The sequence below is a fragment of the Oncorhynchus keta genome, chromosome 21 (assembly GCF_023373465.1).
Source record: "Oncorhynchus keta strain PuntledgeMale-10-30-2019 chromosome 21, Oket_V2, whole genome shotgun sequence".
Classification (NCBI taxonomy): domain Eukaryota; kingdom Metazoa; phylum Chordata; class Actinopteri; order Salmoniformes; family Salmonidae; genus Oncorhynchus; species Oncorhynchus keta.
The window spans coordinates 38,571,682-38,641,937 of record NC_068441.1 but is presented as its reverse complement, the minus strand read 5'-3'; the positions used below and the strand labels follow the sequence as shown (position 1 = coordinate 38,641,937).

The 70,256-nt window shown below is 42.3% G+C and overlaps 1 protein-coding gene across 1 annotated transcript; it reads left to right on the top strand.

The window, feature by feature from the left end:
• The first annotated feature begins 9,793 nt into the window (after nucleotides 1-9,793).
• Nucleotides 9,794-37,922, top strand: pcsk1 (proprotein convertase subtilisin/kexin type 1). Its single transcript, XM_035766244.2, has 14 exons — nucleotides 9,794-10,211; nucleotides 11,544-11,648; nucleotides 11,937-12,059; nucleotides 16,031-16,177; nucleotides 17,411-17,487; nucleotides 20,233-20,321; nucleotides 28,644-28,816; nucleotides 29,163-29,375; nucleotides 29,499-29,599; nucleotides 29,703-29,936; nucleotides 31,641-31,798; nucleotides 33,023-33,156; nucleotides 33,355-33,516; nucleotides 33,742-37,922. The coding sequence occupies exons 1-14, from the start codon at nucleotides 10,023-10,025 to the stop codon at nucleotides 34,174-34,176; spliced, it is 2,340 nt and encodes a 779-aa protein (XP_035622137.1). The 5' UTR covers nucleotides 9,794-10,022; the 3' UTR covers nucleotides 34,177-37,922.
• The last annotated feature ends 32,334 nt before the right edge of the window (nucleotides 37,923-70,256 follow it).

The following is a 70,256-nucleotide window of genomic DNA, read 5'->3' as shown; positions in this document are numbered from 1 at the left end:
ACATTAATGCTCAGGGCAGTATACGAAAAATACAGCCAGTGGAAAAAAATTACTTCCACCCCTAAAAAAACTAACATTTGCCCATAAAACGTGCAAATAGTGAGATATTTGGCTGTAACGTTTCAAGCAGGGAGAGAACCTACAGTGGAAAGAAAAGGTATGTGAACCCTTTGAAAATGCCAGGATTATTGGGATGTCTGGTATGAACTGCTCTCTTGAGGTCATGTCACAGCATCTCAATTGGGTTGAGGTCAGGACTCTGACTGGGCCACTCCAGAAGGCGTATTTGTTTCTGTTGAAACCATTTTGTTGTTGATTTTCTTATTTTTTGGGTCATTCTCCTGTTGCATCACCCAACTTCTTTTGAGCTTCAATTGGTGGACAGATAGCCTAACATTCTACTGCAAAATGTCTTGATAAACTTGTGAATTCATTTTTCCGTAGATGATAGCAAGCTGTCCAGGCCCTGAGGCAGCAAAGCAGCCCCAAACCATGATGCTCCCTCCACCATACTTTACAGTTGGGATGAGGTTTTGATGTTGGTGTGCTGTTCCTTATTTTCTCCACACATAGTCTTGTGTGTTCCTTCCAAACAACTCAACTGTAGTTTCATCTGTTCACAGAAAATTTTGCCAGTAGCGCTGATCCAGGTGCACTTTTGCAAACTTCAGACTTGCAGCAATGTTTTTTTTCGACAGAAGTGGCTTCTTCCATGGTGTCCTCCCATGAACACCATTATTTTTTAGTGTTTTACGTACTGTCGTCAACAGAGATGTTAGATTGTTCCAGAGATTTCTGTAAGTCTTTAGCTGACACTCTAATATTCTTCTTAACCTCAATGAGTATTCTGCACTGTGCTCTTGCAGTCATCTTGCAGGACGGCAACTCCTAGGGAGAGTAGCAACTTTCTCCATTTATAGACAATTTGTCTTACTGTGGACTGATGAACATCAAGGCTTTTAGAGGTACTTTTGTAACCCTTTCCAGCTTTATGCAAGTCAATAATTCTTCATCTTAGGTCTTCTGAGATCTCTTTTGTTCGAGGCATGGTTCACATCAGGCAATGCTTCTTGTGAATAGCAAACTCAAACTTTGTGAGTGTTTTTTTATAGGGCAGGGCAGCTCTAACCGACATATCTAATCTCGTCTCATTGATTGGACTCCAGGTTAGCTGACTCCAGGACTACAATTAGCTTTCGGAGAAGTCATTAGCATAGGGTTCACGTACTTCTTCTAACCTACACTGTGAATGTCTAAATGATGTATTCAATATAGACAAGAAAAATACAATAATTTGTGTATTATTAGTTTAAGCATACTATGTGTGTCTATTGTTGTCACTTAGATGAAGGTTAGAAAAAATTTGATTCCCAATTTCTGCAAAAATCCAGGTAATTCCAGTGTTCAGATACTTTTTCTTGCCAATGTATATGTGCATATTTCTTTTTAATTTTTTAAATTTCACCCTTATTTAGTTGAGAACAAGTTCTCATTTACAACTGTGACCTGGCCAAGATAAAGCAAAGCAGTGCGACAAAAACAACAACATAGAGTTACACTTGGGATAAACAAACATACAGTCAATAACACAGTAGAAAATCTGTATACAGTGTGTGCAAATGAAGTAAGGAGGTAAGGAAATAAATAGGCCATAGTGGCGAAGGGATTACAATTTAGCAAGTAAGACTGGAGTGATAGATGAGGATGTACAAGTAGAAATACTGGTGTGCAAAAGAGCAGAAAAAAAATATGAGGATGAGGTAGGAAGTTGGTTGGAAGGGCTATTTACAGATGGGCTGTGTACAGCTGCTGCGATCGGTAAGCTGCACTGACAGACGTGCTTGAAGTTAGTGAGGGAGATATAAGTCTCCAACTTCAGTGATTTTTGCAATTCTTTCCAGTCATTGGCAGCAGGGAACTGTAAGGAAAGGCGGCCAAAGGAGATGTTGGCTTTGGGGATGACCAGTGAAAAATAATACTCTGTGAGTTTCATCACTCAAGCTTGTTTCTGTTTCAAGAAATTCAAGGTGTTACAATTGCCCCCAGTCTCCCCTATATGGTAAGGATTGTAAACAAGACTCCATTGCTCTATCTCTCTGTCAATGCTCATCTGCCTTTCTTCCCACTCTGTCCTCTGTCTCTCATCTCTGTCTCCTTCATCATAAAGGGTGTGGATGAAGTGTGCAGCAGGGTTTTTTGTAGAGCTCAGCCCTATGCCAGGAGGAGCTGCTGGTATAGACCTGAGAGGTGACAATAACACTGTGAACCGTGGCAATGGCTTTCACAGATACAGCTGACCTTCAGGCTGTATCTCCTCCACACTGATAACAGCCTATCGCTACTGCACAACGTTGGGAGTGTTTTCCTCAATGTTTCCAAGGTCTACGAGCCCCATTGTTGTGTTGGAGGTTGGGTGACATTCAGGGTGACATTTTGACAGCGGTAAATTGTGGAGATATTGTCCTGAAAATATATGTTTCAATCCCAATTGTGGTAGATGCAGATATGTATTGTTTGCTGTTGATTACACTTTGAAATGCAATCTGTGGCAATTGAATTCTGGGCTGACATCCAGTTCTTGAGTCTCCTGCGGTCCTCTCCATTCACCTAACCTGAATGGAGAATCAATGGACTCTAAGGCAGACAGATGTGTCAGTAACTGTCTTTCACACACTGATGCTTGATGATGGCCTCCACTCTGTCCTCTCTTCACATTATTTACTCAAGTAGCTGGTGTGTTTACCACACACACATACACACACAAACACACGGCGACAAGCGAGGCTTGGCAAGGACTGAAACTGCCTGGACCTTGGCTCAATCTCAACTGGTCATATCAATACAGTTTCTCACTTGCTCCTCAATCTGGATTTCTCTCAGGTGAATCTATATGGCAGGAGTACAGAGGGAGGGAAAGTGTGCACATAACAGATTGGTATTTTGGTCCCTCTTTTGTCTCCTGGCATATAATTGTTTATGCTTTATCTATCAATTTTTCCAACAATATCATTCATATGCACATATTCTCATGTCCACGCTTCACTTGCTCCAGCCTGGTTGGTTGCAGTTTGTAGAACTGTTCCTGAACAGTTCCTGTATCAGTTGGTATGAAGAAATAGCCCATGGGAGACAGCAAGGCTAAGAAAGAGATAACCTCTAATTATCTCTCTATCAATATCTTACCCTTTTTCCATTTATTTGACTCTCTCGATGCACAACATCACTTCTTCCAGCAGTTAAGGTGGGACTTGACTAATGGCTAAACCCTCTGTATGGAATCAGGGGGTTCCTTCAGACATTGAGAATTCAACAGGAGCCCTTTTGTAACAACCTCCTTATGGCTCCCTATAGTCTGGCTAACACCTAACTCTACAAGTCTGGAATGGCTCTTTGATGTCGTCAGCACAATGTGTTGATAATGAAGGGGGCTGTGCTTTTACTGGTCATCTCTCCTCTGTGTCTTTCTCACTCAAACACCCACACGCACAGCCAAACACCCACACGCACAGCCAAACACAGCCCCCAGCACTGCCCCCTTCCATTACAATGTCTCCCTTTTCAAATCCAAACAACGAGAGGTCTCTAAAGAATTTTGTTGTTGTTGAGAGAACCAATCAACCAATTTCTGAGCGAATATTGCATTAACAAACGGCCTCCTTTCCAGACCAGTGCAGTCACCGCTGTAGACAAGGTTACGACAAAACATGGCTGTATCCAAAGATCGTTCCAAAGCAGGTGGTTCCGCAGGTTTGAGTTGATGGATGTAACACATTGGTGGTGGATGGGGTGAGCTACCTACCCCCATAGGTAGCCATTGGGAGCTTAGTGAAAGGCAAACAACTTAAACCCATTAATTATTATCATAATTATAAATAGAATGCTAAGGACTTGTTTTTTTGTGTATTGTGTATGTCCACTGTCATTGGGGTAGATATATTTCCTCAGTTACATAAGATGGAGGGAGCCCTGAAGATCACCCTCCCTCTCTCTGACTCCTCCCTCCCTCTAACCATCCCTCTTTCCTTTCCTATATCTCCATCCCCCACCCCTTCTTGTCTGAGCAGATTGGTTTCTTCCCTCTCTCTGTCTTCTTTTCTAATCTGGGGGTTTTGTCATAGCTCGTTAGGTGAGATATGGGAAGAATTTAATCTGCTCCTTGTGATGCCGATAAAGCCGAGGAGAGAGAGAGAGAGAGAGAGAGAGAGAGAGAGAGAGAGAGAGAGAGAGAGAGAGAGAGAGAGAGAGAGAGAGAAAGAGAGAGAGAGAGGTGGTTGCCGTGACAACCACACATCCTTGACGAATGGCATGGTTGAACTAGGAGAAGTAGAGACACAGAGGAGAGGGGAAGAAAGAGAGATAGAGAAAATAAGAAGATAGAGTTTTTAATGAATGTCAGAGAAGGGGTATATTGTGATCCTAAATATGTTTTGGTTGATTTTTGGGATAGAGACTTCAAGACCATCTCTGTCATCTGCCTTTATAGATGTTTATCTAAGTCTCTGATTTTAGTAGTCACCACTGTCTTAAATGCGATATTTGTGCTATCAACCATACTCATAAAGATTAGCTGCCCAAAGGGAAAATGTAGTGAGGAGTGGGTGTTCTCTAAGCAGCCTACAGACCATGCTGGGGTCTCCATTAGTCTTGCTGCTCTGTAAGCAATAGAAAGAACACTGAAATGTTAAATGGTGTGTGTGTGTGTGTGTGTGCATGTGGATGAGATACAGTATCTGTGTTGCCTACTGCAGAATACATACAAATCTAGTGCACAGCATCAAAAACAAAGTCTGATTATGTTATTATAGAAAGAGATGCCACTGACGGCTCAGTGGGCTGCTAGCAACACCATGATTGTGGGTTCAAATCCAACACAAGTCACATATGCTGAATCAATGTGATACCTGTAATTTGTTTTGGATAAAAACGTCTGCCACAATGACCATGAACTCTGTTAGCAGTAGCACTCTATTCCACAGAAAACAAGAGAAAACAAGTCATTGCTACACAGACGAACTAGCTGCTGTCCCCCCTGGAGAGTGAGTTTCTAAACCCAGAGGCGCAACATTGTCGAGACTTGCGGGAAAGCTTGCGAAACAGATCAAAACAGACCAGACCAAGGTTTGGGGTTTAAAAAGTAAATTAAATAAGTGAAAAAAGTATTCCTTAGTTTAGAATTTTCTCAAAATATAAAGGCACAACCTAGATTCGAGCCAATGTCTTAAGTAGTTGAACATGTCATTACTCCAACCTCATGAAAGCAGTGGCGGTCAGTGCTGTTTAAGATAAATATTTTTTCATGAGCAAGGCCTTATTTCTATTACAGCATATTGGATGACTGTCATACATATTCCATTCACCCAGTTCAATGTAACATTGATAGGTTTAGGCTACTACATGATACTCAAATTTTCCCTATACCCATCATTAGGTTGCTATAACCTAACCTATGAATGACAGTTTACAACATAGGTGCACACAGGTTGAGAGACACATTACAGACACATGGACAGTGACACATGGACAGACAGTGACATTCAATACCATCTTGCACACTTTTTCCTGCATCTAGCTGATATACGGTGTAATCATTAGCCCAACAGTTGTCAACAAGAGTTTCTATTGGACAAATTCAGGTATGTTTATCCCCGTTTTGTTCCGTTTGCTTCCGTTTAAGAATGTATTTTTCAACAGAATCGGCGGAATGAATACACCCCTAATCACCATAAACACAGTTCACTTTCATAGCAGCCACGTTGTAGTACTTCTCACATCTATGCGCTCTCCTCGGCTCACCTTGTCCCTTCAATCGTGGACTTCAATGCACAACACATCAGCTGTATGCGACCAGGCGGAAAAAACATTTCCAAGCCAAACCACTACACACAGCCTACATTGTTGTCACCAAATTAGCTCAAATAAATTCATAGTCAGCATAGCTAATAGAACTAACACGTTTGTGAACTCGCTACAATCATGCAGTATCGTTACAGTGTACAGTCAGCCAGCAGTTACACCGGTGGGCACGGTGGCAATACATTTGTAAAACCAAAAGCTTACCTTGAATTGGAAGAATTCCAGTGTTATGTTGGAAAGTCATAGCCAGCTAGCTAACATAGCATCCTTCTGTTTGAGAAGGGTGTTTCAGTAGGCTAAACTAGCTAGCTAAGTAAGAGAAACTGAAAGTGAAAAAACTGACAATCTCTCTCTCTATTTCTAGCTTGCTTCTCCTTCATTTTCAAATATATTAACTCATTAAACTGTTCAACTACCGTCTTTCTCTCTCTTTGAGTCAACTACTAACCACATTTTATGCACTGCTGTGCTAGCTAGCTGTTGTAGCTTATCCTTTCAGTACTAGATTAATTGTCTAATCCTTTGATTGGGTGTGAGTTTATGCTGCAAGAGCTCTGACAGGTTGGAGGACGTCCGCCGGAAGTTGTCATAATTAAGTCTATGGAAGGGGTGAGAACCAAGAGCCTCCTAAGTTTTGTATGGAAGTCAATGTACTCAGAGGAGGACGGAAGCTAGCTGTCCTCCGGCTACACCATGGTGCTACCCTACAGAGTGCTGTTGAGGCTACTCTAGACATTTTTTGGAAAATAGTGTTTTAATCGATTATTTGGTGACGTGATTACAGTCACAAATGTTTGTTTTATCTAGAAAAGGATTGCTTTTTAAGTGTTTTTATGAATTTTTATGAAATTCACTGAGGAGGATGGTCCTTCCCTTACTCTTCTGAGGAACCCACTGAGGGAAAGTGACAAACTTTCATTCTCGTTAAAAACAATTTTATGCCGAAGGAGTGCCTTTGATTTGACGGCCTTGCACATGCACAGTTTGGCAGGAGACAGCCGTTAGACCTGATGACAATTTTCTACGCATGAGCTAAGCTAGCCAACATCCCCATGACATCGCCTACAAGTGTGATCGGGGATTTCTATTGGAGAAGCAGTTTTAGCCTATCTTCATACGGTTCTGTCTTTTGTGACACGTTGACACGTCTCCTCGGCTGACAGTCTCCAATGAGAGACTATATACCTGATTCTATATACCTGATTCCAAAGAAGAGCTTGTGGGTGGGATGTGTGTGTGTGTGTGTGTGTGTGTGTGTGTGTGTGTGTGTGTGTGTGTGTGTGTGTGTGTGTGTGTGTGTGTGTGTGTGTGTGTGTGTGTGTGTGTGTGTGTGTGTGTGTGTCCTGCACCCCAACAAGGAACACTGCATGAATGAACACTAATCTCATTGGTGGAACACACATCCTGTGACAGCTGCAGCTCTTTTGTTCTACTAAATCCAAGATTGTCATTTTATTTTATTTTATTATAGCCTACTTTTGACCCTAAGTTATCTTTTGTAACACTTTACATTTAAGTATACAGTACTTTGTCAAGGGTTTAAAGTAGTTCCTCTTCCCTCCCTCAATTTTTCCTCTTCTTCTTCCTCCTCCTCCATTTTACATTGTAGCCAACCCTCTGTCCAAAATGAGAGGGTGGATTGGACACAACAAATTATAAAATCTTCAGAAATATTCCTTTGATGATTTTTTGTGTGTATTTTTTCTTGCTTACATAGCAGTCAAGGGACGAATAGCTTCACACAAAAATATGTTTCAGTTTCTAAAATGTCTGAGTTATAGCATCTCTTCCTCTTCCTCCTCTGCAGCCTGTTTTTCAGACTAAAGTCTATCAGGCCATGTCTGAGTGAGTGTCCTGCTAAAGCAAACAGGTGTTGCTAGGTTGAGGTGGATTACAGATCAGATCTGCTCCTATCCTCTATGCTCACTGCCAGGTGTGAAGATGACAAGAGGTCTCACTGATCCTGAGATGGCAAGTCTCCACATCCTACCTCATCACTCTAGGCTCAATGTGTAGATTTAGTCAAAAGTTTAATGTCCAAATATCTGTAATTTCTTCAATGTTGGGGTTAAAGGTCATATTCACTTCAAATAAATCTGTTTAGTATACTGACTGTCTGTATTGGGCTATCATTTCAATTCCCTCATGAAAGGTCTGAAATGTTGGTTTGTTTATTTATGGTAGAACACGGAGATCAACAAAGTTGAGCAAAGTTGATTTTGTAGCCTACACAATTCCAAGACGTTCATTAGCAGGAGAATAATGATATTGATTGATACTGGCATTTGATATTGATATTTGATGTTTATATTTAATATTTCTGACTTGGTAAAGAAACCAGAAACCCTAACTAGCCATATTATCATGTAAGACCTATGTGTTAGACTTAATTTATAGAGCAGGCGTGCGGCCGGGCGTGAAGGAAGGTTCCCGCCAATGGGCAATTGTTGAGCGCACAACCTGGACTGAGGGCATCACTCCAATCAGCATGAACAATACGAAGAGCAATTGATATTGCCGCTCGAGCTCAAACACAGCACAATAGCTTGCCAAGAAGTGAAACAACATCAAATAGAACGCTTTTTTACAACCAAGTGAGTTTGACGCACGACGCGCTTCTTGCTTTGATGAGATGAGAGAGCATAGAATTAGCATGAATTATGTGTGAGTGCGCGTTTTAAGTGGGCCGGGTTCATTTAACTCCAATGTCTCTTCTTAGAATAGAATACATTATAATGTTTGCTGTAACTACAGTCACAAATGTTCTTATGTAGACGATTGCTTATCATTGAATAAAACGAAGCACAAACGAATTTGTAAGTTGTTAATAGTGGTGGACATTTTAATGAATCCATAACATTATACAATACCATACCCTACTTAGTCTACCAAATACCAATAGCCTAGGTTACTTAGGCTACTTCAGTAGCCTTTTTTATGTAGTTTTTATAAAGAGAAAAGTAGAAGGCCTGATCAAGCAAAATAGACTGTTATTCCTTTCCTTATGCCTAGTATTAGGTTATATGCCCATATTATACAGTCTGTTGTATAAAAGGCTATAATATACAAGCTATATTCAAAGCACACAGCAAATATATAATTCAATCATCCACGTTTTTCCCCGATGGAATCATTTCTCCATATGAAACCACCTGTTTGCTTCAACCTTGTCATAGCCCGTGGAGCTGTCCAATACCGTGGTGCTGAAACCGCGTCTACACTCCAGTGATGTGCTGCACATTGCCGTCACTACAGCCTCCGTCGGAGTGAGCTCTCTTTTGGGGTGCATGTAACAGATACACTTGTTGAAAAATGTCAATCTAAGGTATTGAAATTAAGTCGTGCCATTATTTTACACATATCAAAGACCTATATTGCAATGCTGGCATGATTTGTCACACATAGGCTAATAGTCAATCCCCGTTCAAGTAGTGTGGTCTCTGAAAGCTATAGTGCCTATATTAACCTATTATTGCTCTTGCATTTCCCTTGCACAGCAAAAACAAAAATCATAGAGATAACGCAACAATAAAATAATCATTCAGTTTTGGCGTGCTTCAGATGATAGTCTACTAGGCTGACATAGACTATCCGTTGGTGAGGCGGGGTTACGAGGGTGGTGGTCTCTTCTATTAAAAAACGATATTCTTGAATGGGGGGGAAGTAGACTATCACGTAGGCTAAACATTAGACAAGGATGGTGCTACATTTATTTTCCTCTGCATGTTTGGTGCACATGCATTACTATTACAGTAGTATTCATTGTCACCCCTACTAGCTTGAATGAAAAAATACAGGGATATTTTTAGATATAACTTTCCCCTCCCCTCTGACGCTCCTTCTCTCCTCGTGTCTCTCTCGGGACTCGAACATAGACCCTACCCCGTGGTATGTAGGCTCGTTGACGTCAGAGCCGATTTGTAATTTGACGTGTAAATATTCTCGCCCCCTTCCAAGGTTTACTCTCCGCTTGCTTTCCTAGATGGTTCAATAAGGCAATAACGCCGTGACAGGTCCTCTTTCCCACCCTGCACTTTGAAGGAAAAAATACATGCAAGGGAGCCAATTTATTTAATATTACTTGCATTTTTTATTTTAATTTGTTGTCTTGTATGCCTTTCAAGAGCGTCAATCAAATATTTTTTTAATCTAATCGTATTTTCTCTGAGATGGAAATGAGATGTCGCCCAACAACGGTGATGTGCTGTGCTCTTGCGGTTCTCTGCTCCATCGCTCGTTCCGTAAATGCTTCATTCGGGGACAGACAGTACCTCAACGAATGGGCGGTGGAGATTCCCGGAGGACTGGACGCCGCCAGGTCCATTGCCAAAGAACTGGACTACCGAGTAGTCCGCCAGGTAGGTTAGAGCCACAGCAACGCCCCGGTAACAAGTTCGCTCCCCACAATTGTGGTCTTTGAACCGTGTATCTCTTTACACTATACAATTAATATGCATATTTCTGTGTTCAGTTTGGCTCAGTATCTTGTCTTGGTAACAGTATTCCACTTTTTTATTAGTACTATTCATTTGGTTGTATACATGCTGAAAGCTGAGATGGAGGGTGCCATGGCAGCCTTGTTCCTGATGTTGTAGTCTACACAGAAAGCATCATTACTGAACTTATGCTTTAACAGATATTTAAAAACAGCAACTATTGTGATTGGTGCACTCTGTCAATCATCTTCATAAGTCTGGTCAGAGTGAGAAGGGAAATTCAATAGTGTAACCCAGGGTTTCACAAACTCGGTCCTCGTGTAACCTATTAAATGTCCATTATTGGCTTTTTAGTTGTTTTACAATAAGTGTATTTGTGTATCACTGTTACTTCATAATAAGTACATGTATATCATCAAACAAGTACAAACAATTAGTCTATCAATGTATTTGGGCGAATGATGGGGATCCAATCCATATTTCATGTCATAGACTGTAACAATGACTCATTGTGTGCTGTATACTGATGATAGCCACCTTCTGTAAATATGTCGATCGCCAATGTGGTAATTTACCTTCTACCTTGTCCAAAACAAACACATTAGGCCTATACACCCCCAGGTTATCTCTCTCTAGTCTACTCAGAGGAAACTAGCGCTCTGACTACACAGGTCAATGGTTAACCTGTGTTTCCATTCAGCTAGGGGGGTGGGTATGATGCCATTTCAACTCCATAATAATAATAGGCCTAAACTGTGGCTCAGAGTAACTCGTATCCTAGATTAGTGTTATTTTTCTTTTATGCAGTATCTGTGATTGACTTATTATGTGCACAATGTGCATGCTATTCTGCTAAGCACTTTTAGATCCATTGGGTTTAGCTGTGTTTCTCTTTCCCAGGAAATTGCTAAACAAGGCCGGCTATAAATATAACTAATAAGGAAACTAGCAGGCCTATTGCTGTTGTGGTGGTATTTGCCTTCCTGTCATTATAATATAATAATTTAATATCAACAGCTACCCATGTTTGAGAATGATCGAAGGTACTGATTCAACAAGCTGTTCAAGATATTTAAAGGGAGATGTCCTTCCGGGTGTAATATGATCCAAGGCACTTGATTAATATATAATTAATAATTATTGCATTAATAATTGCAGGCAGTCCTATGTTAAGGGATTGACAGGAAGAGGATAATGGTCTTACATCACCTCTATGAAATATTCAATAACCCACCACTCTCCTCCTGTCTGCAGATTGGGGCGCTAGAAAACCATTACTTGTTCAAACACCAGACTCATCCCAGCAGGACGAAACGAAGTGCCGATCACATCACCAAACGCCTGTCCGAGGATGATCGGGTAAACAGTCCTGCATCTGTAACATTGTCTATGGCCGTGTCTGAAATGGCACCCTATTTCCTTTATAGTGCACTACTTTTGAGAAGGGAAGTACACTAAAGGGAATAGTGTGCCATATTGGACACACTGTGCATCTGTGTCTCTTCTGGTAGACTCCTCTCACGGATAAATACCTCCAGTTTTCAGAATAAAACACATGTGTGTGTGAATTAGCTACGTAAGCGAATATACAGTATAAACCTAAATATGGCAGAATTCTCATATCTCTCTGTCTCTTTGGGCGTCAAGGTATCATGGGCGGAGCAACAATATGAGAAGCGGCGCAGTAAGCGGGCGTCACTGGGGTCATGTCGGGACTGTCCGGTGGACGAGCTGTTCAATGACCCTATGTGGAACCAGCAGTGGTACCTGGTAAGTCCCAAATATCCACATGTTCCCATATGTTTCCTATAAGTCATACCCAGTGTGTAAAATTACACTTTGAATAGTCTAGGTTATTTGGTTGTCTGTGTGGTTATTTGGTTGTCTGTGTGGTTATTTGGTTGTTTGTGTGGTTATTTGGTTGTTTGTCTGTCTGTGTAGTTATTTGGTTATTTCTTGTCATGGTGGCCAATAGCCAGGACCAGAACTGAAAAGCTGAATAAACAGCAGTCTAAAATATGTTTTCTGACCCGACTATCAGTGATGTCAGTTCAGATCCGGCTGGTGTCTGCTACTGCCTTCTGGTTGACCTGATTCACAAACACAATCCTAGCCTGGTCCCAGATCTGCTTGTGCTGTCGTGCCAATTCCTAATGGTCATAATCATTGGGTATTGGAAAGACAGCACAAACAGATCTGGCACCAGGCTAACACAATCCCAGAGCCCCTGAGATTCAGCACTGGCAGGGACGGACAGCTTCCTAATGAGTAGAAGCTTTGCCTTCACAAGCCTTTTAGAGAAGTGTGTATAGCACCAGTTCATTAGAGGTCTTGCGTAAGACTTAGATGTATAAATGTTGTTGCCTATCACAATTAGGATCTGTCCAAATGAAAGGAAAGCCTACATGTGTGAGAAACAGCATGTGTCTATATTGCCATGCACATGTGTGAGGATGAGACAAGTATCTTCAGCGATCACACATGAATATGTATATGCGAGACTTGAGAAATGTGAAAGAAAGGTTTTAACTCTGCGATAGTCAAATGAATTAGTAATCATCCAAAATCCCAGTAAAAAGACCCATGTGTTTAATTGAACATGCTGGCCTGGCAGGAGATTGTAAGGGAACTCTCTCTCCAACCATAACCCAGTGGAACGGAAAAGACTGTCATTAAGACCCAATTTAGCTGTACACAATGGCTATTTCAGCCCACTGAGGCCAAGCCAGTGGAGGACAGTGTCACAGCTATGTATTCCCTACCGGATACATTACAGACACATCCACTTCATCCTGTGTTTAGGATTTGGCTGAACCAACCTATACTCCATTTGAACTATTTTATTCTGTCATTACTTTTACAAGTTGTTTTATAATTGCGTGCCAATACGATTTTTGCTAACATTGATACGCTATTATGGCCCCCTTGCAATTATTGTGAGAGTGGAGAGAACTTTTGTAACGGTATTTGGTCATTTATTAAATGCAGCGAGTCATTATTTCTAATTGAGTTATTTGTTTTCCATGGCAGCAGTGCTGGCTAAGTCAACATCTGTTATCTCATAATGATAGAACATGTGTGTGCACGTGCATGTGTGTTTGAGTATGTTTACATGCGTCAGTGTGTGTGTGTTTTAATATGGTGACGTGCATGTGTGTGTGTTTGAGAATGTTTACGAACGTCAGTGAGTGTGTGTGCACGTGCGTGTGTGTTTGAGTATGTTTACGTGCGTCAGTGTATTTTGTCCGTTCTTTCTATGTTCCCTGAACTTAATGAACTGAGTCACTCACTGTAGGACATAAGAAAATAAATCTGGATGGATCCTTTTTACTCATCTGAGCTGATGACCCTAATTGAATTGGTCATGACGTGCTCGTTTATGTCTGCCATTGAGAGGGCATAGCTGATAAACACCTACACCTGTCCACTCATTTGTTACAGACCTCTGATTGGTCTAGGCCAGCCCTAAGGACTTTCAGTCAGGGATATCAAATATGAAAGAAAGAAAAATAAAGAAATAAAGAATTAAATAGTAGTAATCCCCAAGGGAAAATATAAATAAGGGTGTGTGTGGGAGGACATAAAACGAAGGATAGAGGAAGAGAGATAAAGCTAATGAGAGATATCAGGAATGACATGGAAGTTGAAGGGAAAAAAGTGATAGTGAAAGGAGAGGGAATAAGGAGTGCGTAGAGAAGCAAAAGGGCGGAGGGAGGAATGAAGAACATGACTTGGACAGAGGGATGGAGGTACTGATGGATAGAAGAATTGAAGGGGGGTTGGAGTGAGGGGAAGAAGGCAGTGAGGGAGAAAGACAAAATGGAGAGAGGTAGGGATGGAGAGAAGGATTGGATGGAGAAAGTGATGTTTAGATAGGGAGATGGAGAGAGATAGAGATTGTAGGAGTGGGTGACTGCCTGATAATGCAATCAAAGTAGTGACTCATAATACATTTAGATTACTCCCTCTGTCAAGTGTGTGTGTGTGTGTGTGTGTGTGTGTGTGTGTGTGTGTGTGTGTGTGTGTGTGTGTGTGTGTGTGTGTGTGTGTGTGTGTGTGTGTGTGTGTGTGTGTGTGTGTGTGTGTGTGTGTGTGTGTAGGTTTCAGTTTGTGCACATACTGTAAGAGTGTGTGGATGCCGATGTGTTTGTTTACTGTAAGTGTCCATTCTAAATGTTTGCTTGTGCGTGTGAGCAAGGCTGTTTGGAGCCCACAGCTTACGTGCCAGTCAATAGATGAGTCATCCAATACGATACCAAGACAAAGGAGTTACAGAAGCTGTCAACAGGACCCCACAGCCTGATTTCTTACAGAATATTTGATAGTCTGACACATTTATACGTTTTGGTCATTTGGTAGGATATCTATAGGGGGGAAATGTTGTACATTTGATTGTTTGGTCAACCGTCCCTGTTGTAGAAATTAATGGTGTGGTATTTGTGTTGTAAGGATGAATCTGAGGGTTTTGATGATCATTCAAACGGAGTCCGTCTCCAGTCTCCCACTACCACCCCCCATCTCTTCACTTCCTCTAGTAGTCAGAGAAAAACAGAGGAGAGAGAGAGGGAAGATAAGTGAGACGGCCCAAAAGAGAAGAGAAATGGGAAAGAAAGAGGGATCAAGAGAGAGAAAAAGAGAAAGAAGGGGTGCAAAAGAGATAGGAAGAAGAGAGATAGGAGAAGAGGAGAAATGGGGAAGAAAGACGGATCAAGAGAGGAGAAAGGAGAAAAAAGGAGAGCAAGAGAGAGATAGAGAGATCACAGCGATGACTCATTGCACTGGGTGGCGTTCTGCAGTGTCTGTGCATAATGCGGGAGGGAACACAGCAGCTCCAAGCCTTTCCTAGTCTTTTTTTAGTCCCTTCTCCTGCTCTGAATCATCCCATCTCCCCTCAGGGAGGACCGCTGCACTCTCACTCCCCACTGATTAGCCAATTAACACTAGTTGGGTACCCCAAACAAATACACATATATTTACATGAAATACATTAAAGGTATCACTGATTAGACAGAGGCTTGGTAGAGGTGATAGAGGCTTGGCTTCGGACAATGGCACAATCATGAAGTATTATTGTTTTATTATGCGTCGCAAGATTCTCAACCTTAGTGCGGTCTTCAGTGATCCACTTAGTTGAGTAATTTTGTTGTATTGAAGTATTAACCTGCATGCTCTTTACGCCAAGGGTTTCCTACTGTAAGTGGTCAAGAGAGTGGACTCAGCCAGGACAAAGAAAGCAACAAGCTGATAACGAATTCCTGAAGGTCAACTTTGAACATGACAGCCTCCATTAGCGAAGAGGGAGCTAGCAAAGCGAGGTGGCCATCTTCAGTTGACCTTTCTCCGTTGTTTTGGATACTGGCCTATGATACTTGATATTCACAGATGCAATTTAGTTGGAGTACCTCACTCTTAAGGCACCACAGCTGTACTGTTTTTTTCCCCCATTGTTTGAGTCGTATGGGAGCTAAATCCTATATGTATATCCAGTGCCAACGTCATGAGATCTTGTCTTACAGGGATACTTCAGCATTTTGTCAAACTACACTCAGAGACATAAAATGGTATCCATGAGTTCATCTGACTCTAGGGAAATAGATAAAGGGCCTCGTTGCCAAAATCCTGGAGTATGCCTTTATTGCTTAATGTACTGTGCACATGATTTAACTACAAACAACTTAAACTACTCTCCCTCTCCTTCTCTCTCTCCTTCTCCTCTTCCCCCTCTGTGTCGGCCATTCCAGCAAGACACTCGGACGTCGTCCTCCCTGCCCAAGCTGGACCTCCACGTGATTCCTGTGTGGAAGAAAGGGTTCACAGGAAAAGGAGTGGTCATCACCGTGCTGGACGACGGTCTGGAGTGGAACCACACCGACATCTATCCCAACTATGTAAGACCACGTTTCCACGGCAACAGTAAGGGAGAGCGTTCCCATAGCAATGTCGGTGACACTTACGCAGCCATTCATGAAGCAGTAATAAATTGCTATATGATAGGTGGTGATGACGGCTGTATAGTGTACATTGAGGACAGAACTGGACATCAATAATAGGAGGAGTTATTGTGGTTGTAGATTATTTTGTAGTTGCTGCTTTGACAGATATAATACTTCATTAGTATAACTGCAAAGTTGTCTTTAGCATTTACCAACGTTTTTCCTCAAGTTGGTTAAAGGTTATAGTGAAGAAGTCTTAGCTAGTGACTTTTGGTGTTTGCTCATTTTGAAAAAGTTTCTGTCAAAGTTTCAAATAATCAACATTTAGGCCGCCAAACCCAATTGCAAGGGAGACGATGGCTTTGAACAATATTTTGGGGGGGTCAGGTGTTTTTGTAAAATTAACCAAAGCTCATTAGACAGTCATGTTGGCACATTTCCAAATCTTGAAATGAGAGGAAATCTGTGAATCTTGAGATATCTGCGTTTTGGTGGCAAACAGTCATTTCTCTGTCTGACACCAGGCATTGACAGACTAGCACTAGAATCTCCATATAGAGAGGCAGATTGTGAGAGAAAGAAAGACAGAGAGATAGAGAGAGGGGGAGGGAGAGAAAGTATGACAACAAGGCTGATAGAATAGACTCTGACTATAATTAGTATGGCTGTGATTAATCAATGGACTCAAGTGAGACGCTCATCCATCTTCACTCATCGATGCCCTCTGCTTTCATTAGCATAATTTTCACAGATGAATTCTTGCCTTAATTGACACTAAAAGTCATTTTCTTGAGCTTATTTGTTTTCTTGTACATTAGAGCAGACTGGTTTTAATGATTCTGAATAAAAATAAAAACTTTTGAATTATTAGATGCATTGTCCACACACTCATTTTAACTGCAGATTATATTGTCTTGTTCAGTTACTTCAACCTTTTAGCAATACACCTTTAAGACAAAGACATATTGACAAATGTTATACATTCCCCTCTCTCAAACCGAATGGCTTTGTTTCAGCCCTAAATAATTTCCTCCGTGTTCCTCTTGTCTGGTGTTCAACCATCCATAGATGTTATTTACAGTCCATCTCAGTGACAATAGGTTGGCCCTTGGTCCAGTAACCTGTTAAGTGGGTTGCCAGATTGGGTTCTGAATCCTCTTGTGATTTCCCTGTCTCGTCCTTATCCAGGACACAGCAGCCAGCTACGATTTCAATGACAACGACCCTGACCCCTTCCCCAGGTACGACTCCACCAATGAGAACAAGTAAGTTGGTTATTTATTTCAGGGACAAACCTGCTATCATGGCTTTTTGTGACATATGGGAGTGTATAGGTAGGGCTTTAAGTGTGTAGGTAGGACTTTCGCACACATTCATCTGTTTTCAAACCATAATGTGTATATTCATGATTTACATGCATACTGTATGCCTATATTTATGTGGGCTATCTAGCATAGTATCCCATCAAAATGAGTCATCTCCAGTAGTAATAGAGAATCATGGATCGGGTCCCATGCAGTCTGAAGGCCGCCATAAAACCCATGTAATTCACTTCCTAGTTACAGCATCCTCTCTGTCGATTAAATAACCATATCAGAAGGGGGAAGGCTTACAGTAACACCCTACCTCTGTCATTGCCAACAAAGGGTATATAACAAAGTATTGAGATAAACTTTTGTTATTGACCAAATACTTATTTTCCACCATAATTTGCAAATAAATTCATTAAAAATCCTACAGTGTGATTTTCTGGATTTTTTTCCTCATTTTGTCTGTCATAGTTGAAGTGTACCTATGATGAAAATTACAGGCCTCTTTCATATTTTTAAGTGGGAGAACTTGCACAATTGGTGGCTGACTAAATACTTTTTTGCCCCACTGTATATGGATGAGCGATGGCCGAGCGGCATAGTCAAGGTGCAGTAGATGGTACAAAATATAGTATAAACATGTGATATGAGTAATGTAAGATATGTGGACATTATTAAAGTGACATTATTTAGAGTGGCATTGTTTAAAGTGACTAGTGATCCATTTATTAAAGTGTCCAGTGATTGGGTCTCAATGTGGGCAGCAGCCTCTCTGAGTTAGTGATGGCTGTTTAGCAGTCTGACGGCCTTGAGATAGAAGCTGTTTGTCAGGCTCTCGGTCCCAGCTTTGATGCACCTGTACTGACTTCACCTTCTGGATGATAGCGGTGTGAACAGGCAGTGGCTCGAGTGGTTGTTGTCCTTGATTTTCTTTTTGGCCTTCCTGTGACATCGGGTGCTGAAGGTGTCATGGAGGGCAGGTAGTTTGCCACCGGTGATGCATTATGCAGACCGCACCACCCTGTGGAGAGCTTTATGGTTGAGGGCGGTGCAGTTGCCGTACCAGGCTGTGATACAGGGTTTTGGGTGACAAGCCAAATTTATTCAGCCTCCTGAGGTTGAATAGGTGCTGTTGCGCCTTCTTCACCAAAATGTCTGTGTGGGTGGACCCCCAGGAACTTAAAACTTTCCACCTTCTCCACTTCGATGTGGATAGGGGGGTGCTCCCTCTGCTGTTTCCTGAAGTCCACAATCATCTCCTTTGTGTATCAGACACACACAGATGATCCAACTGGAGCTGTTGATTTAAAATAATGTTATAACAGTCATATTGATAGGGTTCCTCGTTGACTTGCTTTATATATTACGGTAAATGTGAATTTTTTTAAAGGAAATACATTTCCCAGGGAATCTATAGGCTGACCCATTTTCAACATTTACTGGAAAATGCTGTATATTGAATTATTCTACTACATGTCCAAGAGATCTAGCCTGGGAGCCATATACCTCATAACTGAAATGCATTCCAGGTAACTACCTCATGAAGCTGGTTGAGAGAATGCAAAGAGTGTGCAAAGCTGTCATCAAGGCAATGGGTGGCTACTTTGAAGAATCTCAAATATGAAATATATTTCGATTTGTTGAACACTTTTTTGGTTACTACATGATTCCATATGTGTTATTTCATAGTTTTGATAGTTTTTATTCCACGATGTAGAAAATATTAAAAAATAAAGAAAAACCCTTGAATGAGTAGGTGTGTCCAAACTTTTGACTGGTACTCTATATGTTGTACTGTAGTTTACAGGTTAGTGTGTGGGTCAGTAAAAGTAGTTCATAGGAATGAAAGTCAGGCTATCGACTAAACCTTTCCACTATCTGCCATTGTGCCTGGTAGTGTTTGCTTGGGTGGTAGATCCCATAGAGGTAGAATTACAATATTACAGATAGTATAATTATAGTAAATCTATTAATATGGTAGATCCTAACCATAACAACTGAAAAGAGTCAATTTTACCTCTGACAACGCCACATCGTCGGAATTTGATTTGAAGCCGAGGGAGAGAGAGAAAATGGCTTTATCTGTTGGGAAACGTTAAAATCACACAGAAAACCACTTACTAAAACCCTCAATGTTTCAATGCTCTCTCTCTCTCTCCTTTAAATGAGGACTCACTCTATAACAGCTGTGAGGATCACACACAAAAACACACACACTCAACCCACCCCACTACCCACCCACTCTTTTGTTGTCAATCTACTCTGGGAGCTCTCTGTATAATTTAGACTCCAGCAGCAGGCTGTTTATTGTCTCTTATAAGCATGCCAAATGACATGAAACCAAAGGGTCTTTCATTTTCAATTGACACGATTTCCCCTCAGTATCAATATTTTCTATGGCAAGCACATAATGAGATGAAGGATCTTAGGTAACCAAAACCGAAGTGAATCGAGTGACACTGGCACTCTTCCAGAGGTTTTATGGTGGATCGGCAAAGTTTTGATGAGATTTTAAAGCTTACTGTAAGCAATACTGAGATTTACCATAAACCAGTTCACAAAAGTTTGGATCAGACTGGTTTATTCTGAATCCACTGCTACGTGTATATGAAAATATAACTTCATTCCGTTACGGACAGATTGTAAAGAGAAAGTTATGTTTAGTTGTAATTGTGTTTTCTGTTTCTGTATGTACTCAAGGCATGGGACCAGGTGTGCCGGTGAGATCGCCATGCAGGCAGACAACAATAAATGTGGAGTCGGGGTGGCGTACAACTCCAAGGTTGGAGGTAATAGATGTAACGCAAGCACACCTGGTGTGTGTGTGTGTGTGTGTGTGTGTGTGTGTGTGTGTGTGTGTGTGTGTGTGTGTGTGTGTGTGTGTGTGTGTGTGTGTGTGTGTGTGTGTGTGTGTGTGCATCTGGGTGACCCACACAGCAGCTGGAAGGGAAGTTGTCCTGGTGGCAGCCTACTTTTTTGAGTGGATGATTACGCAACACCACTTTACCAAATGACTGAGCAACAATTGGGCACCTGTTCCACAGAGGAGGTAGCTAATATTTAATATTAAAATGAGAAAATCTATCAGATCTTTAAGTAGGCCTACACCAGTTAACCAATTGTGCTATTGTGTGTTTTTCTCACGCGTTATTTGTAGCTTATTTTGTACATAATGTTTTGTACATAATGTTTCTGCCTCCATCTCTAATTCTCGAAAAGAGCTTATATCAGGAATCAAGGTAAGACCAGATGCAGACTGTTGAAGTATGTTTATGTTTATGTTTATTGTAGCAACAGGGGCAGGCAAAGACAGGTCAAGGCAGGCAGGGGTCGAAAATACAGAGTAAGGCAAAGGTACAGGACGGCAGGTGGAGTCAGGGTCAGGCAGAGTTCAGTAATCCAGAGGTGGAGCAAAGATACAGGACGGCAGGCAGGCTCAGGGTCAGGCAGAGAGGTCAGGCGGGCGGGTACAGGGTCAGGACAGGCAAAGGTCAAAAACCAGGAGGACAAGGAAAGAGAGGCTGGGAAACGATAGGAGCTGACAGGAAAAACGCTGGTTAGCTTGAACGAACAAAGCGAACTGGCAACAAACAGACAGAGAACACAGGTATAAATACACAGGGGATAATAGGGAAGATGGGCAACAGCTGGAGGGGGGTGGAGACAAGCACAAGGACAAGTGAAACAGATCAGGGCGTGACAGCTTCTAGATATCAGGACAGCGATTACTCACCTTGTACTGGAATAAGATTTTTTCTTTAACGAGTCCGACACCAAGGATTTACTTCAGTCAAGGTGATTCGCATGAGAAAGAGATGGAGATATTGGGGACGTAGGTGGGGTGCCTTGTTAGGATCCTACGGCAAGTGGGTAATCTGCCTCTACCATCAGTACTACTAGCCTACGTACAATCATTGGATAACAAAATAGATGAACTTCGATCACACATATCCTACCAACGGACATTCAAAACTGTAATATCTTATGTTTCACCAAGTCGTGGTTGAATAACATACAGCTAGAAGGTTATACACTGCCTCGGCAAGATAGAACAGCCGCCTCCAGTTTGACAAGGGACGGCGGTCTGTGTATATTTGTAAACAACAGCTGGTGCACGAAATATAATAGTAAGGAAGTCTCGATGTTTTGCTCACCTGAGGTAGCTGTATATAAGCTGTAGACCACACTATTTACCAAGAGAGTTTTCATCTATATTCTTCATAGCTGTCTATTTTCCACCACAAACCGATGCTAGCACAAAGACCACACTCAATGAGCTGTATACAGCCATAAGCCAACAAGAAAGCGCTTATCCAGAAGCAGAGCTCCTCGTGGCCAGGAACTTTAATGCAGGGAAACTTAAATCAGTTTTACCTCACTTCTATCAGCATGTTAAATGTGCAACCAGAGGGGAAAAAAACTCTAGACCACCTTTACTCAACACACAGAGACACGTACAAAGCTCTCCCTCGCCCTCCATTTGGCAAATCTGACCATAATTATATCCTCCTGATTCCTGCTGACAAGCAAAAACTGGAGCAGGAAGTACCAGTAACTCGATCAATAAAGAAGTGGTCAAATGTCGCAGATGCTAAGCTACAGGACTGTTTTGTTAGCACAGACTGGAATATGTTCCGGGATTCTTCCAATGGCATTGTGGAGTACAACACATTAGTCACTGGCTTCATCAATAAGTGCATTGATGACATCGTCCCCAAAGTGACTGCACGTACACACCCCAACAAAAAGCCATGGACTACATCAGCACTGAACTAAAGGGTACAGCTACCGCTTTCAATGAGCAGGACTCTAAGAAATCCCGCTATGCTTTCCGACGAACCATCAAACAGGCAAAGTGTCAATACAGGACTAAGAATGAATCGTACTACACCGGCTCCGACGCTCGTCAGATGTGGCAGGGCTTGCAAACTATTATAGTCTACAAAGGGAAGCACAGCCGCAAGCTGCACAGTGACAAGAGTTTACAGTGGCTCGCAAAAGTATTCACCCCCCGGCATTTTTCCTATTTTGTTGCCTTACAACCTGGAATTAAAATGATAGCTTGATATGAAGAATATAGATGAAAACTCTCTTGGTAAGCTCCTTTCCTGAGGACGGCTCACCTCTCACAGTTCTGGGCGACTTTAACCTCCCCACGTCTACCTTTGACTCATTCCTCTCTGCCTCCTTCTTTCCACTCCTCTCCTCTTTTGACCTCACCCTCTCACCTTCCCCCTACTCACAAGGCAGGCAATACGCTTGACCTCATCTTTACTAGATGCTGTTCTTCCACTAACCTCATTGCAACTCCCCTCCAAGTCTCCGACCACTACCTTGTATCCTTTTCCCTCTCGCTCTCATCCAACACTTCCCACACTGCCCCTACTCGGATGGTATCGCGCCGTCCCAACCTTCGCTCTCTCTCCCCCGCTACTCTCTCCTCTTCCATCCTATCTTCTCTTCCCTCTGCTCAAACTTTCTCCAACCTATCTCCTGATTCTGCCTCCTCAACCCTCCTCTCCTCCCTTACTGCTTCCTTTGACTCCCTATGTCCCCTATCCTCCAGGCCGGCTCGGTCCTCCCTCCCGCTCCGTGGCTCGACGACTCATTGCGAGCTCACAGAACAGGGCTCCGGGCAGCCGAGCGGAAATGGAGGAAAACTCGCCTCCCTGCGGACCTGGCATCCTTTCACTCCCTCCTCTCTACATTTTCCTCCTCTGTCTCTGCTGCTAAAGCCACTTTCTACCATTCTAAATTCCAAGCATCTGCCTCTAACCCTAGGAAGCTCTTTGCCACCTTCTCCTCCCTCCTGAATCCTCCCCCTCCCTCCTCCCTCTCTGCAGATGACTTCGTCAACCATTTTGAAAAGAAGGTCGATGACATCCGATCCTCGTTTGCTAAGTCAAACGACACTGCTGGTTCTGCCCACACTGCCCTACCCTATGCTCTGACCTCTTTCTCCCCTCTCTCTCCAGATGAAATCTCGCGTCTTGTGACGGCCGGCCGCCCAACAACCTGCCCGCTTGACCCTATCCCCTCCTCTCTTCTCCAGACCATTTCCGGAGACCTTCTCCCTTACCTCACCTCGCTCATCAACTCATCCCTGACCGCTGGCTACGTCCCTCCCGTCTTCAAGAGAGCGAGAGTTGCACCCCTTCTGAAAAAACCTACACTCGATCCCTCCGATGTCAACAACTACAGACCAGTATCCCTTCTCTCTTTTCTCTCCAAAACTCTTGAGCGTGCCGTCCTTGGCCAGCTCTACCGCTATCTCTCTCAGAATGACCTTCTTGATCCAAATCAGTCAGGTTTCAAGTCTAGTCATTCAACTGAGACTGCTCTTCTCTGTATCACGGAGGCGCTCCGCACTGCTAAAGCTAACTCTCTCTCCTCTGCTCTCATCCTTCTAGACCTATCGGCTGCCTTCGATACTGTGAACCATCAGATCCTCCTCTCCACCCTCTCCGAGTTGGGCATCTCCGGCGCGGCCCACGCTTGATTGCGTCCTACCTGACAGGTCGCTCCTACCAGGTGGCGTGGCGAGAATCTGTCTCCTCACCACGCGCTCTCACCACTGGTGTCCCCCAGGGCTCTGTTCTAGGCCCTCTCTTATTCTCGCTATACACCAAGTCACTTGGCTCTGTCATAACCTCACATGGTCTCTCCTATCATTGCTATGCAGACGACACACAATTAATCTTCTCCTTTCCCCTTCTGATGACCAGGTGGCGAATCGCATCTCTGCATGTCTGGCAGACATATCAGTGTGGATGACGGATCACCACCTCAAGCTGAACCTCAGCAAGACGGAGCTCCTCTTCCTCCCGGGAAGGACTGCCCGTTCCATGATCTCGCCATCACGGTTGACAACTCCATTGTGTCCTCCTCCCAGAGCGCTAAGAACCTTGGCGTGATCCTGGACAACACCCTGACGTTCTCAACTAACATCAAGGCGGTGTCCCGTTCCTGTAGGTTCATGCTCTACAACATCCGCAGAGTACGACCCTGCCTCACACAGGAAGCGGCGCAGGTCCTAATCCAGGCACTTGTCATCTCCCGTCTTGATTACTGCAACTCGCTGTTGGCTGGGCTCCCTGCCTGTGCCATTAAACCCTACAACTCATCCAGAACGCCGCAGCCCGTCTGGTGTTCAACCTTCCCAAGTTCTCTCACGTCACCCCGCTCCTCCGCTCTCTCCACTGGCTTCCAGTTGAAGCTCGCATCCGCTACAAGACCATGGTGCTCGCCTACGGAGCTGTGAGGGGAACGGCACCTCAGTACCTCCAGGCTCTGATCAGGCCCTACACCCAAACAAGGGCACTGCGTTCATCCACCTCTGGCCTGCTCGCCTCCCTACCACTGAGGAAGTACAGTTCCCGCTCAGCCCAGTCAAAACTGTTCGCTGCTCTGGCCCCCCAATGGTGGAACAAACTCCCTCACGACGCCAGGACAGCGGAGTCAATCACCACCTTCCGGAGACACCTGAAACCCCACCTCTTCAAGGAATACCTAGGATAGGGTAAGTAAGGGTAAGTAATCCTTCTCACCCTCCCCCCTTCTCACCCCCCCAACAAGATTTAGATGCAAGTGGCTGTTCCACTGGTTGTCATAAGGTGTATGCACCAATTTGTAAGTCGCTCTGGATAAGAGCGTCTGCTAAATGACTTAAATGTAAATGTAAATGTAAAATAGATTTTTGGGGGCTTTGTATCATTTGATTTACACAACATGCCTACCACTTTGAAGATGCAAAATATTTTTTGTGTATGAAACAAACAAGAAATAAGACAAAAAAAATAAACATGAACGTGTATAACTATTCACCCCCCCCCAAAGTCAATACTTTGTAGAGACACCTTTTGCAACTATTACAGCTACAAGTCTCTTTGGGTATGTTCCTATAAGGTTGGCACATCTAGCCACCGGGATATTTGCCCGTTCTTCAAAGCAAAAGTGCTCCAGCTCCTTCAAGTTGGATGGGTTCCGCTGATGTACAGTAATTTTAAGTCATACCACAGATTCTCAATTGGATTGAGGTCTGGGCTTTGACTAGGCCATTCCAAGACATTTAAAAGTTTCCCCTTAAAGCACTCAAGTGTTGCTTTAGCAGTATGCTTAGGGCCATTGCCCTGCTGGAAGGTGAGTTTCAAATCTCTGGAACACTGAAACAGGTTTCCCTCAAGAATTTCCCTGTATTTAGCGCCATCCATCATTCCTTAAATTCTGACCAGTTTCCCAGTCCCTGCCGATGAAAAACATCCCTACAGCATGATACTGCCACCACCATGCTTCGATGGTGTTCTCGGGGTGATGAGAGGTGTTGGATTTGCTCCAGACATAGCGTTTTCCTTGATGGCCAAAAAGCTCAATTTTAGACTCATCTGACTAGAGTACCTTCTTCCATATGTTTGGGGAGTCTCCCACATGCCTTTTGGCGAACACCAAACATGTTTGCTTATTTTTTCTCATTAAGCAATGGCTTTTTTCTGGCCACTCTTCTGTAAAGCTCAGGTCTGTGGAGTGTACGGCTTAAAGTGGTCCTATGGAAAGATACTCCAATCTCCGCTGTGGAGCTTTGCAGCTCCTTCAGGGTAATCTTTGGTCTTTTTGTTGCTTCTTAATGCCCTCCTTGCCTGGTCTGTGAGTTTGGGTAGGCAGCCCTCTCTTCACAGGTTTGTTGTGGTGCCATATTCTTTCATTTTTTTAATAATGGATTTAATGGTGGTTCATGGGATGTTCAAAGTTTTGGATATTTTTTGGAGAGCTCCTTGGTCTTCATGGTGCCACTTGCTTGGTGGTTCCCCTTGCTTAGTGGTGTTGCAGACTCTGGGGCCTTTCAGAACAGGTGTATATCTACTGAGATCATGTGACAGATCATGTGACACTTAGATTGCACACACTGCTGGACTTTATTTAACTAATTATGTGACTTCTGAAGGTAATTGGTTGCACCAGATCTTATTAAGGGGCCTTCATAGCAGAGGGGTTGAATGCATATCCATGCACCACCTTTCACTTTTTAATTTTGTAGAATTTTTCGAAACAAGTGATTTTTTAAAATTTCACTTCACCAATTTGGACTATTGTGTATATGTCCATGACATGAAATCCAAATAAAAATCAACTTAAATTACAGGTTGTAATGCAACAAAATAGGAAACACTCCAAAGGGGATGAATACTTTTGCAAGGCACTGTACCAGATGAGGTAAATTACTTCTATGCTCGCTTTGAGGCAAGCAACACTGAAGCATGCATGAGAGCATCAGCTGTTCTGGATGACTGTGTGATCTCACTCTCCGTATCCGATGTGAGTAAGACTTTTAAACAGGTCAACATTCACAAGGCCGCAGGGCCAGACATATTACCAGGATCTGTACTCCAAGCACTCGCTGAACAACTGGCAAGTGTCTTCATTGACAATTTCAACCTGTCCCTGACTGAGTCTGTAATACCAACATGTTTCAAGCAGACCACCATAGTCCCTGTGCCCAAGAACACTAAGGTAACCTGCCTAAATGACTACCGACCCATAGCTCTCAAGTCTGTAACCATGAAGTGCTTTGAAAGGCTGGTCATGGTTCATATCAACACCACTATCCCAGAAACACTAGACCCACTCCAATTTGCATACCGCCCCAACAGACACACAGATGATGCCATCTCTATTGCACTCCACACTGCCCTTTCCCACCTGGACAAAAGGAATTCCTATGTGAGAATGCTATTCATTGACTACAGCTCAGCGTTAAACACCATCGTGCCCTCAAAGTTCATCACTGAGCTAAGGACCCTGGGACTAAACACCTCCCTCTGCAACTGGATCCTGGACTTCCTGACGGTCCGCCCCTAGGTGGGAAGGGTAGGTAACAACACATCTGCCATACTGATCATCAACACGGGGGCCCCTCAGGGGTTCGTGGTCAGTCCCCTCCTGTACTCCCTGTTCAATCATGACTGCATGGCCAGGCACGACTCCAACACCATCATTAAGTTTGCCGATGACACAACAGTGTTAGGCCTGATTACCGACAACGATGACAAACCTATAGGGAGGAGGTCAAAGACCTGGCTGTGTGGTGCCAGGATAACAAGCTCTCCCTCAACGTGATCAAGACAAAGGAGATTATTGTGGACTACAGGAAAATGAGAACCGAGCACGCCCCCATTCTTATCAATGGGGCTGCAGTGGAGCAGGTTGAGAGCTTCAAGTTTCTTGGTATCCACATCACCAACAAACTATCATGGTCCAAACACACCAGGACAGACAAAGCCTATTCCCCCTCGGGAGACTGAAAATATTTGGCATGGGTCCTCAGATCCTCAAAAGGTTCTACAGCTGCACCATCGAGAGCATCCTGACTGGTTGCATCACTGCCTGGTATGGCAACTGCTCTGCCTCTGACCGCAAGGCACTACAGAGGGTAGTGCTTTCGGTACAGTACAACACTGGGGCCAAGCTTCCTGCCAACCGGGACCTGTATACCAGGCAGTGTCGGAGGAAGGTCCTAAAAATTCGGAGGAAGGTCCTAAAAAGTCTCCAGCCACCCTAGTCATAGACTGTTCTATCTGCTACCACACAGCAAGGCTTCTGAACAGCTTCGACCCCCAAGCCAACAACTTCGACCCTCTGAACATCTTATCAAATGGCTACTCAGACTATTTGCATTGTCCATCTGTCCCCCTCTCTTTTATGCTGCTGCTACTCTCTGTTTATTATCTATGCATACTCCCTTTAACTCTACCTTCATGTACATATTACCTCAATTACCTCGACTAACCTGTGCCCTCGCACATTGACTCTGTACCGGTACCCCCTGTATATTTCCTCGCTATTGTTATTTTACTGCTGCTCTTTAAGTATTTGTTATTTTTTTACTCATCTATTTTGTACTTAATACTTATTTTTCTTAAAACTGCATTGTTGGTTAAGGGCTTGTAAGTAAGCGTTTCACTGTAAGGTCTACACCTGATGTATTCGGCGCATGTCTCAAATCAAATTTGATTTGATACATGTTTTATATATGGGCACAAGACCGCACAATGTGCAAAACACTTCAACTACAGTCAATCAAATATATCCCTGACGTGTTCCATCATGTTGAGTTGCAGGGATCCGCATGTTGGACGGTATCGTGACGGATGTCATCGAGGCCAGTTCTATTGGCTTCAATTCGGACCACGTGGACATCTACAGTGCCAGCTGGGGACCCAACGACGATGGAAAAACGGTCGAGGGTCCCGGTCGCCTTGCGTCAAAAGCCTTTGAGTACGGCATCCGGAAGGTAACACACCAAAGTCCCCTCTTTTTCCCTTTAAAAAATAGCATCCCATGAATCTACATCACGTTATTCTGTTGTATCACCAAGTTCATATTGATTGTAAAATTGACCGTTCAACAGCACTCCACACTTCATAATGACTCATTTATAAATAAGGACCTCATATTATTATTCCAACATAATTATTCCATTTTAACCACATAGAAGTCAAAACAAACTAAAATCCAAACAAATAATCTAAATACATTGAAATGTGATTTTAAAAAAGGGAAGCTAGACAAGGAACCTAAGCAAAAGGCTACTAAAAACAAACTTAACACTAACTCCTCACCCATCTCCTTCCCCTCAGGGCCGGGGAGGGAAGGGTTCTATCTTCGTGTGGGCATCAGGAAACGGGGGCCGCCAGGGAGACAACTGCGACTGCGATGGCTACACAGACAGCATATACACCATCTCCATCAGCAGTGCCTCCCAGCAGGGCCTGTCACCCTGGTACGCTGAGAAGTGCTCCTCCACCCTGGCTACCGCCTACAGCAGCGGAGACTACACCGACCAGAGAATAGTGAGTGACCTTAGCCCCCAGGTCCCCCACACCACTGTATAATTGAGATGAGTGTTTGGTCACATTTTGTTACTTTACGTTGTAATAACTATGATAACTTTGTTTACTTCTGTCTTCCTGCAGACCAGTGCTGATTTGCATAATGAATGCACAGAGACACACACAGGAACCTCCGCCTCCGCGCCACTAGCTGCTGGGATATTTGCCCTCGCACTGGAACAGAAGTAAGGCAACAATCATGACTTAAAGGATTTCCACTAATGAACTAGGTGTTTAGAGACATGTCAGACTTCTTATTTGTCTATCCCCACTAACCCCTCACCCCAGCCCTGAGCTGACGTGGAGGGATGTGCAGCACTTGGTGGTGTGGACGTCTGAGTTCGACCCGCTGGCCAACAACCCCGGCTGGAAGAGGAACGGGGCAGGCCTGATGGTCAACAGTCGTTTTGGCTTCGGCCTGCTCAATGCCAAGGCCCTGGTGGACCTGGCCGACCCGGCCACCTGGAAACACGTCCCTGAGAAGAAACAGTGCATAATCAGGGATGACTCCTTCCAGCCCAGGTACAAAGACACTCTAACATTCTAGTATACCAGAAACATCTAATGCTTCTGACATAACATACTTGCATTTGTCATTAACATTTTAGTCATTTAGCAGACGCTTTTATCCAGAGAAGGAGCAATTAGGGTTAAGTGCCTTACTCAAGTGCACATTGGCAGATTTTTTAACGTAGACGGCTCGGGGATTCGAACCAGTGACCTTTCGGCTACTGACCCAGTGCTGTTAACCTGCACCCATGTATTGTTCAATTCAGACTAATTCCGGTGGACAAGCAAATTTATAGAGTTGCACCAATAATTCCATTAGGGACAGAATCCCGTGTCCTGAGATGTCCTTACATTTTGGCTCTTCTAATGACATCTGTAGTTTGACCTGTTTCTCATATGGAACAATTATAACAGTCAAATGAAAGCCAGAGATGTGTGTTTTTGTGTGTTTATGTTATGTGTACGTGCATAAGCGCACATGTGTGTATGTATGTCCACGGTCTGTATTGATAGGAAAGCTAGGATTCCGACTTAGATTTCTTTAATGGAAGGCTCAAACAATATTTGGAGAAATCTTCTATTTACTAATAACTTTAGGTTTTTAGGCTTTAGGAGTTTAAAGCTAGAGCTAAAGCTAGCTGGCAAATCTTGCAAAGCCAACATTTATTTCCAGATTAAACCTCTGAAGGAAAGATTTTTTTATCTGAGCAGATGTTCTGTTTACCTTCATGTCGGATGAACTGTGTAAGCGCTAGATAGTTTAGTCACCAGCCCTAGGCTACATCCTCCAAATGACCTTCAGTTCAAAGAATAGGTTTGGTATTTTAGAGTTTACAGTTATGGTTCCTTACCCTGACAGTAGTTTACAGGCTATAAGAGTCCACAGTTCGGATTTCTTTTAACAGCCTTACTTGCCTCTGCTAACCAAACATCAATGGAAGAGATTAAGTCATGAAGACAATGTTAGCTATGGATAAAGTTATTTGTGACAACAAACACAAAGGACAAACACAAAACATGTCTGTACAACCCAATTCTTGATCATGTCCCTTTGCCAGGCAGCTGGGATTAAGCGACTCATTGGCATGCCACCCAGTTCCCTTTTTACCTAGGCCAGGGATCATCATTAAGTCTTTTATGTCCAACAATAAATAAAAAAATATATATTTTTAAAAGCATTGTTTTATTTTGCTCAGAAACTTTTGAGGGCCAAATAAAATCCCTTGGGGGGCCAGCAATTAGGTAACTCTGACCTAGGCCATCATGATCACGCCACCTCTGTATAATCCAGAGGATTTAAGCATCCATGTGTGTCATTGCTCCAGCCATTCACATCCTGGGTGAATATACGGATTAACCCTGATTCTGAGCCAACCACTGGCCATCCAAATGTATGTGTTGTCATACCTGGTCAATATAACATGCCATAGTTATGTAATATACTCAGACAGACAACTCTCATTAGAAATATGTCAGAATGTTGACATGTATCCACAAGTAATATGTCACTTGTGGATACATACCAATATAACCAGTAAATAATGGTTAAATGTCACTATTTTAATTTATAATGAGAACATGTTTTGTCTGACTGTATTCGATTGTACAATATATGAATCGTGGCCAGTATACGTTGAACCAATGTCGTTTGGTTTGGTATGTTATGGTGGTAGTACAACCACAGTACTAACTTCCTTTCCTGTGTCTTTTTCCCAGGGCATTGAAAGCAGCAGGAGAGATCACCATTGAGATCCCCACCAAGGCCTGTAATGGCCAGGACAACGCTGTCCTCTCACTGGAGCATGTGCAAGTGGAGGCCAGTATCGAGTACACCAGGAGAGGAGACCTACACATCACACTCACATCCCCATCAGGTTAGACACACACACGTTTGTTTTACTATCCTTGTGGGGATCAAACAATTGATTCCATTTCAAAATCCTATTTTCCCTAACCATAACCCTTAACCTAACTTTATCCCCTAACCCTAACTCCTAAGCCTAATTCTAACCCAACCCGTAATTGTAACCTTAAAGCATGAAGCACACCGAGAATCTCACTACCAATAGACTGCCGATAGGTACTTATCACAGTGGGAGGACGTTACTTCTCTTGCTAGAACAAAAGTGGTACCTGCTGCGTGCTGACCTGGTAGTGACAAACCTACCCTTTGTAGAATAGTGACCAACAACTTGACTTGAGCCAATCAGAGAGCACGAACCCCCACATTGGGGCAGCCAACATTGGTGACAACAAACATTTTTTTTAAGAAGGCATTTTCTCTGTACATCCACAGATGAGCCAGTCACACTTCATATGCAATGTAGGATATGGTATGGTAGCTAGTTATAGTAAGTACACAGATGCAATACACACAACACTAAAAACTTGCTCCAAACTAGCTAACCACTGTAGCAATTATTGACCTTACAATTAAATCACAATGGATTTGCTGGTTTACATGAAACAGCTGCCTGTGTTAGCTGCCGAATTAGAACAGTGTTCTTTAGCAAATATGCTAACGCTAGCTAGCTAACAGTTGGCTATGTGCTGGCACTGGCAGTATAGGATTATGGAGAGTGAATTAAACTATTTCTTCGTCATATTGCTAGGTAGTTATCTAGCTGTGGCCATCTGGCTAGTATCAACAAGGACTTCTACAGAATACCAACATTAGCGCAGCTAGCTAACACTGGAATCTAGAACATAAGCAACAAACGCAGACATGCATTGACAAACAACGCTATTGCCACCTTCTGGTTTGGATGATTTTAATTGAGTAGCTGATGATTTCACAAATGCGATTGACTGCTGACACTGTTCAGAGGTGCAAAGTACAGTCGGCAGGCAAACGTTTGACAATCCGACCGATGTGTCTTAGCTATAACCCTAAACCTAACCCCTAAGCCTAAAATAGCCTTTTTCCTTGTGGGAACCGGCAAAATGTCCCAACTTGTCAGAATTTGCCTTGTTTAACTATCATTGTGAAGACTTCTGGTCCCCGGGATAGTAAAAGCAAAAAACACATACATACAATAGAAAACTGAAAACTGGAGCCAAACAAGGCTATATCAACCATTATTATTTTCTGGTATCAGGCACTAGCACGGTCCTGCTGGCAGAGAGAGAGAGGGACATGTCATCTAACGGCTTCAGGAACTGGGACTTCATGTCTGTTCACACCTGGGGAGAAGACCCCACTGGCACCTGGACCCTCAAGATAACAGACACGGTCAGTCAAGGGATAGTTCCAATCCATTACTTTCCAGTAAAGTTTGTTTAGACGATTTCAAACTTTTTAGAAAATGGAGCTGGCCTTTTACGGTGGTCGAACTGCTCCAAATGCCACATAGCATAGGCATTGTGTTGTATCAACATATTGTCTAAACAGGGTGTTTTTTTACACTATTTTTCTATTTCCCTTTGTCAGTCCGGGCGGATGGAGAACGAAGGCCAGATCCTGACCTGGAAGTTGATTCTCCACGGCACGTCAGAGAAGCCCGAGCACATGAAGAAACCCAGAGTGTATGTCCCTTACAACGCTGTCCAGAATGACCGTAGAGGAGTAGAGCACATGGACGACATGATGGAGGTGAGTGTGATAATTCAAGGGACTTTTCACCTCTTTTTAACTTCATATTTATTATCTCCCGAACCATACTAGTGTACATATGAGATAGTTAAATATACATGTGCAAATACGGTCTGTCGACTGTCGTCAGACCTCAAATACAATTCTGTGTAACTTACTTACCTCATCCACTAAACCATTTCTGTCTGTATGTTTGTTTGTCTTTCTCTCTATCCAACCCTATAGGAACTGTCCACCCAGGCTGAGGCCCACTCACCGCAGAAGACTCAACCCCCTCCTTCTGCCACCCCCAAGATGAAGCAGATGAGGCCCTCCTCCCCACCCCTGTCACCCTCCCTGGCCCTCCTGCGTCTCCTCCAGATGGCCTTCAACCGGCAGACCCCCGCCGCCCTGCCCCAGTCCCCAGAAAAGGCCCCCTCTAGCAGGGGAGAGCAGCACCAGGGCAGGCCATACTCCATTCCAGGGGGAGCAGGCCCTCGCATCGCTCCCCAGAAGCTGTACCAGGCCCTGGACAGGATCAACCAGTACCAGCGGGCCGGGCAGGATGAAAGCCTTTACAGCGACTACAGTGACGGCTTCTACAGAGCCAAGCCCTACAGGCACAGAGATGACCGGCTGCTGCAAGCACTCTTCAACATGCTCTCTAACGACAGGCAGTGAGGGAGGGGGGGCATGGGGTGGAACTCAGTGTGTGCAGGCTTTTGTTCCAGACCCAACATATCCAGCCCTGTAGGATTCAGGGCCGATTGAACTAATCATGGTTTACATTGAAGATTGTGCTTAGTTAACTAACGGTAGTTGAATCAGGTGTGTTAGTGCTGGGCTCAAGCCTACACATCCCTGCGGTTCTCCTTGGTCAAGATTGGCCACCCCGGGGTAAGGTGTGAGAGAGATAGGGTGAGGGGTGGCGGCGGCTGGGCATGGGAGGAGCATGCGAGAGAGCGGGAGAGTGAAAGCCAGAGAGAAACTCTTCCAGCCAAATGTGTTGTTGTTTTTCCAAAACTCTGCTTTTCTTACCTTGCAGCATTCTAGCCTGTCTCTCTGTCTATCTGTCTTTCATTCTGCACAGTTGTAGGTCGGTTGCATCTCAATTCCCGGAAGTAGCTTTCCTTCCTCCTCCCCCTCCTCCTAATGTAGTGAAACCTAGCTAGCCCATAGACTTCCGCCATATTGTTTCAGTCTTCTAAGATCAGTATGCATGAAAGAAAAGAGGCAAGGAAAGGGGGCCCAAATAGAATACTTAGATTCAACTAGGATTCCATTCCACCTGCCTCCTCCAGCCATCTATCCACCTATATCCACCATCATTCCACCCCCTTCCTCCAGCCATCTATCCACCTCTATCCACCATCATTCCACCCCCTTCCTCCAGCCATCTATCCACCACCTCCTCCAACCACCTATCAACCTCTATCCACCATCATTCCACCCCTCCACCAGCTATCTATCCACCATCATTCCACCCCCTTCCTCCAGCCATCTATCCACCACCTCCTCCAACCATCTATCCACCTATATCCACCATCATTCCACCCCCTTCCTCCAGCCATCTATCCACCTCTATCCACCATCATTCCACTCCCTTCCTCCAGCCATCTATCCACCACCTCCTCCAACCACCTATCCACCTCTATCCACCATCATTCCACCCCTCCACCAGCTATCTATCCACCATCATTCCATCCCTTCCTCCAGCCATCTTTCCACCACAGGATGGGTCCCAATAGTCTTAAAGGGACACTTCACTTCAAAACAAAAGTTAGTAAGATGTTTTCAGGCCTCAAAAGTGGTCTGGTGTAGAGATGAGTTCACGTACCAGGACACATGTTTTTTTAGATCCAACTGTATGCCTCAACCCCAAATTAATGAAAAAATATAGGCACTGAATAAGGAAAGGAAAGGGGGCCCAAATAGAATACTTAGATTCAACTAGGATTCCATTCCACCCGCCTCCTCCAGCCATTTATCCACCTCTATCCACCATCATTCCACCCTCTTCCTCCAGCCATCTATCCACCTATATCCACCATCATTCCACCCCCTTCCTCCAGCCATCTATCCACCTCTATCCACCATCATTCCACCCCCTTCCTCCAGCCATCTATCCACCACCTCCTCCAACCACCTATCCACCTCTATCCACCATCATTCCACCCCTCCACCATCTATCTATCCACCATCATTCCATCCCTTCCTCCAGCCATCTTTCCACCTCAGGATGGGTCCCAATAGTCTTCAAGGGACACTTCACTTCAAAACAAAAGTTAGTAAGATGTTTTCAGGCCTCAAAAGTGGTCTGGTGTAGAGATGAGTTCACGTACCAGGACACGTGTTTTTTTAGATCCAACTGTATGCCTCAACCCCAAATTAATGAAAAAATATAGGCACTGAATAAAATTAGGAAATGTATTTCCATTCGTCCAGATTAAGGAAAGGTATTTCCATTCATTCCAGATTTGGCATATATATGTAGCTTGATCTACTCAAGATTTGACACGGGACATAGACTCATCTGTTCATAACTTTTTGGGTATGAATCGTCAGACAAAACAAACTTGATTTTTGAGTCCCAAGAGACAGAGAGAAAAATATTAATAATTGTATATATTTAGTATATCAATTATATTTTGAGGCTCTATTTATCACCTTTACCTATCAGTGGTATTGAATAAATGGAGACAAGAGAAGGAGATAAGGAAATAACATTAAGACTTTTGGGACACAGCTCTATTCTCCCTTCACTCTACCACCTGCTTGAGCATGCTACCTTCAGAATATAAATTTCATAATTGTTTTATGACTGACATGATCAAATATTATACAAAGACAATGATTGTAATGTTGTTTTTAAATATACTTGGCCTCTAAAATATCCACCTCTCTAAACTCTAACTCTGAAATATCGATTTAATATTTATACTTTGACATGTTTATTTTGTCATGTATTTGTTTTCTGTAAGAGTAGAAGTACTCACCTTGCTACTGTATCTTAAACCCAAATCCTAATTTGAAGAATGTGATTTTAAGATATATGCACAATTTCAAGTTAGGTTTACGACTATACTTTAATATGCATAAAAAATGCAGTCCTCGTACTGATTGTTTTTCAAACTGAAAGCTCAAAGATGTTGATATGTGGCATATTCTTCACAGGGTGTCAACAAAGCATTGGAGAGTTTGAGAACAGCAGTCTTTTACCCGGTTCTCTTGAGAAAAAAAAGTTAAGTTCTTGGGGAAATTCTTTAAATATTTTATTTTTTAAACAACAACATACAGTCTAAAACAAAATAAATTGGGAAGATAACTGACCAAGAATCAATTGGTTGTGTCATTTTTATGGATGTTATCCGACCTTATAAGATATAAATACATATGATGAATATGATTGAAGCTTTTGCAAATTGGCAATGTTGAAACCATCTGAATACTTATGTATTTTAACTGCTCATATAAAATAACTATAAAAAACATTTTCTTAAGTATCATACAAATGTTGTGCAATTTGATTCATTTTATATTCAAAAGTACAATGCTGCATTAAATGAAATATTTTTCTAAAAAAAATATATATGTATGTATATATTTATATATATATCCCTTAAAGTCATTTTATTTTAGATTTAGTCAAATTCTAGGTTTATATTAATAAAACTAAATGGAATTATTAATAGAAATGAACACTGCCAACCTGTTGTGCTGCCAAATTTTGTAAACGTTTTCCTGTGTTTGGGTGATTGTAAAACAGGCTTCGATGTTGTTGCTTCATTTACAAACTCATATTAATACAACTACATGGTTATATGCAACTTATTGGATATTTTCATTTATACAATATTTTGGTATTAGTGGACTTTCCTGATTCAATCCAGTTATACTTTACTGTAGGTGGGGCTTCACACCAAAAAAACATAACACATTTATAGTATAATGCCTTCATATGCCCTACATAAACATTCACGTTTATGCTCAACTGCAGGTTGGTAGATGTCACTGCATTATCTTATGGCAACTTGCGGTTGATAAGCTTAGCTGACATTTGCATGTATAAATGCTTATGTAGTGATTATGACAGTGTTAGGAACTGCTATGAATGTGCTACATAGCCCTATGTATGTAAAGCCCCATACACTACAGTGTTCAGTATCCCCTGTTTTCTGTGGTATTGGCTCTAGCTCTACTCTCTGCCAAACAAGGTGAAAGATTGAGATGACAGATGAAGAATGGTTTACATGCATCCTGTAATTTATACATCTTTCAATGTAGCCAGTGTTGTTGATCTGTTTGTTAATATTTTGGAATTGATTGATGCTTCTGTCCAAGAGTTGAAATAAGAGTTGAAATATGTCGCTATTTATGTATGGATGTACAAAATGAGATTTATCGTAATAAACTGCAAAGTAACCTGGTGAATGTGTCTGAGTTGTTGGGATTACAACTGTGATCTGCCATTTCAGTTCATATCGACATTTCAGTTAATATGGACATTCCAGTTCATATAGTCATTTCAGTTCATATAGTCATTTCAGTTCATATAAACATTTCAGATCTGGTAGAGACTTTAAATCATATAGACATTTCAGTTCATATAGACAACATTCTGAGTTCTATCACTAATTCCAGTTACAACACAACTGGACAGGTGAAACCAGACACAGGTTGACGTTTATTAGCATGAATCTTGTCCTGGAGGCCGAGCTGAACGGTTTCCACTAGATGGGTCAGAGGCAAAGTCCAAATTTGCTCTATTGTAAAAATGTGCTTTTTGGACTTAATTTAAGTTTAGGATTAGGCATAAGGTTAGCAGTGTGGTTAAGGTAAGGATTAAGGTTAGAATCAAATGGTATTACTTAATGTAACAACAGCTTAGGTAGTGAGGACCCTGCAGAGCTGCCTCCAGTACATGAGTCATCCAAATAAATGTCAACCTGCAAAGAGGACTCCCAGCACCTCGTCGCTTTCACCTATCCTGTATTTTCAGCATTGTACAGATGAAGGCACCTTCATTCCTCTTCTCTAATTTCCTCTCCTCCATTCCTTATCATCTCCGTCCCTCTCCATATCTTGTCTCTCCAAACTCATCCCATCAGCCGAGATTCCTAACACATCTGGTTGCTTTGGCCCGAGAAGAGAAGAGTCCAGATGCCTGATGGGGTAAGAGTGAAAGGAGAGGGGGGAGAAAAGAAAGAGAGGAGGGAAGCCAAGGGAGTGGGATATGAGATAAAAACACAACTCACAAATACAGATGATGGAGAACAAGAATTGATAGCTTTACAAAGAGTGCTAGACGTAGAGAAAGAGAAAGAATAGTTTCCTGGAGGACATCCAGGCCTTAGCCCAAAGCCATGTCATGCTGCAGAGTCTTGTCTGTCCAGAGCATGGTGCTGTTCCCACTCTGCAAACTGCTCTCGGGTCAGTCCAACTTTGCCACCAACATGCTTTCAAGTCACCATTTACTCGGTCTCTTACTGTTGCGCTCCTCCCCCCCTCTCCTTTTGCTTTCACTCTCCTTCTTTCACTCTTTATTTCTTTCTCTCTATACCTCCCTTTCCTCTCTCTGTGAATACTCACATCTCAGGTAATTGTAAAATGGGTCATGGCTGTCGTTGATTTCATGGTCTTTATAAAAATTGACACAGCCTACAAGTTCTGTAATGATATTGAGAGATAATTTCACTTCTTAAAGAATTCCAACTTGTCACGCTTCGAAAGTGTGAGTGCATTCTTCTCATTCCCAGTGTGGACTTATATTTCTTCCCAAATCAATGCTTCATTTTCAGAGCCAGCTATTTTCAGGTCTCTGTTCGATCATGTTCAAGTCCAGGCTCTGGCTGGGCCACTCAAGGACATTCAGAGACTTGTCCCGAAGCCACTCCTGCGTTGTCTTGGCTGTGTGCTTAGGGTCATTGTCCTGTTGACAGTCTGAGGTCCTGAGCGCTCTGTAGCAGGTTTTCATCAACGATCTCTGTACTTTGCTCTGTTCATCTTTGCCTCTACCCTGACTAGTCTCCCAGTCCCTGCCACTGAAAAACATCCCCACAGCATGATTCTGCCACGACCATGCTTCACCGTAGGGATGATGCCAGGTTTCCTCCAGACGTGACACTTGGCATTCAGTCCAAAGAGTTCAATCTTGAATTCATCAGACCAGAGAATCGTGTTTCTCATGGTCTGAGAGTCTTTAGGTGCCGTTTGGCAAACTCCAAGTGGGCTGTAATGTGCCTTAACTGAGGAGTGGCTTCTGTCTGGCCACTCTATCATAAAGGCCTGATTGGTGGAGTGCTGCAGAGATGTTTGTCCTCCTGGAAGTTTCTCCCATCTCCACAGAGGAACTCCCGAGCTCTGTCAGAGTGACCATCGGGTTCTTGGTCACCTCCCTGACCAAGGCCCTTCTCCCCCAATTGCTCAGTTTGGCCAGGCACCCAGCTCTAGTAAGTCTTGGTGATTCCAAACTTCTTCCATTTTAAGAATGGCGGAGGCCACTGTGTTCTTGGGGACCTTCAATGCTGCAGTAATGTTTTTGTACCCTTCCCCAGATCTCTGCCTCAACACACTCCTGTCTCGGAGCTCAATTCCTTCGACCTCATGGCTTGGTTTTTGCTCCGACAACTGTGGGACCTTATACAGACAGGTGTGTGCCTTTCCAAATCATGTCCAATCAATTGAATTTACCACAGGTGGACTCCAATGAAGTTGTAGAAACAATCTCAAGGATGATCAATAGAAACAGAGCTCAATTTCGAGTCTCATAGCAAAGGGTCTGAATATTTTTTAAATATTTTGTGCTATACATTTGCCCCCAAAAATGTTAACCTGTTTTTGCTTTGTCATTATGACATATTGTGTGTAGATTGCTGAGGATTTTTATTTATTTAATACATGTTAGAATAAAGCTGTAACGTAACAAAATATGGAAAAAGTGAAGGGGTCAAAATTATATAAATGAGATAACAACAAAAAGCAAGCTGTCGATGAAAACAAAAAGTCCACACACCATTATGATTATCATTTAAAAACGAAGTTCATTCTCCTGTTCTTCTTTATGAAATGGGAAATGGCAGCTTCATATAGATTGTCTTTTGATTTTAAATCCGAAATAAGTTATTTTTTGATTGCGATCAAAGCCAGAGCTGACAGTCGGGCCTGTCCAGTGGTGTTCCTGGAATATGTCTTGATCCATTTTAGTGCAAAACATGTTCTTTCTACTGAAGCAGTGGACACTGGAATGGTCACAACTAGACAGGTAAGCAGATACAATTGGTGCATACTATCAATTAGTCTCTTCTGCTAGAGAAAGTGGAGCAGTTCAGCCGGGCTCTTACCCTCGACGTCAGACATTGAGTACATAACGTTGAGTTCTGTTTTAAGCCGCGGCAAATCAAAATTAGGGTCATAGCTTTCCTCAAGACTTGAGAACATATTGTTTGGAAAGTTTGGTGTTTCCCTATATATTGGGAACATTTGTGGGTCAAGGAGGGCAAGAAACATGAGCCTTTCATGGTCATTGTGTCACGTCCTGTCACGTCGTTGTCTCTAATTGGGGATCATACTTAAGTAGAATTTTTTCCACCTGTGTGTTATGGGATATTGTTTAAAGTTATTGCACGTAGCATCTCTGTAGTCAAGGTTCGTTGTTAGTTTATTGTTTATTTGTTTTTTGTCTTTGCTAAGTTTCACTTTATTCATGAAAATTATGTGGAACTCAACACACGCTGCGTCTTGGTCCGATATTCATTCCAACGAACGTGACAGAATATCCCATCAACAAAGAACCAAGCAGCGTGCCCAGGAGGAGGAAGTATCCTGGACTTGGGAAGAGATTCTGGATGGGAAGGGATCCTGGACTTGGGAAGAAATCCTGGCAGGACTGGATCACCTTCCATGGCGGGAGACGCAAGGAGAGAATGGAGGACAGCGACGACGACAGGGTTCACGGTCACGATGCAAGCCCAAGAAGCAACCTCGAAAAAATATTTGGGGGGCACACAGGGTGGTCAGCGAAGTTGAGGGGTGAGTCAGAGACCGTCGTGGAGTTATTGGATAAATTGGAGGAGAGTGAACGGAGGGGAGAGTTAGAGACCTTCGATGAGTAATTGGATAAATTGGAGGAGAGTGAACGGAGGGGAGAGTTAGAGACCTTCGAGGAGTTATTGGATAAATTGGAGGAGAGTGAACGGAGGGGAGAGTTAGAGACCTTCGAGGAGTTATTGGATAAATTGGAGGAGAGTGAACGGAGGGGAGAGTTAGAGACCTTCGAGGAGTTGTTGGATAAATTGGAGGAGAGTGAACGGAGGGGAGAGTTAGAGACCTTCGAGGAGTTGTTGGATAAATTGGAGGAGTTTGAACAGAGGGGAGAGTTAGAGACCTTCGAGGAGTTGTTGGATAAATTGGAGGAGAGTGAAGCGAGAGAGCTGTTGGTTTGGTGTAGATGCATGGCATTCGCCCTGAGGAGCGTGTTAGCCGTCCGATGCCACCTGAGTCAGCTCCCCGTACTCGTCCTGAGAAGTGTGTTATAAGTTCCGGTACAATTGATGCAGGCAGGCTATACGCACCAGGTCTCCAGTACATCTCCACAGCCCGGTACGTCCTGTGCCTGCTCCTCACACTCTCCCTGAAGTGAGTGTCCCCAGTCCGGTATGTCCTGTGCTTGCTCCCCGCACTCTCCCTCAAGTGCGCCTTCCCAGTCTGGTACGTCCAGTGCCTGCTCCTCATACTCTCCCTGAAGTGCATGTTCCCAGTCAGGTACATCCTGTGCCTTCTCCCTGCACTCCCCCTGAAGTGCGTGTCACCAGTCTGGTGCCACCTGTCCCGGCTCCACGCACTAGGCCTCCAGTGCGCCTTCCCAGTCCGGTACGTCCTGTGCCTGCTCCTCGTACTCTCCCTGAGGTGCGTGTCACCAATCCGGTACCAGCAGTGCCAGCCCCCCGCACCAGGCTTCCTGCGACGATCCCCAGTCCAGAGCTTCCTGCGACGGTTACCAGTCCAGAGCTTCCGGCGACGGTCCACAGTCCAGAAACTCCAATGACGGTCCACGGTCCGGAACCTCCTGAGACGGTCCACGGTCCGGAACCTCCTGAGATGGTCCACGGTCCGGAACCTCCTGAGACAGTCCACGGTCCGGAACCTCCTGAGACGGTCCACGGTCCGGAACCTTCTGAGACGGTTAACGGTCCGGGAACCTACTGCGACGGTCAACGGTTCGGAACCTTCAGCTCCATGGCCGGACCCTTCCCCTGCACCGATGCCTAGTCTGAGCACAGCGTCCAGTTCAGCTCCAAGGCCAGAGTCTTCTTCTGCGTTGGTGCCCAGTCCAGGCACAGCGTCCAGTCCCGCTCCATGGAAGGAGCCTCCCCTGCGCCGATGCCCAGTCCAGACACGGCGTCCAGTCCAGCTCCATGGCAGGAGTCTTTCTCTGCGCCGATGCCCAGTCTAGACACGGCGTCCAGTCCCGCACCAGAGCCGTCCCCGATGTTGGCGGATCCGCGGGATGAGCGGGTACTTCGCCCCGCACCAGAGCCGCCACCGACACTAGACACTTTTATTTCAGGTTTTGCAGTCGGAGTCCTCACCTTTGGGGGTTGGGGTGGGGGGTACTGTCACGTCCTGACCATAGAAAGCCTTTATTTTCTATGGTAGAGTAGGTCAGGGCGTGGCGAGGGGTTTAGTCTAGTTTATATTTTCTATGTGGGGTTCTAGTTTGTTTTTTCTATGTTGGTGTTTTGGTATGATTCCCAATTAGAGGCAGCTGGCTATCGTTGTCTCTAATTGGGGATCATACTTAAGTAGCATTTTTTTCCACCTGTGTGTTATGGGATATTGTTTTGAGTTATTGCACGTAGCATCTCTGTAGTCAAGGTTCGTTGTTAGTTTATTGTTTATTTGTTTTTTTTTCTTTGCTAAGTTTCACTTTATTCATTAAAATTATGTGGAACTCGGTGTCGTGAGAATTTTGTTCTCAATGTTCATAACCCAATTTAATTATATTACTCTCAGCCTGAAATCCAGAATTTATAGGAAACTGGTTGAAATGAATCAGGCGGAGGCCCTGCTACAATAGTGAAATGTTTATTCATGGGAACGTTCCCCTTATCATTTCCTGTACATTGGTCTATATACCTCACATTTCGTCATAAATGTCCATCCTCCTCTCAGATACATTGGCAATATAGTTCACAAGTCTTCTCACATTGTCTGCCACCTGTTAAACACTCTACTACAAGCCCAAGGTCTCTCCACTCCCTGGGTAGGGACAGAATGTCCTGTAAGGAACACAGTATTCCAGCCGGTCTGACAACAGCTCCATTAGTTTCTAACAAGGAACAGAAAGTCCTTGTTCTAATTCTTGAATAAAACTACAGACATCAGATTTAGTGTTATGATTCTAATAAGATTCATATAATCATACAGTGACATGGTAGTATTCTGTTAAGTTATAGTTCTTCGTTAAATGTATACATCATTTAGTCATTATTCATAAAAAATCCCATAACACTTGGTCCGATATTCATTCCAACGAAAGTGACACATTGAACTTGTTTCTTAGTTGAGTAACAATGTTGTCGATGATCGCACTGTGTAGCTGTTGGTACTGCCCACGAACGTCTCCTTGCATATGTGTCCTGTGCCCCCTTGGAACTCCGGTCTCACTCACAGTGTCCTCGTAGATGGAATCGAATTTTCCTTTTTCCCTCTCTGTGCTGTTGCAGAAGTCTGCATGTCAAACTCCCTGTTCTGCAATATTCCAAACAGCATGTCAGAGTATGCAAATATGGAGTAGAAAGCACATAGCAGGAAGCAGAACTCTAAGCTTTTCAGGTGCATGTAAGGTGCATCATGTATCCATCTGCACTGTGATTGGTGTCTTCATCAGAGTCATCGTGATGGTCCACTATGTATTCAAAGAGTTTACTGGGTTCACAGAGTTTACAAGGTAGTGCTCACCTTATCTTCTCAGGACAAGCTTTTTTCCAGATGCCCCAAACAATCGGAAAGGGGATTCATCAGAGAAAATTACTTTACCCCAGTCCTCAGCAGTCCAATCCCTGTACCTTTTGCAGAATATCAGTCTGTCTCTGATGTTTTTCCTGGAGAGAAGTGGCTTCTTTGCTGCCCTTCTTGACACCAGGCCATCCTCCAAAAGTCTTCACCTCACTGGGCGTGCAGATGCACTCACACATGCCTGCTGCCATTCCTGAGCAAGCTCTGTACTGGTGGTACTATTATTCAACCATGCTGGTCATTTATGAACATTTGAACATCTTGGCCACGTTCTGTTATAATCTCCACCCGGCACAGCCAGAAGAGGACTGGCCATCCCACATATGCTCTCTCTAATTCTCTCTTTCTTTCTCTCTCTCGGAGGACCTGAGCCCTAGGACCGTGCCCCAGGACTACCTGACATGATGGCTCCTTGCTGTCCCCAGTCCACCTGACTGTGCTGCTGCTCCAGTTTCAACTGTTCTGCCTTGTTATTATTCGACCATGCTGGTCATTTATGAACATTTGAACATCTTGGTCATGTTCTGTTATAATCTCTACCCGGCACAGCCAGAAGAGGACTGGCCACCCCACATAGCCCGGTTCCTCTCTAGGTTTCTTCCTAGGTTTTGGCCTTTCTAGGGAGTTTTTCCTAGCCACCGTGCTTTTACACCTGCATTGTTTGCTGTTTGGGGTTTTAGGCTGGGTTTCTGTACAGCACTTTGAGATATCAGCTGATGTACGAAGGGCTATATAAATAAATTTGATTTGATTTTGATTTGATTTTGGTGCCCCGATTCCGCAGCTGAATCAACTTTAGGAGACGGTTCTGGCGCATACTGGACTTTCTTGGGCATCCTGAAGCCTTCTTCACAACAGTTGAACCGCTCTCCTTGACGTTCTTGATGATCCGATAAATGGTTGATCTATGTGCAATCTTACTGGCAGCAATATCCTTGCCTGTGAAGCCCTTTTTGTGCAAAGCAATGATGATTGCACATGTTTCTTTGCAGATAACCATGTTTGACAGAGGAAGAACAATGATTCCAAGCATCACCCTCCTTTTGAAGCTTCCAGTCTGTTATTCGAACTCAATCAGCATGACAGAGTGATCTCCAGCCTTGTCCTCATCAACACTCACACCTGTGTTAACAAGAGAATAACTGACATGATATCAGCTGGTCCTTTTGTGGCAGGGCTAAAATGCAGTGGAAATGTTTTGGGGGGATTCAGTTAATTTGCATGGCAAAGATTTTCCAATGAATTGCAATTCATCTGATCACTCTTCATAACATTCTGGAGTATATGCAAATTGCCATCATACAAACTGAGGCAGCAGACTTTGTGAAAATGAATATTTGTGTCATTCTCAAAACTTTAGTACAGCCACGACTGTACTATAGTATTTTTTCATGTGGGAAGTGGTTTTAGTACAACCCTGTGAAGGTGGAGGGAAACACAAATGAATATATCCACATTCTGGATGTCTTACAAATGCTATTTCCAACCCAAATTCAGGCTTGTGATGAAACATCAATATCCTAGAATTGACCTCAGTTCTGGGGCATAACCCATTCATTAACAGCACCTCTGGGTATTGGCAATGGAGAAAGAACATCTTTATCTCTTTGTGTACTGATTAGCGGCTTCAGCGGCAGTCCAGTGAGCATGTGCTGTTGTTGATTATCACCGATGAGGGAACCTGTCCAAATAGCACAGTGATTAATGATTGACTTTTCTTGTCGCTCAAACTAGAATCAGTTGGGAGGAGAGTCTAGGAGTGCCAGACAGGTGGAGAAGGAGAGTGTGTATTACAAAATGAATGACAATTGTAAGAAAAGAGTTCTACTATGTACATATGGATATAGGCCATTCAGCCACAACCTGTCTCTCTGTGATGCACATTTCCCAGCTGTCAAGAATCCCTGTGCTGAATGTTACCTGCCGGTATTCACAACACATTGTGAAATTAGCCTAATGATTCCAAAGAAGCCATTTTGGATTTTAAAAACTGACAAAGACAATTTAAGGTTAGGCTATGTGTTTTATTATTAGTTCGGCATATTTAGGTCAATGTCATGATCACTTTCACTTTAAAATCAACCTAAACAAAGAGAGGAGTACAAAGAGAGGAGTACTCAAACGGATGTCTTTCTTTGTCTAATATTATGCAAATGTCAATGACTTATGCCCAAAGCCTTGTTCCTTTCTTCCGTGACACAGTGTATAGTAGATGCTGTAGGATGGGTTAGGCTGTCGTAAAAACAATGGCTGTTAAATGAATTAGTCCAATCCCATCCATTGCACATTATGTGCCAGGCATGGGTGCCTGGCTGGGATAGGAGCAGTCTTCAGGACCTCTTCTGTCCCCACACAGTACTGACAACCTGGGACAATGAGCACTTGTGTCATCAAAGAACAGGCACGCTACAGAGGAAATGTAATCATTTGAGAGGACGTGACTGTAATCAATGTAGTCATATGAGATTATCTGAATTTCACTCTGTGATAAGAGTCACTGACTCAAAGCCACAAGAGTGTAGAACATATTTAATTATCACTGTAATTGTGCAATAATTCCTGTAAGACAATGAGGACCATATGTCATCTGGGTATGTTGGTTGGTTGGTTTATCGAGTCCGGATGACTGTTTCAGGTAGGTGTGTGTGTGTGTGTGTGTGTGTGTGTGTGTGTGTGTGTGTGTGTGTGTGTGTGTGTGTGTGTGTGTGTGTGTGTGTGTGTGTGTGTGTGTGTGTGTGTGTGTGTGTGTGTGTGTGTGTGTGTGTGTGTGTGTGTGTGTTGTTGTGTGTCTTGTCTGTCTTTTTGTTTGAGTGTAAGTAATTCGCTGTGTTTGTGTATGTTCATGTTTTTTGAGTAAGTAAGAAGCCTTAAATGCGCGTGTGTGTGTGTGTGTGTGTGTCAGGATGGGCGTGGTGGACAGGCTACAGAGAATCCAGTAATCTGCTGGATTCAAACAGGCTTTCCCACACCCTGCCTGAGGCTACACCACACCAAAATACACTCCCTTCTGTAGGGACTGACAGCAGGGAGAGATCGTACAGGTGTGTACAGACAAGGAGATGTGTTTTAATTACCTTTTGAGTCCACTTCCCAAGCCTGATAAAAAAAATGCATTATAAACCAGTGGGTCTCAACCTGGGCTAGCCTAGATGTACCCCTGGAGGTACTTGGCCTATCAGCAGAAGGTACTTACTTGCGAATAAGTTTCATGTTTCATGTTTTATTGTCACATGCACAAGTACAGTGAAATGCCTTTCTTGCTCTTTCCCAACAATGCAGTACTCAATATCAGTAGTACTATAAAACAAATTAAAGTAGAACAAAAACACATCAGAAAGAACATGATAAAGTAAGTAAGCTATATACAGCATCAGTTCCATGATCAGTGCCAATATCATATTTACAATGTGCAGGGATACTGGAGTGGTAAGGGTAAGTAGGTATGTATCGGCATAAGGTGACTAGTCATCAGGATGTATGATAAACAGAGTAGCAACAGCATATATGATGATCGTATGTGAGTGAGTGTGTGTGCGTGTGTGTAGAGTCAGTATGAATGTGTGTGCGTGTGTGTGTGGGCAAATCAAGTGTGTATGTGTGTTTGAGTGTCAGTATGAGTGAGTGTGTAGAGTCCTGTGAGTGTGCATAGTCTGCAAAAATAAAAATAAAAGGGTCAATGCAGACAGTCCGTATAGCCATTTTGTTAGCTATTTAGCAGTCATGGCTTGGGGATAGAAGCTGTTCAGGAGCCTGTTGGTACCAGACTCGATGCTCCAGTACCGCTTGCCATGTGTAAACAGAGAGAACAGTCTATGGCTTGGGTGGCTGGAGTCTAACAATTTTCCGGACCTTCCGGACCTTCCTTTCACACTGCCTGATATAGAGGTCCTGGATGTAGAAGCACCTGCATTGCCCTTCTGTCTCTCTTCCTGACTAGTTCTTCTGGAAAAATGTTACATAGTCATGAACATAAAATCATTTTTGTAAACTTGAACCCAAAATGCATCTCTCACTTCTTTTAACACAGATCTACCCTACAGGTAAGTTAGAACTGTAACAACTTGTCAGCTGTTTTTTTTATTTTTTTTAACTTAAAGCTCAGTCCTTTGTTCTTGTTTGCTGACTTATAAGTCCAGTCTTTGAGGTTTAACTAATGCTTGTCCAGACCTTGCTCTGAGTGTAGCAGGTACATCCATGATTACCTTGTGTGTTGGTGGTATAAGAATATTTTGAAGATAAATACACAATGCAGAGGATGAGAGGACGAGAGTACTAAAAACTAAATAGAGTACTCATGGTCAGTAGGGAAATGTCAATGTAAATAGGAGTTGGTTTTCAGTTCAAAAGCTGTTTAGAATCTGTGAAATGTCAGTCCTGAACTCAAAGCTACATGTGCTACGTGTACTGTGTTCTGTACATTGAGTCTGGAGCAGGATACTTGTTATTTGGCCATTGGCCCAGTTGTACTGCAAGGAATTCTGATTGGTCAACCCCAGGCTAGGGTGGGGGGTTATAAGTGGCATCTTGTTTCTTTGTTCTGGGGAGAAAAGTTGAGGACAGTTCTGGATCTGGCAAATCTGTGTGTTAGAGTGGTGAAGACACTTGAATCTTCTCCTGCGTAGCGTTGTTGTTCTCAGGTCTATCCATAGAGATGAGGTGATGTCTGTTCCTGCGGACAGACCCATAGGGAACTTCCATCATGTAGGATCGTGGTGCTGCATGTTCCCTCAGCACTGTTCCTGGGACTTTTGAGTCAGTCACTGCTCAGGTAGCTGACTCTGTGATGCTTGTTGAAGCATTGCTGATCTGCACTCCTTCTCTCCTTTTCCTTTGAGCTGACCACAGCTGTGTTTGGGAGTGATGGATTTAGCAGCGATGGGAGTGTTGGCACTGTGGTACGAAACTGTCATCTCATCATCAGTTGCGCCGGGTTAAAGCCATTCTGTAGTGGAGTTGACAGATAGGCCAGCAAAGCAAGGTAAGGGTCAGCTGCTTTCTTGAGGAGTTTCTTCACGGTCTGAACAGTGTGTTCCACATCTCCGTTGCTTTGCGGGAACTTTGGACTGCTGGTGACATGGAAAAATCCATACTCTGCAGCGAAGTCAGAAAGGGGTCTTCCAGAGAACTGAGGTCCAGTGTCCGTAACCAGGACCTCCGGTACCCCATGGCAGGCGAAGATGGACTTCAGATGGAGTACGATGTTGAGAGACTTTGTTATAGTGACAGGTTTGTGATTTCCACATACCTTGAGAAGTAGCTCACAACTAGCAGGTAGGTGGTGCTTTTCAGAGTGAACAAGTCTGGTCCCAATCTTTGCCAGGGTCTCACAGGAAGTATTGATGGTATGCGTGGTTCTTTGTGGCTTGTGTGCTCTTTGATTCATGTCCTGCAGTTATGCACAATTAGTTCAGTTGCTGGCTGAGTCCAGGCCAACACACAGCCTGTTGAGCACATTCTCTGCACTTGACCACACCTTGATGACCCTCGTGCAGCTCAGTGAGGACATCATTTTGTAAGGCTGATGGAATGTTATTGTTCCTTTCAACAGGAGACCATTGTGCACTGTGAGAAAAGCGCATTCTGCCCAGTACAGTGTCAGTGGTCCTTCACATTCAGACCATCCTTCCTGACACATTGTCATGACTTTTGAGCACACACTGTTGGCTTTGAGTTGTTCTCTCATATTATCCATGTAGGAAACACTCACTGGAAGCTGTTTTATGATGGCATCTACATAGATATTTGTGCACTCCATGAGCTCCTTTTCTGCAGCAGTAGCTTTGGCTTTGACTAGCCCGTGTGACAGCGTGTCTGCAGTTTCACAGATTGTTTCCAGGGACATGAGCAATCCTGTAGGAGTATCTTAAGTCTCATCCTGAAGCGTTGGATATGTGGGGGAAGGTTGTCGTAGGGTTAGTTCCCCAGAAGACTCAGGAGAGGTTTATGATCAGTTTCCAACAAAGTGTTGATCAATGAGAAAGTCTTTGAGTCTTTCACATGCCCATGTCAGCCTCAGTGCTTATTTTTCCACTTGAGCTTATCTCTGCTCGGTCGGTGTGAGAGACCGGGAAGTGTAGGCCATGGGTCTACATTCCTCACTATTCTTCTGCAGCAGCACTACTCCTAGTCTGTATAGGAAGATGCATCGGCTGACACCTTTATCTCTTTGTTTGGGACTTACAGGGCTAGTTAAGCTGGCTCCTTCAGCTCTTTGAAGGCTCTGACTTGGTCGGCCCCCCAGTAAGAGTGTTTTTTCTTTGAGAGTAGGTCTCTGAGAGGTTTGTCCTTTTCTGCTAACTGAGGGATGAACTTTCCCAGCTGGTTCACCATTCCTAGGAAATTCACAGACTTTGGATGGATCTGCCATCTTCTTGACAGCCTCTGTCCTTGTCGGTCGGGCTGTAATCCTTTGTTCAAGATAATGAGGCCCAGGAACTACCCTTCCTGCATTGACAGGTCACATTTGTCCATGTTCAGAGTTAAGCTGGCTTTTTCCATCTTCTGCAATGAGGTATGAAGTCTTGCATCTTGCTCCGCCTGTGTTTGACCCCAAACTAACACATCATCCATGTGACAGACCACACCTTCTAGGCCTTCAGTGTCCTCTGTCACCATTCTGCTTTGGAAGTGTTCAGGCCCTGAAGCGATACCAAAAGGCAGACGGTTGAAGTAGTAATGCCCAAAAGGTGTGATGAAGGTTGTTAGCTTAACTGACTCCTCGGCTAGCGGGATCTGCCAGAAGCCCATGTTCATGTTGAGCTTGCTGAAGATCTTCAACACGGCTAGTGAACCAAGGGTCTGTTTGAAAATGGGGAAGTTTGTATTTTTCTCTACACTGTTAGACCCCCATCGCTCTCCCCACCTCCTTCTCTGTGTTTGCGCTTTTATTTGCAGATTGGGGACAGGGGGAGCTGATTTGGTCGTTAAGGTGACAAGTTGCACCTCTGTTTGGGATCAACTAGCAGATAAAATATTTTATAAATATGTTTGTTACTCCTTAACTGCCAACGTGTGGACTCACTTGCTTGCCACAATCTAGGAGCCAGGTTGTGACAAATGGGGGCTCGTCCGGGATCTTGCCTTGGCTATTTTGACGTTATCCCTAGTAAACATGATGTATGGTAATTGGTTAGCGCTAATTGGTGACACTTTGGTGGGTCTTGTGGTTTGTTTAGTTCTGGTATTGTCCCAGAAGCCTGTATGGTTATTTGGCCATTTGTATGTGCTATTGTATATTGGGAGTTACATGTTGACTTTTTGTAGTTAGTTGTGTCTTTATTCACACTTCAATTTGTTTCGAGAAATTGCCTTTTAAGGTATTGGTTTAATGACTTGTTTATTTATTACAAGTTTTGATTTGGTGCATCGGTGGAGCGTAGACCAAAGTCTCTTTTCCTGTACTGTTTAGAGACACTTTGTTTTGTTCCCTGTTGGGTCATTAGATTATGGAGATGAGTTGTCTTTGCAATGTATGACAGTGAGAAGTTTTGAGGCGACATAACTCCTTTCCCAGAGCTATGGTCTTTCCCCCTGTTAGGTATAGCGGCGTGTTCCCACTGGGGGCACGTTTTGCGTTGTTTGTTATTGTGTGGTGATAGCGGTCAGAGCAGTTTTCTCGGGAGCACATCCGTAGTTGGAGGTTGGTTACCAGCGAGCTGGTTCCTCATTCGTGCCAGCGGGCTCTAGTGCATCTAGTGCAAGTTTAACAATAGGATTTGGGGAATCTCAAGTAATACATGTCAGAGGAATCTGTGGTTTCAGCTTGATGGTATATGGTTGTTATACTGTGCCAAGACCACTGCACAGCTTTGGATGCTTTCTTTCAGTGTCTGTAAATCAATGCTGTCGAGCAACTAGCTCAGTCTTTGTGATAGCTGGCCTGCCCAGTAAAGCTGTATGTAGATCTCTGACATCATACACATCCTCCAGTGTCTCCTTTTCTGCCTTCGAGAACCACACTTGGAACACCTGATCACGTCCAGCGGTGCTCTTTCTGCTCCTAGCAGCGTTTTTTGGGGGCTTTTGCAGAGCTGGCTTGCTGGTTCCTGCAAAAATGTGATTTAGCACATTGTCTGGGATAAGTCACATCGACACCTGTGTCTATTTTGAATTTAACATTTCTGTCCATCACTTAAATATCAATCATCCATGGGTCACCTCCTACTGTTATTGTTCCTAGGAAAATGCTATCATCCTCTTCTTAAACCTCGTTTACAGTTCTTGATGATGATTGCTTTTTGTCATTAGCATTTCCATGGCTAGCTCTCTCATGCTGAAATTTCTGTTTGCACTGACACTGGCTGCCTTTCTGCATAACTCTATCCACTGAGCATGCCTCTTTTGGTGTTACTGTGTCACCTCGCAGGCAACTTTGATGCTTTTTCACTTCAGTTTTCCTTGCCATCTCAATGGCTCTCTCTAGCGTGAGATCTTTATCTAACTGCATCCATTCTGACAGACACGTCTGCAAACCCAACGACTAGCCTGTCTCTAATTAGTTAATCATGCACAAGTCCATAGTTGCAATGCTAGGGCATATAAGGCTGTGGCAAAATAATCCAGTTTAATTTCCCCTCTGTCTCCACATGTTAAAGCAGGCTCTCTCATAGATCACATTCTTTTTCACAATAAAGAATGTATGAAATCTGTCTCTTACTTGTCCATACCGTTGTTGCTCGAGTTTGTTAAGGTTTGGACCTCAAAACGTCACCTGCTTCATTGCCAAAACAGTATATGAGGTTGTTCTCCTGATTCTCCTCTGTAGATGTGAAGATTACTCACCTGACAAAAGCGCTCGCATCTCCTAATCCATTTGGTCCATTCTTGCGGTTTAGAAAAATCAAACAGCTCTAGTGGCTGTAAACTGAATGTAGCACTTGGGCCTGTTTGCGTGAGTATCTGTGCCCCTCCCGCTGCACCTTGAACAGGAGCCTGGCCTCTTCCTCTACCCACTGCTGCCAGTGGCTGCTGCGCTTCTCCTGCGACGTCTTCCATGCTGATTAGCCTCTTCAATTTTCTTCCCAAAACTTTTTAACCCGATAAGATAAACTGTTATTAAATACACTCGTTCTAGTCCCCTTCTGAAACCATATCGTGTAATCAGACTTGTCTATACATGAGTAAAATAACAACTAAAGGTGTATCTTCATGAAGGCAAATGTATTGCTAACTTGACATTGCTTCACATTACAAGCCACATGAGAGAGAGAGACGCTTTCTTCATGAACCTCTAAATTCCCACTTCATTAGCATATGGCCAATGGATGCAGTATGTAAATAACACCACAAAAAATGACATTAGATCATTTAGCTTGGTATGAATTAAAAAAAAAGGACATTTTAAGACAATTATAAAACAATATAAGATATTTAGGCTTGTTTAGATTTCACTATTTGCAGTGTAGGGTTTGGACACAGAGGAACTTGACACTCTTGACCCGCTCCCCTACAGCCCTGTTGAGGTGGATAGGGGCGTGCACGCCCCCCGTTTCCTGTAGTTCCCGATCAGCTCCTTGGTCTTACTGACGTTGAGGCAGAAGTTGCTGTCCTGGCACCACACTGCCATGGAGAGGCTATACAGACACCTTGGTGTCCAAATTGATGATGTATGTCATATAGCTGAGAACCACGTCTGGAGATGAATGGATTCGGTTCAGTTGTCCTGATGATCCCTTCCCAGCTAGCTAGTTTATATACAGGGCTGGCTAGCTGGCAACAACAGCATCATGGCGCTAGTTAAAACGTGTTTATTTTGATGGGAGAGGGAGAAGTAACTTGTAGTATTGGTAACCATCTGGATGTCACCGTGACATGCCAATTAGCTAACATAACAAGCCGGTGTGAATGACAAGTGCAATGGTGTTGTATGAGGTGCTTTCCCGACATCAGTTGCATCCCACTGGGCAGCAGTTGCTTCCCATGGTGCAGGCGGTAGCTAAAGTGGACAATTTCTTCTATCTAACTTGTTTATATTTCAAGTAGGATAGCACCCTACATGAAAAATAACTTGTAATATTGGTAGTAAGCATCTGGATGTCACTGTGATACAGTCCATTGCTCAATGGGGAGAGTTTGTGCTGCAAGCCGGCAACACAATAATACAGGGAACAGTTCCCTCCTGCAGTACTTCTTCTTTGGTGAGGTTTAATGGCGGTTGGCATCCAATTTATGTTCCATTACCACCACCAACTAGACTGGGATATACATCCATTATACTTTGACCCACAAAATGGAAGAATTTAAAAGGAAATAAATAATAATAGTAATTAAAACCCACCACCCTATTCCACTATTTAACCCTATCTGTCCCTACCCCAGGCCAACGGACACCACCACCTGTAACTCTTCTGAATTCAAATCTCATACCCTCAAATACTTCTTTCCGCTACCACCACAACATGTATTTTCTGTGAATTACATTCCATCTCTGCTGTACAGTTGATAACCATAGCTATGAACGCTAAAAATCCAACCTTACTGAAGCATATATCACTCATTGATCTATCCCTGTGTGGTGGCACAGATCTACTACTCACGGATACACTCTCAGGATTCCAAACCCTTGATCCATCTTCCTCTACTTTTTTCACTGCCTCAGGATACAACACCCTCTCCACTACTCTAACCCTGGTAATTTCAACCTGACTCTCTCGCACCGGACACTTCTGATCTCCAGTATCATGTCCACCCCTACAATTAACACATACCACTTCTTTCCCCAATACTACACATTCCTTTGTCTCATGCTCTTCTGCACAAATCAAATAAAATCAAAATCAAATCACATTTATTTGTCACATACACATGGTTAGCAGATATTAATTAGAGTGTAGCGAAATGCTTGTGCTTCTAGTTCCGACAATGCAGTAATAACCAACGAGTAATCTAACCTAACAATTCCAAAACTACTACCTTAAACACACAAGTGTAAAGGAATAAAGAATATGTACATAAAGATATATGAATGAGTGATGGTACAGAACGGCATAGGCAAGATGCCATAGATTGTATCGAGTACAGTATATAAATATGAGATGAGTAATGTAGGGTATGAAAACAAAGTGGCATAGTTTAAAGTGGCTAGTGATACATGTATTAAATAAAGATGCAGTAGATGATATAGAGTACAGTATATACATATACATATGAGATGAGTAATGTAGGGTATGTAAACATTATATTAAGTAGCATTGTTTAAAGTGGCTAGTGATATATTTTACATACTTTTCCATCAATTCCCATTATTAAAGTGGCTGGTGTTGAGTCAGTGTGTTGGCAGAAGCCACTCAATGTTAGTGGTGGCTGTTTAACAGTCAGATGGCCTTGAGATAGAAGCTGTTTTTCAGGCTCTAGGTCCCTGCTTTGATGCACCTGTACTGACCTCGCCTTCTGGATGATAGCGGGGTGAACAGGCAGTGACTCGGGTGGTTGTTGTCCTTGATGATCTTTATGGCCTTCCTGTGACATCGGGTGGTGTAGGTTTCCTGGAGGGCAGGTAGTTTGCCCCCGGTGATGCGTTGTGCAGACCTCACTACCCTCTGGAGAGCCTTACGTTTGTGGGCGGAGCAGTTGCCGTACCAGGCGGTGATACAGCCCGACAGGATGCTCTCGATTGTGCATCTGTAGTTTGTGAGTGCTTTTGGTGACAAGCTGAATTTCTTCAGCCTCCTGAGGTTGAAGAGGGGCTGCTGTGGCTTCTTCATGACGCTGTCTGTGTGGGTGGACCAATTCAGTTTGTCCGAGATGTGTACGCCGAGGAACTTAAAACTTACTACCCTCTCCACTACTGTCCCATCGATGTGGATAGGGTGGTGCTCCCTCTGCTGTTTCCTGAAGTCCACAATCATCTCCTTTGTTTTGTTGACGTTGAGTGTCAGGTTATTTTCCTGACACCACACTCCGAGGGCCCTCACCTCCTCCCTGTAGGCCGTCTTGTCGTTGTTGGTAATCAAGCCTACCACTGTAGTGTCATCCACAAACTTGATGATTGAGTTGGAGGTGTGCATGGCCTGCAGTCGTGTGTGAACAGGGAGTACAGGAGAGGGCTGTGGTGCCCCAGTGTTGAGGATCAGCGGGGTGGAGATGTTGTTACCTACCCTCACCACCTGGGGTCGGCCGTCAGGAAGTCCAGTACCCAGTTGCACAGGGCGGGGTCGAGACCCAGGGTCTCGAGCTTGATGACGAGTTTGGAGGGTACTATGGTGTTAAATGCTAAGCTGTAGTCGATGAACATCATTCTCACAGGTATTCCTCTTGTCCAGATGGGTTAGGGCAGTGTGCAGTGTGGTTGAGATTGCGTAGTCTGTGGACCTATTTGGGCAGTAAGCAAATTGGAGTATGCCTAGGGTGTCCGGTAGGATGGAGGTGATATGGTCCTTGACTAGTCTCTCAAAGCACTTCATGATGACGGAAGTGAGTGCTACGTAGTCGTTTAGCTCAGTTACCTTAGCTTTCTTGGGAACAGGGACAATGGTGGCCCGCATGTGGGAACAGCAGACTGGGATAAGGATTGATTGAATATGTCTGTAAACACACCAGCCAGCTGGTCTGCGCATGCTCTGAGGACCCGGCTGGGGATGCCGTCTGGGCCTGCAGCCTTGCTCGGGTTAACACGTTTAAATGTTTTACTATCTAAATGTTTTACTGTCGGCTGCAGTGAAGGAGAGTCCGCAGGTTTTGGTTGCAAGCCGTGTCAGTGGCACTGTATTGCCCTCAAAGCGTGCAAAAAAGTTATTTAGTCTGTCTGGGAGCAAGACATCCTGGTCCGTGACGGGGCTGGTTTTCTTTTTGTAATCCGTGATTGACTGTATTCCCTGCCACATACCTCTTGTGTCTGAGCCGTTGAATTGTGACTCTACTTGGTCTCTATACTGACGCTTAGCTTGTTTGGTTGCCTTGCGGAGGGAATAGCTACACTGTTTGTATTCGGTCATGTTTCCGGTCACCTTGCCCTGGTTAAAAGCAGTGGTTCACGCTTTCAGTTTCACGCGAATGCTGCCATCAATCCACGGTTTCTGGTTTGGGAATGTTTTAATCGTTGCTATGGGAACGACATTGTCAATGCACTTTCTAATGAACTCGCTCACCGAATCAGCATATTCGTCAATGTTGTTGTTGGAAGCAATGCGGAACATATCCCAGTCCACGTGATTGAAGCAGTCTTGAAGCGTGGAATCAGATTGGTCGGACCAGCGTTGAACAGACCTGAGTGCGGGAGCTTCTTGTTTTAGTTTCTGTCTGTAGGCAGGGAGCAACAAAATGGAGTCGTGGCCATCTTTTCCGAAAGGAGGGCGGGGGAGGGCCTTATATGTGTCGCGGAAGTTAGAATAGCAATGATCCAAGGTTTTACCAGCCCTGGTTGCGCAATCGAAATGCTGATACAATTTATCACACCGTCCCCTTCACTTAGCTTGCCCTAACTAACTTCCATTTCACCTCTAGCACTCGACCTGGCGTACTGCTCACTCTGTTTGTACTTGCCACCAGTCTTCGCCCCCCTATCTCCTTTTTTATCCCCATTTTCATTCAATTCAACCTCAACCGTCCTCATTTTCTTCAATGGCTTCTTCCTCTTCCATTCCTGACAGCTGAAACAGAAGAGTGTCTCGTGCAGCAGTTAGTCCCCACACTCATAACAGAAGTTCCTGTGGTTCCCGCTTGTCTCTGTAGCCTTTTTACACTCGACTGTCCCCAAAAAATCAACGCTCCTCTGATCCTGCAGTAAGGAGAGGGAAGTACCTATAGATAGAGCTGGTCTGTCATAATATGATAGAGACAGTAGATCTAGCTGATCTGTCATAAAATAATAGAGACAGTAGATCGAGCTAGTCTTTCATGTTATAATAGAAACAGTAGATCTAGCTGGTCTGTCATAATATAATAGAGACAGTATATCTATCTGGTCTGTCAAATTATAATAGAGACAGTAGATCTAGCTGGTCTGTCATAATATAGCAGAGCCAGTATATCTACCTGGTCTGTCATAAAATAATAGAGACAGTAGATCGAGCTGGTCTGTCATAATATGATAGAGACAGTAGATCTAGCTGATCTGTCATAAAATAATAGAGACAGTAGATCGAGCTGTTCTTTCATGTTATAATAGAAACAGTAGATCTACCTGGTCTGTCATAATATAATAGAGACAGTAGATCTAGCTGTTCTGTCATAATATGAGACAGTATATCTAGCTGGTCTGTCATATTATAATAGAGACAGTAGATCTAGCTGGTCTGTCATATTATAATAGAGACAGTACATCTAGCTGGTCTGTCATAATAGAATAGAGAAAGTAGATCTAGCTGTTCTGTCATAATATGAGACAGTAGATCTCGCTGGTCTTTCATATTATAATAGAGACAGTAGATCTTGCTGGTCTGTCATAATATAGTAGAGACAGTAGATCTACCTGGTCTGTCATAATAGAATAGAGACAGTAGATCTCGCTGTTCTGTCATAATTTGAGACAGTAGATCTCGCTGGTCTTTCATATTATAATAGAGACAGTAGATCTTGCTGGTCTGTCATAATATAGTAGAGACAGTAGATCTAGCTGGTCTGTCATAATAGAATAGAGATAGTAGATCTAGCTGGTCTGTCACATTATAATAGAGACAGTAGATCGAGCTGGTCTGTCATATTATAATACAGACAGTTGATCTCGCTGGTCTGTCATATTATAATAGAGACAGTAGATCTAGCTGATCTGTCATAAAATAATAGAGACAGTAGATCGAGCTAGTCTTTCATGTTATAATAGAAACAGTAGATCTAGCTGGTCTGTCATAATATAATAGAGACAGTATATCTATCTGGTCTGTCAAATTATAATAGAGACAGTAGATCTAGCTGGTCTGTCATAATATAGCAGAGACAGTAGATCTACCTGGTCTGTCATAAAATAATAGAGACAGTAGATCGAGCTGGTCTGTCATAATATGATAGAGACAGTAGATCTAGCTGATCTGTCATAAAATAATAGAGACAGTAGATCGAGCTGTTCTTTCATGTTATAATAGAAACAGTAGATCTACCTGGTCTGTCATAATATAATAGAGACAGTAGATCTAGCTGTTCTGTCATAATATGAGACAGTATATCTAGCTGGTCTGTCATATTATAATAGAGACAGTAGATCTAGCTGGTCTGTCATATTATAATAGAGACAGTACATCTAGCTGGTCTGTCATAATAGAATAGAGACAGTAGATCTAGCTGTTCTGTCATAATATGAGACAGTAGATCTCGCTGGTCTTTCATATTATAATAGAGACAGTAGATCTTGCTGGTCTGTCATAATATAGTAGAGACAGTAGATCTACCTGGTCTGTCATAATAGAATAGAGACAGTAGATCTCGCTGTTCTGTCATAATTTGAGACAGTAGATCTCGCTGGTCTTTCATATTATAATAGAGACAGTAGATCTTGCTGGTCTGTCATAATATAGTAGAGACAGTAGATCTAGCTGGTCTGTCATAATAGAATAGAGATAGTAGATCTAGCTGGTCTGTCACATTATAATAGAGACAGTAGATCGAGCTGGTCTGTCATATTATAATACAGACAGTTGATCTCGCTGGTCTGTCATATTATAATAGAGACAGTAGATCTAGCTGGTCTGTCATAATATAATAGAGACAGTAGATTTAGCTGGTCTATCATATTATAATGGACACAGTAGATGTCGCTGGTCTGTCATAATAGAATAGAGACAGTAGATCTAGCTGTTCTGTCATAATATGAGACAGTAGATCTAGCTGGTCTTTCATATTATAATAGAGACAATAGATCTACCTGGTCTGTCATAATATAATAGATACAGTAGATCTACCTGGTCTGTCATAGAATAATAGAGACAGTAGATCTCGCTGGTCTGTCATATTATAATAGAGACAGTAGATCTAGCTGGTCTGTCATAATATAATAGAGACAGTATATCTAGCTGGTCTGTCAAATTATAATAGAGACACTAGATCTAGCTGGTCTGTCATAATATAGCAGAGACAGTAGATCTAGCTGATCTGTCATAAAATAATAGAGACAGTAGATCGAGCTGGTCTTTCATGTTATAATAGAAACAGTAGATCTAGCTGGTCTGTCATAATATAATAGAGACAGTATATCTAGCTGGTCTGTCAAATTATAATAGATACAGTAGATCGAGCTGGTCTGTCATATTATAATACAGACAGTAGATCTAGCTGGTCTGTCATAATATAATAGAGACAGTAGATCTAGCTGGTCTATCATATTATAATGGACACAGTTGATCTCGCTGGTCTGTCATATTATAATAGAGACAGTAGATCTAGCTGGTCTGTCATATTATAATAGAGACAGTAGATCTAGCTGGTCTGTCATAATATAATAGAGACAGTATATCTAGCTGGTCTGTCAAATTATAATAGAGACAGTAGATCTAGCTGGTCTGTCATAATATAGCAGAGACAGTAGATCTAGCTGATCTGTCATAAAATAATAGAGACAGTAGATCGAGCTGGTCTTTCATGTTATAATAGAAACAGTAGATCTAGCTGGTCTGTCATAATATAATACAGACAGTATATCTAGCTGGTCTGTCAAATTATGATAGAGACAGTAGATCTAGCTGATCTGTCATAAAATAATAGAGACAGTAGATCGAGCTGGTCTTTCATGTTATAATAGAAACAGTAGATCTAGCTGGTCTGTCATAATATAATAGAGACAGTATATCTAGCTGGTCTGTCAAATTATAATAGAGACAGTAGATCGAGCTGGTCTGTCATATTATAATACAGACAGTTGATCTCGCTGGTCTGTCATATTATAATAGAGACAGTAGATCTAGCTGGTCTGTCATAATATAATAGAGACAGTACATCTAGCTGGTCTGTCATAATAGAATAGAGACAGTAGATCTAGCTGTTCTGTCATAATATGAGACAGTAGATCTAGCTGGTCTTTCATATTATAATAGAGACAATAGATCTACCTGGTCTGTCATAATATAATAGAGACAGTAGATCGAGCTGGTCTTTCATATTATAATAGAAACAGTAGATCTAGCTGGTCTGTCATTTTATAATAGAGACAGTAGATCTAGCTGTTCTGTCATAATATGAGACAGTAGATCTCGCTGGTCTTTCATATTATAATAGAGACAGTAGATCTCGCTGGTCTGTCATAATAGAATAGAGACAGTAGATCTACTTGGTCTGTCATAATCTAATAGAGACAGTAGATTTTGCTGGTCTGTCATATTATAATAGAGACAGTAGATCTCGCTGGTCTGTCATAATAGAATAGAGACAGTAGATCGAGCTGGTCTGTCATATTATAATGGAGACAGTAGATCTAGCTGTTCTGTCATAATATGAGACAGTAGATCTAGCTGGTCTGTCATATTATAATAGAGACAGTAGATCTAGCTTGTCTGTCATATTATAATGGGGACAGTAGATCTAGCTGGTCTGTCATAATAGAATAGAGATAGTAGATCTAGCTGGTCTGTCACATTATAATAGAGACATTAGATCGAGCTGGTCTGTCATATTATAATACAGACAGTTGATCTCACTGGTCTGTCATGTTATAATAGAGACAGTAGATCTAGCTGGTCTGTCATAATATAATAGAGACAGTAGATTTAGCTGGTCTATCATATTATAATGGAGACAGTAGATCTAGCTGGTCTGTCATATTATAATAGAGACAGTACATCTAGCTGGTCTGTCATAATAGAATAGAGACAGTAGATCTAGCTGTTCTGTCATAATATGAGACAGTAGATCTAGCTGGTCTTTCATATTATAATAGAGACAGTAGATCTAGCTGGTCTGTCATAACGTAATAGATACAGTAGATCTAGCTGGTCTGTCATATAATAATAGAGACAGTAGATCTAGCTGGTCTGTCATATTATAATAGAGACAGTAGATCTAGCTGGTCTGGCATAATATAATAGAGACAGTATATCTAGCTGGTCTGTCAAATTATAATAGAGACAGTAGATCTAGCTGGTCCGTCATAATATAGCAGAGACAGTAGATCGAGCTGGTCTGTCAAATCATGATAGAGACAGTAGATCTACCTGATCTGTCATAAAATAATAGAGACAGTAGATCGAGCTGGTCTTTCATGTTATAATAGAAACAGTAGATCTAGCTGGTCTATCATAATATAATAGAGACAGTATATCTAGCTGGTCTGTCATATTATAATAGAGACAGTACATCTAGCTGGTCTGTCATAATATAATAGAGACAGTAGATCTAGCTGGTCTATCATATTATAATGGACACAGTAGATCTAGCTGGTCTGTCATAATGTAATAGAGACTGTAGATCTTGCTGGTCTGTCATATTATAATAGAGACAGTAGATGTCGCTGGTCTGTCATAATATAATAGAGACAGTAGATCTAGCTGGTCTGTCATATTATAATGGAGACAGTAGATCTAGCTGGTCTGTCATATTATAATAGAGACAGTAGATCTAGCTGGTCTGTCATATTATAATAGAGACAGTACATCTAGCTGGTCTGTCATAATAGAATAGAGACAGTAGATCTAGCTGTTCTGTCATAATATGAGACAGTAGATCTCGCTGTTCTTTCATATTATAATAGAGACAGTAGATCTCGCTGGTCTGTCATAATAGAATAGAGACAGTAGATCTACCTGGTCTGTCATAATCTAATAGAGACAGTAGATTTTGCTGGTCTGTCATATTATAATAGAGACAGTAGATCTCGCTGGTCTGTCATAATAGAATAGAGACAGTAGATCTAGCTGGTCTTTCATATTATAATAGATACAGTAGATCTACCTGGTCTGTCATAATATAATAGATACAGTAGATCTAGCTGGTCTGTCATAATATAATAGAGACAGTATATCTAGCTGGTCTGTCAAATTATAATAGACAGTAGATCTAGCTGGTCTGTCATAATATAGCAGAGAGAGTATATCTAGCTGGTCTGTCAAATTATAATAGAGACAGTAGATCTAGCTGGTCTGTCATAATATAGCAGAGACAGTAGATCTACCTGGTCTGTCATAAAATAATAGAGACAGTAGATCTAGCTGGTCTGTCATAATATGATAGAGACAGTAGATCTAGCTGATCTGTCATAAAATAATAGAGACAGTAGATCAAGCTGGTCTTTCATGTTATAATAGAAACAGTAGATCTAGCTGGTCTGTCATAATATAATAGAGCCAGTATATCTAGCTGGTCTGTCACATTATAATAGAGACAGTAGATCTAGCTGGTCTGTCATAATATAGCAGAGACAGTAGATCTACCTGGTCTGTCATAAAATAATAGAGACAGTAGATCGAGCTGGTCTGTCATAATATGATAGAGACAGTAGATCTAGCTGATCTGTCATAAAATAATAGAGACAGTAGATCGAGCTGTTCTTTCATGTTATAATAGAAAGAGTATATCTACCTGGTCTGTCATAATATAATAGAGACAGTAGATCTAGCTGGTCTGTCATATTATAATAGAGACAGTTGATCTAGCTGTTCTGTCATAATATGAGACAGTATATCTAGCTGGTCTGTCATATTATAATAGAGACAGTAGATCTAGCTGGTCTGTCATATTATAATGGGGACAGTAGATCTAGCTGGTCTGTCATAATAGAATAGAGACAGTAGATATAGCTGGTCTGTCACATTATAATAGAGACATTAGATCTAGCTGGTCTGTCATATTATAATACAGACAGTTGATCTAGCTGGTCTGTCATATTATAATGGAGACAGTAGATCTAGCTGTTCTGTCATAATATGAGACAGTAGATCTAGCTGGTCTTTCATATTATAATAGATACAGTAGATCTACCTGGTCTGTCATATTATAATAGAGGCAGTAGATCTAGCTGGTCTTTCATATTATAATAGAGACAGTAGATCTCACTGGTCTGTCATAATAGAATAGAGACAGTAGATCTACCTGGTCTGTCATAATCTAATAGAGACAGTAGATTTTGCTGGTCTGTCATATTATAATAGAGACAGTAGATCTCGCTGGTCTGTCATAATAGAATAGAGACAGTAGATCGAGCTGGTCTGTCATATTATAATGGAGACAGTAGATCTAGCTGTTCTGTCATAATATGAGACAGTAGATCTAGCTGGTCTTTCATATTATAATAGAGACAGTAGATCTACCTGGTCTGTCATAATATAATAGATACAGTAGATCTACCTGGTCTGTCATAGAATAATAGAGACAGTATATCTAGCTGGTCTGTCACATTATAATAGAGACAGTATATCTAGCTGGTCTGTCATAATATAGCAGAGACAGTAGATCTAGCTGGTCTGTCATAAAATAATAGAGACAGTAGATCGAGCTGGTCTGTCATAATATGATAGAGACAGTAGATCTAGCTGATCTGTCATAAAATAATAGAGACAGTAGATCGAGCTGTTCTTTCATGTTATAATAGAGACAGTAGATCTAGCTGGTCTGTCATATTATAATAGAGACAGTAGATCTAGCTGTTCTGTCATAATATGAGACAGTATATCTTGCTGGTCTGTCATATTATAATAGAGACAGTAGATCTAGCTGGTCTGTCATATTATCATGGGGACAGTAGATCTAGCTGGTCTGTCATAATATGATAGAGACAGTAGATCTAGCTGTTCTGTCACATTATAATAGAGACAGTAGATCGAGCTGGTCTGTCATATTATAATACAGACAGTTGATCTCGCTGGTCTGTCATATTATAATAGAGACAGTAGATCTAGCTGGTCTGTCATATTATAATAGAGACAGTAGATGTCGCTGGTCTGTCATAATATAATAGAGACAGTAGATCTAGCTGGTCTGTCATATTATAATGGAGACAGTAGATCTAGCTGGTCTGTCATATTATAATAGAGACAGTAGATCTAGCTGGTCTGTCATATTATAATGGGGACCGTAGATCGAGCTGGTCTGTCATATTATAATAGAGACAGTAGATCTAGCTGGTCTGTCATATTATAATAGAGACAGTAGATGTCGCTGGTCTGTCATAATATAATAGAGACAGTAGATCTAGCTGGTCTGTCATATTATAATGGAGACAGTAGATCTAGCTGGTCTGTCATATTATAATAGAGACAGTAGATCTAGCTGGTCTGTCATATTATCATGGGGACAGTAGATCTAGCTGGTCTGTCATAATATGATAGAGACAGTAGATCTAGCTGTTCTGTCACATTATAATAGAGACAGTAGATCGAGCTGGTCTGTCATATTATAATACAGACAGTTGATCTCGCTGGTCTGTCATAATATAATAGAGACTGTAGATCTAGCTGGTCTGTCATATTATAATAGAGACAGTAGATGTCGCTGGTCTGTCATAATATAATAGAGACAGTAGATCTAGCTGGTCTGTCATAATATAATAGAGACAGTAGATCTAGCTGGTCTGTCATATTATAATGGAGACAGTAGATCTAGCTGGTCTGTCATATTATAATGGGGACCGTAGATCGAGCTGGTCTGTCATATTATAATAGAGACAGTAGATCTAGCTGGTCTGTCATATTATAATAGAGACAGTAGATGTCGCTGGTCTGTCATAATATAATAGAGACAGTAGATCTAGCTGGTCTGTCATATTATAATGGAGACAGTAGATCTAGCTGGTCTGTCATATTATAATAGAGACAGTAGATCTAGCTGGTCTGTCATATTATAATGGGGACAGTAGATCTAGCTGGTCTGTCATAATAGAATAGAGACAGTAGATCGAGCTGGTCTGTCATAATAGAATAGAGACAGTAGATCTAGCTGGTCTTTCATAATATAATAGATACAGTAGATCTACCTGGTCTGTCATAGAATAATAGAGACAGTAGATCTAGCTGTTCTGTCATAATATGAGACAGTTGATCGAGCTGGTCTTTCATGTTATAATAGAGACAGTAGATCAAGCTGGCCTGTCATTTTATAATAGAGACAGTAGATCTAGCTGGTCTGTCATAATAGAATAGAGACAGTCGATCTAGCTGTTCTGTCATAATATGAGACAGTAGATCTAGCTGTTCTGTCATAATATGAGACAGTAGATCTAGCTGGTCTTACATATTATAATAGAGACAGTAGATCAAGCTGGCGTGTCATAATAGAATAGAGACAGTAGATCTAGCTGGTCTGTCATATTATAATATAGACAGTAGATCGAGCTGGTCTGTCATATTATAATAGAGACAGTAGATCTAGCTGGTCTGTCATAATAGAATAGAGACAGTAGATCTAGCTGGTCTGTCATATTATAATAGAGACAGTAGATGTGTCATAAAATAATAGAGACAGTAGATCGAGCTGGTCTTTCATGTTATAATAGAAACAGTAGATCAAGCTGGTCTGTCATAATATGAGACAGTAGATCTAGCTCGTCTTTCATATTATAATAGAGACAGTAGATCTAGCTGGTCTGTCATATTATAATGGAGACAGGAGATCTAGCTGGTCTGTCACAATATAATAGAGACAGTAGATATAGCTGGTATGTCATAATAGAATAGAGAAAGTAGATCTAGCTGGTCTGTCACATTATAATAGAGACAGTAGATCTAGCTGGTCTGTCATATTATAATAAAGACAGTTGATCTAGCTGGTGTGTCATATTATAATAGAGACAGTAGATCAAGCTGGTCTGTCATAATATAATAGAGACAGTAGATCTAGCTGTTCTGTCATAATAGAATAGAGACAGTAGATCTAGCTGGTCTGTCATATTATAATGGGGACAGTAGATCTAGCTGGTCTGTCATAATAGAATAGAGACAGTAGATCGAGCTGGTCTGTCATAATAGAATAGAGACAGTAGATCTAGCTGGTCTGTCATTTTATAATAGAGACAGTACATCCAGCTGTTCTGTCATATTATAATGGAGACAGTAGATCTAGCTGGTCTGTCATATTATAATAGAGACAGTAGATCTAGTTGGTCCGTCTTATTATAATACAGACAGTTGATCAAGCTGGTCTGTCATAATATAATAGCGACGGTAGATCTTGCTGGTCTGTCATAATATAATAGAGACAGTAGATCTAGCTGGTCTGTCATATTATAATGGAGACAGTATATCTAGCTGGTCTGTCATAATATAATAGAGACTGTAGATCGAGCTGGTCTGTCATATTATAATGGAGACAGTAGATGTAGCTGTTCTGTCATAATATGAGACAGTAGATCTAGCTGGTCTTTCATAATATAATAGAGACAGTAGATCTACCTGGTCTGTCATAGAATAATAAAGACAGTTGATCTAGCTGGTCTGTCATATTATAATAGAGACAGTTGATCTAGCTGGTCTGTCATAATATAATAGAGACAGTATATCTAGCTGGTCTGTCAAATTATAATAGAGACAGTAGATCTAGCTGGTCTGTCATAATATAGCAGAGACAGTAGATCTACTTGGTCTGTCATAAAATAATAGAGACAGTAGATCGAGCTGGTCTTTCATGTTATAATAGAAACAGTAGATCTAGCTGGTCTGTCATAATATAATAGAGACAGTATATCTAGCTGGTCTGTCAAATTATAATAGAGACAGTAGATCTAGCTGGTCTGTCATAATATAATAGAGACTGTAGATCTAGCTGGTCTGTCATAATAGAATAGAGACAGTAGATCTAGCTGGTCTGTCATATTATAATAGATACAGTAGATCTAGCTGGTCTGTCATAATATAATAGAGACAGTATATCTATCTGGTCTGTCATATTATAATGGAGACAGTAGATCTAGCTGTTCTGTCATAATATGAGACAGTTGATTGAGCTGGTCTTTCATATTATAATAGAGACAGTAGATCTAGCTGGTCTGTCATATTATAATAGATACAGTAGCTCTAGCTGGTCTGAAATAATATAATAGAGACAGTATATCTAGCCTGTCTGTCATATTATAATGGAGACAGTAGATCTAGCTGTTCTGTCATAATATGAGACAGTTGATCGAGCTGGTCTTTCATATTATAATAGAGACAGTAGATCAAGCTGGCCTGTCATTTTATAATAGAGACAGTAGATCTAGCTGGTCTGTCATAATAGAATAGAGACAGTCGATCTAGCTGTTCTGTCATAATATGAGACAGTAGATCTAGCTGTTCTGTCATAATATGAGACAGTAGATCTAGCTGGTCTTACATATTATAATAGAGACAGTAGATCAAGCTGGCGTGTCATAATAGAATAGAGACAGTAGATCTAGCTGGTCTGTCATATTATAATATAGACAGTAGATTGAGCTGGTCTGTCATAATATAATTTATACAGTAGATCTTCCTGGTCTGTCATAATATAATAGAGACAGTAGATCTAGCTGGTCTGTCATATTATAATAGAGACAGTAGATCTAGCTGATGTGTCATAAAATAATAGAGACAGTAGATCGAGCTGGTCTTTCATGTTATAATAGAAACAGTAGATCAAGCTGGTCTGTCATAATATGAGACAGTAGATCTAGCTCGTCTTTCATATTATATTAGAGACAGTAGATCTAGCTGGTCTGTCATATTATAATGGAGACAGGAGATCTAGCTGGTCTGTCACAATATAATAGAGACAGTAGATATAGCTGGTATGTCATAATAGAATAGAGACAGTAGATCTAGCTGGTCTGTCACATTATAATAGAGACAGTAGATCTAGCTGGTCTGTCATATTATAATAAAGACAGTTGATCTAGCTGGTCTGTCATATTATAATAGAGACAGTAGATCAAGCTGGTCTGTCATAATATAATAGAGACAGTAGATCTAGCTGTTCTGTCATAATAGAATAGAGACAGTAGATCTAGCTGGTCTGTCATTTTATAATAGAGACAGTACATCTAGCTGTTCTGTCATATTATAATGGAGACAGTAGATCTAGCTGGTCTGTCATATAATAATAGAGACAGTAGATCTAGTTGGTCTGTCTTATTATAATACAGACAGTTGATCTAGCTGGTCTGTCATAATATAATAGAGACAGTATATCTAGCTGGTCTGTCAAATTATAATATAGACAGTAGATCTAGCTGGTCTGTCATATTATAATGGAGACAGTATATCTAGCTGGTCTGTCATAATATAATAGAGACTGTAGATCGAGCTGGTCTGTCATATTATAATAGAGACAGTAGATGTAGCTGTTCTGTCATAATATGAGACAGTAGATCTAGCTGGTCTTTCATAATATAATAGAGACAGTAGATCTACCTGGTCTGTCATAATATAATAGATACAGTAGATCTACCTGGTCTGTCATAGAATAATAGAGACAGTAGATCTAGCTGGTCTGTCATATTATAATAGAGACAGTTGATCTAGCTGGTCTGTCATAATATAATAGAGACAGTATATCTAGCTGGTCTGTCAAATTATAATAGAGACAGTAGATCTAGCTGGTCTGTCATAATATAGCAGAGACAGTAGATCTACTTGGTCTGTCATAAAATAATAGAGACAGTAGATCGAGCTGGTCTTTCATGTTATAATAGAAACAGTAGATCTAGCTGGTCTGTCATAATATAATAGAGACAGTATATCTAGCTGGTCTGTCAAATTATAATAGAGACAGTAGATCTAGCTGGTCTGTCATAATATAATAGAGACTGTAGATCTAGCTGGTCTGTCATAATAGAATAGAGACAGTAGATCTAGCTGGTCTGTCATATTATAATAGATACAGTAGATCTAGCTGGTCTGTCATAATATAATAGAGACAGTATATCTATCTGGTCTGTCATATTA

Coding starts and splice junctions, on each gene's coding strand:
- pcsk1 (XM_035766244.2), top strand. CDS start 10,023: ATGGAAATGAGATGTCGCCCAACAACGGTGATGTGCTGTGCTCTTGCG. Junction 29,376..29,498: donor ACTACACCGACCAGAGAATA/GTGAGTGACCTT, acceptor GTCTTCCTGCAG/ACCAGTGCTGATTTGCATAA. Junction 33,157..33,354: donor CCCTCAAGATAACAGACACG/GTCAGTCAAGGG, acceptor TCCCTTTGTCAG/TCCGGGCGGATGGAGAACGA.